Source organism: Melanerpes formicivorus, unplaced genomic scaffold (genome assembly GCF_026170545.1).
Source record: "Melanerpes formicivorus ecotype bairdi unplaced genomic scaffold, bMelFor1.0.p_v2 SCAF_14, whole genome shotgun sequence".
NCBI classification, from domain to species: Eukaryota; Metazoa; Chordata; class Aves; order Piciformes; family Picidae; genus Melanerpes; species Melanerpes formicivorus.
This window is the reverse complement of record NW_027142366.1, coordinates 13,628,240-13,699,323: the sequence shown is the minus strand read 5'-3', so window position 1 is coordinate 13,699,323 and position 71,084 is coordinate 13,628,240. Positions and strand designations below refer to the sequence as shown.

The following is a 71,084-nucleotide window of genomic DNA, read 5'->3' as shown; positions in this document are numbered from 1 at the left end:
CAGAAAAGCCAAATGGCTTTTGGGAGGTGATTGCTTGAAACTCCATCTCACAGCTGTGGGTTTTGTTGACAAAGGGCAACCACATCAAATAGTAAATGCACTTAGATGTTTCTTTTAGATCTGGGGTAGACTTGTGGATGTCAAACTGCCATATACAGAAAAAAGTATGTGTTTTGGCTGAGGGAGAATCAAAACAAAACTAAACAGCGAGCACAAGTTAGGCAGCCTTCCAAGAAAGTCCAAAATCATGATTGGTGCTTACTGTATCTCATTGGCCTGGACTCAACAGCAGCAGGATATCGCACAAGTTACTGCGAGGTGACATTGTGCTGGGAGCTGCAGTGAAGATTTCCCCTGCTGGAGCATAACTGAACTGTTTATTACAGTATTTTGCAATATTAAAAAGCCTTCATGGGAATCTAGTAGAAAATCTTGTGGTTTGAAAAGTTAGCAGGTTGCCAGGTATTTCTGAAAGGTGGAAAAGAAGTCTCATTTGGTTTCTTCCAGATGAATGTTGTCTGTCCTTTTAATTCCTGCTGGTGTATTGGGCTTTGTGTCCTTTTTGTTCTGCTGTTTTCAGTGAACACAAAATACTGATGTAATTTTATCAACAGTTGTAGGACTTGATTATTTTAAAAGATTTTAAAGAGGAAGTTCAGATAATGTATAGACATGAAGGTGGAGTGTGTCTGTTTTACAGCTGATTTGGAGTGGAGGTAGTAACAGGCTTTAAACACAGAAAGCTGCGTGGAGCTGGAAGTTTGCCACCTGCAGTAAGAGTGGCAGTGTTTTAAAACAGGCCATCCTTACCAAGAGAGTGAATAGTTAAATTCTGACTAAAATGGAGCAAAGCTGCAGGGAAACAAATTGCTTATGTCTACTTAACAAATGTATTTGAGTATTTCAAAAGCAGAAATCTGGTCACTTGTAAGAAACTTCCTATTGTGGTCCTCCAAAGTTCAACACTTCGCATAGCTGTAAAGGTGGAAGGCCCTTTGAGGCTATACTCATTTCTTAATCTTATTTTTGTAAAATTATAAATGTACATAAAGGTGGTGTGATGTTTCAAGTTTCCCTTTCCCAACAGCATGACAACAACTTTGCTCTGCTCCTGTTTGGAACAATTCTTTGCTTTTTGAAAATCTCATTCATTAGCTCTGGTAGTCAGATTAAGGAATTAAAGATTTTGACAGAAGGGTTTTTTTGTTTGTTTTGTTGGGGTTTGGTTGTTTTGTTTTGGGGGCTTGTGTTTGTTTGTTTGTTTGTTGTTTTGTTGTTCTAGTCCAAGTATTTAAGAAAGCAGTGAGAAAACCAGTCGATCACACTGAATAGGAAAGCAACTGCAACACATAGTCTCAAACTGATTCCCTATTTTCAATCCTTGTGATTTCCTGCATGAAACTTGGGAGGGCATTTTTCTGGAAGAAAATTGCTTCCTATTCAAGAAGTCATTCTGCACAGATTTTTTGGTCTTAAAGATGCTTTGAGCTCTACTGCATTTTGATGCAGTAGATTTTGCAGCTGATGATAGATAGGTGACTATGTTGTTCAGTCCATTCCACATTTTATTCTATTGTAGTACAAAATCCCAGAGGTTTTCTAGATTGTTAATAAGAAGCATGGACACAATATCCCTTTACTTTATAAAGTCATTACTGTTTCATACCAGATAAGGCAGGAAAATATTTTAAGCTGAAGATCAGGTTTTGTTCTCACACTTGTAAGCAGCACAAACACAATTAGAAAGCTAAACATGCACAGCAGAAGACAAATATTTTCTGCTTGTCTATAGCAGAAGCAGGCATAAACAAAAGGAATCAGTGCCTAGAATGTACCTCTTTCCTCTAGCCACATTTGCTTTTCCATCTGGCTGATGCTTTGATAAGAAGTGGTTATTATAAGATCTCATGCTGACTTCAGAGGGAGCTGCCACAATCCATGTCCTTGGCTGATCTCCTGTTGCTCCAGCTGGGCTGTGACCTGAACAATTTGACTCTAATTTTTTCAGAGTGAGACTACGGTATTGATAGTAGGACTGTGGAAGACTTAGCTGTGTATTGGCTTCAGCATCAGTATTGCCTACACATAAAAATAAGAGCAAAATGAGGTGAAGCTGAATAATTCCTCCCTCTGAGTTGGCATTCCTTGCTTTCTGATAGCAGAGTCAGCTTTTAACTTCCTAACTCAGGCACAGCTGTGCTTTGAGATTTATTTATTTTTTTGGCATTACCACATTCTTAGTCACAGCATCTTACTTTGAGACACTGCTGTGCATTCCAATTGGGTGTAATTTACCATTTAGATTTTTAGCTAAACTTAACATCCCTGGAGGCTTTAGAGTTTGGAGGCCTTTTTTTTTAATTAAAGAATTACGATGCCAGTCAAGCAGTATTTTCCCAGGCTGTCTGCTGCCAATGCAAAGTGGCACTCTCAGTTTGCACATAGCATAGGCAATGCCCAACTGAAGGAATTGCACAACTCAGTAGTAGAAACTGAGGAGCACCTTGATTATTAGTCATCCATGTAATGGGAACTATTTGAAATCTTGGCTGCTTGTTCAAGGACCTACTTAAAAAAAAAAATCAAACAAACCCCTCCCCCTGAAAAAAATTCCCCAACACCACTCCTACACAGAGAAACCCAGATCTGATATTGATAGAGTAGAAAGTATGTTGACTGCTCTATCGTGAATGAGTAATAGAACAACATTCCCACTTTTTCTCAGTTGGACAAGCACAGTTGTGTTTATTATTTTGAGTACAGAAGTTGACACGCTTTAAATTTCTGGAAAACATTCAAGGGTTTGTGTTCTGTGCAAAAAAGGTTTAAAATAAATCTGCTGCTTGTTAAAAGCAGCCTAGCCCAGTTCCCTCTATGGCCAACAGTTCAGAGCGGTGGAAGCCAAGCCAGTATTGCTGTGAGAGGGAAAGAGGGGGAGTAATCTAAGTAACAGAAACACACATGTGAGATTATGTCACATGATAATGATGAGAGCCATCTGTGAAAAGGAGTTCAATGCAGTCTTGATCATTAAGAAATGTTGATGTGCAGTCCCTGTGTGAAAGAGGTGTTACCTTACATACTGGAAAACAGATACACAGCTCAGTCACTGAACAGGGCAGCAGGGATGGAAAGGAATTCCCACTGTTTACTCTGATACTTTACCTGCCTTTAGGCTTGTTTGTCAAGCTGCAAGGGATGTACAAGGCTTTGCTGCTAAACAGGTTCATCCTAGGCTGGGGGTGGAAAAATATTAGGTTTTTCCCTCATCCGCAGTTTGTGCAGAGAAGTTGACAAACTTGCCAAGCAGACAGCCCTAAGTGATACCTTATTTTTTGTATCCTGACCGAAATCTCTTGGTTGTCCCTAGGGGCAGTTACTTAACTATATATAGTTACTTAACTATAGCTATGCATTGGGGAGCAAAACAACTTCTATACATAAACAGTCAAGCACTGTTGATCTATTACTAGATAGCTTCGGCATGTTAATACTCATTTGTATTTCCTATTCTAACAGCAGAAGAACTATTCTTGGTATGACAACATTTACAACTGAGTTTATGGGCCAGATTCACCTAAAACCTGTTGCTTTGTATTTAGTCCCCTGACGAGGCACTGATCCTGGTGGCATGGGTGTTCAATACCTTGAGCAAAGCAGAGGTGGGGCCCTGTGACTGCAGAATATCCAAGGCACAGATGAGGGGAAAGGGAAAGAACTGAAGAGACAGTGACAGACTTGGTTTTCTGAGCTGAGCAATATGAACAGCTACAAATACGAGTGCATCTGCAAAGAGAACAAAATGATGAAGATTTACCACAGACAGAGAGCATCCACTAACTGGATGTCTTCCCTCAAGAGGACTTTTTATTCTTTCTTTTAAACTACCCTATCTGGACTTTTGGCATAACTTGATAACTCACAAGGAATTGACTTTGTTGAAGATAGTACTGAAAACTGCAAGAATTGCTAGGTAAGGAGCTGGCTAACATGAATAGTTCTACAGTCACACTCTCCCTCTCTCATCTCTGCTAGTTTCCTGCTCCCAATAGTCCTTTTGCTGGGCAAGGACTGATCTCCACCCACAAGAAAAGCATATGATCAATCAGTCATGGCACAGTAGTAACAACTGCTCAAGTAATGAGTGCTGAGTAGCCTGAATGCATTCTGTGGAATGACTGATTTCCTTAAGGTTTGGGTAAGTGCCCAGAAGCCACTTAATCAGAACCATGCTATGTGTCCTCTTCCCATACTACCAGTACCTTCCCCAGTGTTGGAGGAGGAACATTGCTGGAGCTTTGTTAGGACTGATCTGTGTTTTATCCTTATTTCCTTGTTATTGTTTTTTCCAAGCTAAGATTGTTTGATTTTAAAGCACTTGAGAAAAAAAATCTGAAAGGACTGCAGTGAACAGTGATTTTTCTGGTAATTTTCCATCAACTGTAAGGCATGAAGGCTGAAGCAGCCCAAGAGAGGTCCAGGCCTGCTTTCATATCTGCTTTTATCAGTTTTGAAGAGTTAGGTTCTCTTTGCTTATCTGCATTCCTGCTCTGTAGTGTAGACATTCAAAAGTCTGAAACTGAGCTTGTGGTGTTTCTCAGAGGGTTTTTTTCACATTGAGTGGTTGTTTTGGTACTTTTGCTCATCAGACAAACAGTCTGCTAGCTGTCACTATGAAGGAGAAGGCATTATTCCATAATTTGATTTCTGACCCAGCTGCAGATACTCTAGAGAAGCCAAGAAAAGACTGTAATTCCAGCATGAGCTAACAAGCATGCTGTGATCCTATCAGGCATCAGGGAGAGCACCTATTCTCACTGTTCTCCTTGAGGTGTGTTTGGGAAAACTACTTTACAACACTCTCAGCTTTGCAAGTAACCACAAAAAGACCCTCCAAAATAATTTATAATGAAAAAATCCAACCCAACAACTAAAATATGCAGTAAGCCCAAAGAAATGAAATCCTGTTTTCCAAGAATGAGCCAGAAATTGGAACTCCGAAACAAGTGTTTGGTTTAGTTTAGTTTAGGTTTTTTGTTTTGTTTTCATTCCAAAGTTAGATGACTTTCATTTTTCAACACTAATCTTAGAATTAAAATCACAAGATTTCATTTGAAAAGCATGAACACATGAGTTTCTAGAATCAAGCTCCATCAGGAACACATTCCTGTAAGAGCTAGATGAGGTAGCTGTGGTGAGTACTAGAAGGAGAGGCACTAAGCCACAAATCATTTTCAACATATCTGGCACTGATTGACTTCTTCCCAGTACTAGAAGAGCTGTTTCTATCAGGACTGAAGGCTATGCCAAGCCATGTGAAATGTATTTCCCCAAATAGCTCTGAATGCAGGATAGAGTGGCCCTATGAGAGAGAGTAACTGCTGTCCCTCATTTGCTGATAAAGTTTTCCTATTTCAGATACCTCTAAAACTGCCAGGTTCTGTCTTGTTATGACTCAATAACAACAGATGAGTATTAGTCTTAAAACACCAACACAGACAAGTTTCTACTTTAACTACACTATGTTTCTCCTCTAAGATGCTTTTTCCTGGAGCCAATGTCTCCAGTGCAAAAGTAGTAAACACCAGCAGCAAGAGGCACGGAAGAATGACCACAGATATCAGTACTGACACAACTATGGACCTAAAATGCCTGAAATGTGTTTGACATCACTTTACCTGGCCTTTCCTCAAGGAATATTGACTTGACTAGGAAAAAAATAATCAAAAGTAACATTATTTGGTCAAAAGTAACATTATTTGGCTCAGCAGATTTTTTTATGACTTAACAGGAGAATGCTTTTAAAGTTACACATCTGGAGCACTATGGTTTGTTTTTCTCCTAGACTCCAATCATTTTACCATTCCAAAGAACCATAGGGGATAATTTTAGACTGGCATAGAAGTAGCCTCAAAATCTGAACCACCCATCCACAGCTATTCACAAACATCTTCCTACAACCTCACTTTTATCTTGAGTGCTAAGACAGAGACCTAGTCATTTAACAGTGGACTAACATATGTGGAGTGACAAATCATGTTTTTTTCATGACCCAAGGAAGAGTCTTTCTCCATCACTAATTTGCAACCATGCATTGACTTTGCTGTTCCCTGGAATATGGTTCTGGCAAACAAGCAATAACTGCCACCCAGAGCACAGAAAGTGTTGGAAAGTCTTTCAGAAGAGAACAAAATGAGTACGCTGTTACTTTTGAAGGCCTTTGAAGGACAAGCAGCGGGAAAGAAACAAATCTCAGCAAGTGGGTGCAGCAATTTGGAACAAGTTGTAAAAGGGAGGAAGGTGGAACATACTGACAGTACAGGGACAGGGGAAGATACTCAGAGAAAGAATTACAGGAATCAGTATGATTTTATCACATGCACAAATAAAGTAGAGAATGCAATAGTTACTATCCAAATTCTTTCTTGCAGAAAGCATTTCCTTCCTGCCTGATCAATTCAGCAGTGGCAGCTTAAGCAAATTGTGACCTTTGCTTTTCAGCTTGTCCCAGTAATGAAGTGAAAGAAGCTAAAGCATAAATATACTGATTTTTCAGTCTTAGGCACTGACAATGACATATTCCAGACCTGCAACTCAGTCTGTGGTACATAATTATGCTAAGCATTCTCCCTGCAAAACTGTGTGCTTTGTTATGCCCACCCTGATCCCTCACTCGCCTGCTTCTGTGCAGTAAACAGCAGATCATGGTCCCAGCCCATGATTCTTTGTGTTCAGGTGTTCTCTCAGTTCCTTCCCAGGCCACTACAGAAGAACTGTGCTGTCCTTTGGAAAGACTTATGGAAAGTACATTGAAGGGAAACTGACATTTGAATTCTTTTCACTTGCTTCCTCACAGCTAAACAATCAAGCTGCACCAAACTTACAAGTTTATGATTCCAGCTGAATGCTAATATTAAAGCACTTCCACAGGCATGTTGAAGCTGGTGAGCTGGATATACACTTGGATAATCACACAAAGTACATTTTGGGAAAAGAAATGTGTATCCTTCCCTTGTGAGCAGAAGGAAATGACAGTGATAGCTCAGTGAGGATCACTCACAAGTTTTGTTTGATGTTAGTTGTCAAACAGCCAGCCCCTGCTTACAGAAGTCTGTCTTCTTGAGCGCTGGCTATTGATTCTGCATGCAATAGGCTCCACTACCATCCTGTCCTACTCTTATTAAAGGCCTTCAAATCTGTGAACAAGTTCACAGAGGAATAAGGTTGATTTGTCTGGTCGGTTGAGTGTGTTCCACTTCCAGTGACGACAGTAATGTACTGTCAGTTGCTTCTTGAAGTAGTTTGACATGTATAGAAAATGTGAGTGAGAATTTTTAATTATTTCTTTTTCAGAAAGAAACAGAGTTTGGGACTTATGTCAGTTGAGAGTTTTACAGTGCCCAGCGTCTTATTCTCCAGGCATTTAGAATTGTTCTGAATATTTCTCATATACAATGTAATTACCAAATCAAAATCATCACAGTCAAACTTCTCATTTGTTATTTCTTTCAAAACTGGGAGAAAATATTTTTGTACCAGTGTTCTGCATTCTTTTCTTGTTTAGAAATGTCAGGGTGCAAACAGAAAACAAAGTAGTAACTTGTTTCCATTTTTGCTTCCCAGAGCGCACTGAACAAGTGGCCTCTTACATACTGGACACAAGCAACAAAAAAAAAAGTGATACAAGTAATTAAAATGCCAATTTTATTATTTTTCAGACTTGTTACATACAGAGCATTCATCAGCATTAGCAAAGCTAACATTCATTCATTTTAATAATGAAACCCTTCTGAGGTTCTAAAAAGGTATGAGGAGTTACCTCCGAAGATGCCAAATCTTCCTATACAATACTACTCAAAACTAATCTTCCCCCTAAAAAGCTTTGTACTTGCCAAGATTTCTTTTTCCCTGGTCCTTAAAAAAAAAATAAAAATTAAATAAATTAAAAAAAAAAGGCAGCAGCTTGTTTTGAAAGAAATATGAAAGGAATCAAAGGAGTTGTGTTGAGCCAAAAATCTTCCTTTCCCCACCCTCACTGTACTGATCTGGAGAGCATCTGGCAAACAAATCCATTGATAGTTTAGAAAAGCCTTTTATCTGTCCTCACAGGCTTAAGAAGGAAAGTAGCTAGCGTTCACATTCCATGAACCACATTCACTTTATATTGTTGTCATTTTGAAAACAGAAGAGTACAGCATAACATCTACACACACACAAAACCAAAACAAAACAAAAAAACCCCAAACCCTCCCTGGTAAGGCTACATGAGAAGTAGATTAATAAAACTTGCAGGATACAGAGCCAGCTATGTTGATTCAAGACCATCCTCCCAACAGCAGCACAGCAAGGAGACACCAACTCCAGAGCCTGCTGGAGTCCATTTGGGCGTATTGCTCATTATTTATGTTGGATCATCAGCTACATCCATTGCCTCAACCAAGCTACATATCTTCCTTCACTGGAATTAGAAAGCATCCATCCCTCTCCTGGTACATACATTTAAAGTATCCAAGACACAGAGGAGAAAGTTATGAGCTGCACTGCCTTTCATGCACATTTATGTAAATTCCATGATTACATTAAGTATTCAAAGCAGCTCTATGGAAATCTGAACATGCATCATCGGAGGAGTGCAAATATTTATATAACACCTTAAGTGGGAAACATTTAGGATGGTTCTTTGCTGGGAAAAAATTAATTTTAAAATAGCTGATGATTGTACAGTTGAAGCTGGCTATTTATTAGAATTCAAGCACTCATTAGATCCTTGGAAACCTAATTCCTTTCTGAGCTTACAGGTACCCTCAGGAATCAAATTTCCCTCCGATTGAGAACTTAACCTTCAGCCAGAATAAAATTCCTAATTACTGTCCTGTGCATAATAAAATCCCTATTTCCTGGTTTTAGTTTTCTTAATATTTGGCTTCCTGCAATGATAAGTACAAGTATTCCAAAGCTATTTCCCATATAATGTGACCACCATATTGCTTTGTCACTCCTTCCTCAAATATGTAAGATACAAGAAAGATTAAAAAGAAAATCAACATTTTTTTAAGCAAATACATTATATGAACCGTTATCATCTATTCCTTGGCAGATGCAGTCTCAAAAGTTATTTTAGATCTGTTAAAGATTTGTGCCAGGGAAAGTTTAGGCTCAAGGTGAGGAGAAAGTTCTTCACAGAAAGAGTTATTTGCCATTGGAATGGGCTGCCCAGGGAGGTGGTGGAGTCACCGTCCCTGGAGGTGTTCAAAAAAGGATTGGATGTGGCACTTGAAGCCATGGTTTAGTTAGTCATGAGGTGTTGGGTGATAAGTTGGACTAGATGGTCTCTGAGGTCTTTTCCAACCTTACTGATTCTATGAACAAGTTTACAAATTACTCACATCCTGGGAATGTTTTCTTGGCTGTCTTGCAGTCCAGAACTGAGAAGACATGGGGGAAGAAGAACTAATATTTTTTCAGGTATTTAAAGGGTTTTGCATTATCAAACTATTTCACAGGTCATCACTGCTGTCTTTCAGACTTCACATGCCTTGGAAACTTAATGCAGCTCAGCTGTACCGTGTGCAATGTAACTCATTAGGAGTGTCACATACTGAAAAGAATGAAGTTCCATAAATATTATTTAACTACTGAATTTCTGGGATTATACTTTCCACTGGAGAGGAGAAGGGAAAAAACTCTCATTTGTCCACATATCTACTTCTGATCTGTGAAGGCCAAACTTTGATTTGAAAATGCAGTGCAGATCTGTGTAAGCTGCCATGCTAATGATACTGCATGAGGTTTGGCAGTCCTCACTGTCTTGCCACATGCTCCTTCCAGCTGCAATTCCATTTTACCCATTCTAGTGAGCTCTCTAATGGACTGTCAGGGCCTGAGGATACTGATGTTAACAACTACCATCAGTTAAAAACAAAAGCAATTACAAATAAAAATCAGGTTTCATTTTGCTGAATGGATGACTGCTCTTAACCTTCCTAGAGACAGCAGTTACGTGAGACTCAGCAAGCTGCCATTCTAATGCCATGCTATTACTTAAGAATTTCTACTTGACTGTCACACCAGGTAAAGTCTCACTGCTTCCCCAGTAATCTGGTTTACATGTAGAAGGGTGTAACAGAGTTTCTGCCTTGTTCTTTTGCTTGCTTTGTTTGATTTCCTCCTGCTCACTAAATTTTCACACCTGCCAATCCTCACTCATTCGTTGATAGAATCACAGAATGGCTTAGGTTGGAAGGGACTTCCAAAGGTATCACAGTATCACAGTATCACAGTATCACTTAGGTTGGAAAGGACCTCGAGGATCATCGAGTCCAACCTATCAACACAGACCCCATGACTAGACCATGGCACCAAGTGCCACGTCCAATCTCCCCTTGAACGCCTCCAGGGTCGATGACTCAACCACCTCCCTGGGCAACCCGTTCCAATGACGAATGACTCACTCGGTGAAGAACTTCCTCCTCCCCTCAAGTCTAAACCTCCCCTGGCGCAGCTTGAGACTGTGTCCCCTTGTTCTGGTGCTGGTTGCCTGGGAGAAGAGGCCAACCCCTTCCCGGCTACAACCACCTTTCAGGTAGTTGTAGAGGGCAATGACGTCACCCCTGAGCCTCCTCTTCTCCAGGCTAAACAATCCCAGCTCCCTCAGCCTCTCCTCATAGGGCTTGTGTTCAAGGCCTCTCCCCAGCCTTGTTGCCCCTCTCTGGACACGCTCAAGTGTTTCTATGTCCTTCTTAAACTGAGGGGCTCAGAACTGGACACAGTACTCAAGGTGCGGCATCCAGTCCAACCCCTCTGTAGTGAGCAGAGACATCCTCCATTAGATCAGGTTTCTCAGAGCCCTGTTGAGCCTGAACTTGAATATCTCCAAGCATGGGGCAACCTGTTCCAGTGCTCCACTACCCTCTTGGTAAAGAACTTGTTCCTAACATCCAATCTAAATCTACTCTTCTCTAATTTAAAACCATTGCCCCTTGTCCTATCATTATAGGCCTTTGGAAGCAGTCCCTCTGCAGTCTTCTTGTAGGCCCCCTTCAGGTACTGGAAGGCTGCTATTACATCTTCCTGGAGTCTTCTCTTCTTCAGGTTGAACAACCCTAGCTCCCTCAGCTTGGAATATGCTTATCTACTTTTTAATAATTATTATAGCATCACTCTTCTCCCATGAACCATTGTATAATGTGTGTTTTATTGAGGAATAGCAAGTTTTTCATTATTTTAGTCACCTAATTCTGTCTCACACTGAGGGTGCAGAAGATATTTTGCTACCTATACACAGACCAGTAAAATTTAATTTCTACAGCACTCTTCTAGAATTGCCAAGGTGATCTGACTGTAAACTCAGATTGTATGCTGACCATTGGGAACCTACATGCATGCTTGACACCTCAGGACATTTCTGCTCTGCCTTCCCCTTTGCAGCACTGGCTAAGGTTCCATCTATAAAGCACTGCAGGTCTTCTGAACAAAGATATTTCACATTATTAATTTTCAAGAGAACAAGCAAGCACTAGCAGCATTTGTCAGTCGGAAGATAGATCACAACCTCATGAGTCAAAACTTCTCAAGTCTCCTGTTAAAGGTCTTCAGCAAAAGAAAAAATTAAACCTGGATTTTGCTATTTACAGGGGATTTGAAAATCTTTTTCAAGTTTGCATTCCTCTGAAAAGCTACCAGCCAAAACATCCATTTTACTTAGATTTGCTATATGTGCATTCCTCTGCAGGAGCTACATATTGAAGTGATTACTACTTGTCTTGGTTTTATTAGAGCTCACAGAGACATAAACCTTGTGGCAGTAAATGCAGCTCAGCATTTCATAAAGAACTGAAGCCTCTCCTTCCTGTCCTGATTCACACTCTCCACATTCTGTTCAGAATGTCTGCGTAAGTCCTAGGCCTGCTCTGACTCTCTTGGTATTAATCCAGAAAGCTGAAAGTATTAATGGCTAAGGTTACACAAACCCCCTCATAATTCTTACTCAGGCAGGCTCTTGAAATGAGACTCAAGTTTATGACTATTACACTATGTATACTGTTATTTTGTCACATATGATTTCCTATTTACACCTTGGTTTTAGGAAAGGCATTTTCAACTAAAATGGGTTATACCACGTGGTGTTCTTTTCACACTTTCCACTAACCATGATCTTGTTCTACATTCCTTCCCCCCCCAAAAAATAAACAACCAAGAAACTCATAAAGTTTTGCTCATTTCAGGAGAAAAAAAAATACTCTTCCTGTCAACTGTTCTCCAGCCATCATCTCAATTTATAACTGGATATTAATTTTGTAACTAATGATTACACTTAATTCATGAGACAGAAAGGAGGAAGAAGAGAACTATTTTACTTACACCAAGAAAACTATAAGTCAGAATAAAAAGGAAGCCCCAAATACACAGAGCATTAAAAGATTACACAATGAGAAAACAAACAAACAAAAATACACAAACCAGTCACTAGTCATCATCCTTAAAGTAATTCTCTACTCTGGGCAGCTCTCAGACCAAACTGGAACAGCATGCAATCTTGCCAGCCTGAGGACAACATCCAGCCATGACTCACTGGTGAGCAAGCAACAGTGAGAACCTGGCAGCATCCCAGATCTCCCGAGGCCAGGGCTTGTGATATCCTCTGTCTTCTCTCCAGCTCTGCCCACAGGACTGCTACTAGGTCATGCTTACAGGTGAAATGCAGAGTGCTGGCTAATAACAGTTTTGTGATTCAGGAGGGAGCCTGGTTAAGAACCTGTGAGGACAGCACTTCCACAGCAGAAGCCAGGTGAAACAAAGCAGTTGCTGAGCAAAGCACTGTCTCCATTTGCTCATAGCATTGAGTCCTCTTCCAGATGTCAGTGCTGACTTTCTGCCAAGTGGCAGTGGATATCTGTGCCGCTTCAATGTCACCATACTGGAGAAATAGCAGTGAGGCTGAATCTAAATTATTTTGAGTGGAATTGCTTTTGTTAACCCATATACCCTTAAAATGAGGTGTCAGTTCATCAATGTAGTCTTGTAGATGGTCTCTAGGCTGTGCTTAAAACCCAATTCTTACCTATCAGCCAAGTACAAATCCATCCTCTGGTAGTTTGGGGTCTACTTGTGCCTTCCTGATGTGAAGCCTCACAGATCTTGACACACCTGAAGTTATGTCTTCTTAAGTAAGGGTCTTCTCCTTCTTCCCACTCAGTTTACCCACCCACTCTAAGCGGACTTACTCTTACCTATACTTCCACTGATAAAAGCTGCTTGAATGCTGATCCTTGCCAGTTACGTAATAGCTAGGTGAGAAACATGGCATGCCCTAAACACTTGCTAACAGCACGATGAGACAGTGAGTTAGTGCATACCACTAGAAGGTTTCCGGCAAAGTAATCTCCATCAGTGTATTACCTATATATTCCTATGCAAACCCTAACAGCACCACCACTTAACCATAGTCTGTCAAGCAAACCAACCTCTCAGATCTTTTACTTTTACACTGGAAGAACCTTAAATCAAGATTAGCCTCAAGATAGCACTGTCAGTGGTACAATTATGCACTCACATATTAGATACCCAAATAAAGCCTCTTTGGTAGTCTGTACTGACAAGCTATGGTGACTGGTCTACTTCCTTTATTGACAAATGCTATAACCTAAGGCTTCTGCAATCTTAACTTCTCCCTTTGGGTCCCCTAAATTACTGAATTACTGACTGCTGCTCCCTGTGCATCAGTATTTGTGTTGGCAGAGAAAGCACAGGGACAGAAAAGGACAAACACACAAGTACTGAGTTAGGATCGCTACAGACATCTAAATAGGAACCTAGAAGAGCAGGGCCCAACTCCAGGCTACCTGCTGTATCTTTCTGATCATGGAGAAGCTCGAGGAACATAAAACAAATGCATTTAACAGATCATAAATGCAACACTTAGAAAAAAATCCATGAAATGACAGAGATTACCCAATGCACCCAGTGAAAAAGAGCAAATTTAAAATACATTCATTTCCAGAATGACACTACTGTCTTTGTGAGCTCAGAGGAACATCACAAGCTGAGACAATTTTCAAACCCAAGGCCAAAATTGAGATTGAGCTGCGTACACATGGTACTTCTAGTGCCATTTACAGGTCTCAGGCACCTAAGGGCACTTCAAACAGAACCTTAAGTCATTAACCCAAACACATTGCCACTTTCTTTGCATCACTCCTCTCCCTAAACACAAGCAACTTCTTCTCTGAAGGCCACAGGCTTTGGCAAATCAAGGAGGTGGGTGGAAGTTAGTTCACAATTGAACTAATCAAAGTGTTCTGAAGTAAAGCTTGAGGGTTTCATGGGTATTATGGTCTGTCTCAGGAAAGGAGTGAGTTCAGGAACATACTGGAACTCCAGAGTATGGAAGCAATATTGGTTTGTGAGCCTGGGTCTGTGCCTAAGCTCAAATTTCAGTTATTTTCACATACTATAGTGGGCAACTCTGCAAGTTTGTTACAAATCCATGACTAGATCAGGCACTACTTTTATATAAATATCCTCTAACTAGTTTTAGGTATACAGGAAATTTAAGATGTTTCTTACTTAGGAAAACATTAAACTAAAAGAAGTAGCAAGACCAGCATTCCTAACAGTCTGAAAAACCTCTTGCTTGAAACAACAGAAGTATTCTTAGTGATGCCATGATGTTAGATTTGCATGACCCGGCAGGAATAATATGCAGTTAGTTTTGCAGGACTCAAACTAAGGTGCTGGAAGAGAAGTATATTAGACTACAGTTCCTTCTTTTGCAGCTGAAAAGAGGAAAACCAGTCAAAGCAGAGGCTCTCAACATACAGCAGGTCACATGTATGTCAAGAATTTTCCTGTTTAATAACCAAAAAGAATTAAAAATCACAAAAGTAACATCAAAATCCTGAAGATCCACTGTGGTTACAAATCTGGAACTTTAGGCTAGAGTTTGAGATAGACATACAGCTATCCTCTCCAGCACAGGAAATGTCTGCAGCAAGAGTCTGGATTTGTATTTAACAAATTTCATATTTATTACAGCAGCCTAAAAATGTCATCCTCTTGCGGTGTTTGTGGCTTGGGGATCTTCTTTATTGATATAGGATTGGTTATATGGTTTTGGAAGGCAATTTTGCAGTTGAGTGGCCTATGCAACCAGCAACCAGCTGGCCCAGGCAACCAGCGCAAGAACAGAGGGACACAGTCTCAAGCTGCACCAGGGGAGGTTTAGACTCGAGGTGAGGAGGAAGTTCTTCACCGAGCGAGTCATTCGTCATTGAAACTGGCTGCCCAGGGAGGTGGTGGAGTCACCGTCCCTGGAGGCGTTCAAGACGGGATTGGACGTGGCACTTGGTGCCATGGTCTAGTCATGGGGTCTGTGTTGATAGGTTGGACTCGATGATCCTCGAGGTCATTTCCAACCTTAGTTATACTGTGATACTGTGTGATATGCACTTAACTCCTTTGTACACTTTTGAAGTGGTTACTTCTACACTGGTACCTGTAACTGCAAGGCTGACCTGGTCCAGGTGTTCCCTTGTAATCCAGTGGGTTACATTTTTTATTAAAAGGGAAGAGCAGAGACCTTAATTTGCATTACCAGCAAGTGTGCACACAAAATGCTAAGGTTAACAACATCACAACATATCTAGTGATACAGCAGGGTACCTACCAAAACTGTGAGATTTTCCTGCTGTAAATATCCCCACAGAAATGCAACACAGGAAAAAAAAAATGACAGGTTTGGGGTTTTATTCACATAGCCATTTTGACAGACTGTCTATCAGCATTTGAATCCATAGCCCATGGGCTTTTCTTTTGCAATGAGAAGTTTGTCACATTTAACATCTGGTTTGCTTTCAAGGAACAACACAAAGTCGTATTCAGGAAGCTAGGAACAGATTCTTATACCTGTTGATGTTTTGCTCAGTTGTCTCTGATTACAGAAGGGTTGGGTCTCAGAAGAATTAAGATTCCTTGCATCCAGCCATCCTGGGCTTTCCCTGGCCTTGGAAATCAGTACAGCCTTATCTACATGGGCTCCCTCCACAGGGATATCCCTCCCACAGCCCCACTGTATGGCAGAGATTTGCATTCCTGCTGAGTGTCTATGTTTAATTTTGAAAGTATACATTCAGTCTAATGAGGTAAAAATGAAACTGGGTGCCTAGACAGCTAAGCACCACTGAATGCATAGCTCCAGACAAACAGTAGCATGTTGTTTACTTCTTTCCCACAACAGGTTTTACCCACCAAGACATGCCTTGAAGTTAGAGGACAAGCAAAAAAAAATTAATAAGGGAGAAGGAAGATTAAAACAATCCTCTTTAACTATCCTTTTTGCCACTCTCCAGACAACTTCTGTTTGATCTTGCCTTGAGGTATCATTAACAGACATTACATGTGGAAGCACACCATAGAGGGAAATAAACACTTGTCCACATACATACAGTTCTGATAGAAGAATAGGATTTATTCCTGTGCTGGTTTACTCAGTGATGGGGTTATCCAGTGCCTCTTACTCCTCCAGACATTCCAGTAAGGCTTTTCCTTACAACTCTCCTTTATTTAGTCTTACATGGGTGAAATTCACGTGTCTACAGTGTTCTAGAATATCAGACAGAGGTATTGCATCATCTCCTGAGAAGTCTTTGAAAATAAAAAAACCTACTGCTCCTATCCTGCACATCTGCTAGTCCTGGGGGTTACACAACACAGCAGAAACTCGACTGTATGAAACAGATGAAGTGGCAGCTGGAGGAATTGTATTCTGCCTAGTCAGAGAATGTTTACTAGCTGGTATTTCTCCCTCATATCCAACCCCTGGTTGTATTAGAGACCAAATCAACCTCAGCAGCTTGGTGGGAAAGTCACTTGAACCTTTTCTGGATTTCGAGTTCTCTATTACACTATAATAAGATAGAGCTATTTTGGGGGGGAAAAAGACAAGATGATTTATACTTGGCACAATTGTGTGAGGCTATCATTAATGCTAGACAAACCCAGAAAGGCAAATAAATTTAGTCTAGCCAAGCAGTGGGTTACATTCTTGATTACGGAATAGGAAATAAAAAGTTATCAAAAACAAACCAAGTAAGACACAGAACATACTTGAAACAGCTCAATTCTCCCAGCTGTCTCAAGACTTTTGAGTCATGTCCCAGGAGCAGATACAGGAAAAGATGTAATGTAGTTGAACTGAATCCTGAATTTTGGCTCTCAGAAATAACCTCACATTATTGTGCAACCAGAGAGTAAGCTCTGCTGAGGTTGTTCAGAGCTGAAGCTACACTCTTTTCATTTCATGCAACATTCATTTCTTCCCCTTACCTTTTGTTCTCAGCTTGGATTACATTAACATTTTCTCTGCCTGGGTGACTTTCTGACTTTACAGGCTGCCTTTATACATTCTTTGCACTTAAGTGATCTTCAAAAGGGATAACATTCTTCAAGACACTACAATACCTACTCTTTAACCAAACACATTTTAGTATGTCATTATATCTTCAGAGGGGTATCTACACATTAACCATTCAGATGAAACACTGTGCTGTGAATGTGTCTTCTTTCCCTAACATTTAAGGGAAAGAGCCTTTAATTAAGGTATGTTGCATCTTCCTTTATCACAGAACAGTTGAGATTGGATTTTATCATGCAGGTTTGGCCTGGTGTGGATTTGTATTCAAGGGGAGCCAGCACAGAGAATAATACACAGAAGCCAAGTCTCCTTTGAAGTCATCTCTTCATGGAAGACAAACTTTGACTAAGATTCCATAATGCTTCCATTTAATAATAAAAGATTATTTTTATATGCACACAGATGTAGATTGAAGATGTACCTCTGGTAGCAGCCATACCACTTGGCAGAAGAGTGTATCTAAAGCTATTTGGCAGTTTGTTACTGAAGAATATAAATCTGAACTTTTAAAATGTATCATTTCTATTCCCTTAATTAAGTGTCTGGATTAACAGGTTCAGTACATTAGCTTTATGAAACTGGCAAGAGACCAGAAGAAGTAGCAATAATTTTATCTATTGATCTCATTATATATATATATATATATATATGGTGTGTATATATATGTGATTATATATATATATATATGGTGTATATATATATGTGATATATATATATGTGGTGTATATATATTTAAAATCTTTAATTACATACTTCAAAATTAGCTAGATTCTTGTAGGTACATAGCAGCTTCCACCTTCCATGGTCCAGAAGCACTGGATGAACACTAGTGGAGTGATTTTCAAGTTACATTGGAAAAAGGTAATCAACTTCTGGCTGTAATAGGAGAACTATCTGCTACAACTACATGCTAGAAGAGAGACAGGAACAAGAGACTTCCTTAGTGGAGGTAGAACAGGACTGATGGAAGAAAGTGCTTAAAAGTCCACAGAGAAAGAACATGTAGAGAAAGGGGTGGATCACCCTTCTGATAAAGAAAAGTCTTCCTTGCTCAATGAAAATTATTACCCTTAATATAAGCCACTAATCTTCCCATGTGCCCTGGAGACCTAAGTGAGCCCATGCACATTGTTCTCTGATGTTTTTGATTGCAACTAATTAATCTTAATTAGAGGGAGTGCTGAATTTAGGAAATTTATCTTGCTGCACTGTAATTTGCTTTCACTGGCAACTGGTTGATTTTTCCTTTGCAACATGCAGGTTATGAATGCCTCATTTATTTTGACAATGCCATCACAAGGATTGATACATCTACGTTTAAAGCACTATGAGTTTAAAAATTGCAGTTCAGAGTCCTGTTTAGGTACCAAGCCAACAGTGATTTATTTAAGGGGTTTTGTGTTCTCAATTACAAATTCAGTTGATTTTGGAGCTTTTTGTCTGGCCAGTACCCTCAGTTCCTGCTTGGACACTCTTGTGCATCCTCCACTTGCTAGTCTCTGAAGACTTTGTTATCCAAACCGCTGTCTTATTTCTTTCTTGCTCAACAACAGCAACAGAGACTCTGTGGCAAGGGAATCTGGCAGGCAAACGAGTCACCACTAAGTTCACTAAAGCATGTATCATCTGGAAGAAGTTACTGTAGACTAAATATGCTGCCTAGATTCCATTAATTGAATAATAAAATGGTATTTGGGCTATAAAAACTGAAAGATAAGTTTAAAAAAAATACAGAAATTAAAAAGGAATTCACTGTGCTGATGAAAGCAAAACCATCCATTCCTTTCAGCTCCTGAAGTGTTGTGTTAAAAAATGCATTTTTAATTTGAGTGTTTAAAGCTAAAAATAACACATGGAAGCAGTTTGTCAAGGTTAAAATTAGCTGGGTATTTTTTACAGGAGAAGAGAGCATGAGGGTGTGACAGAAGTAATATATTCTAAGATGTTGCCACAGGCCCTGGACTGTGCATTTGCACAGACAATATATGATCTGGGTAATTACTGTGAGCAACTAGATTTATTTTAAACTATTACTGTCATCACTGCTTCTTTCTGCTGAAGAACATAGCATTGTTTAAATTTCCTCTCCAGATAAATATATGAACTGTTATTTTTATTGGGCAAATCAATCCATTCATGCTCAGTCCAATGCACAAAAATAATTCTGTACTAAGTAACTTGTGCAGATGAACTCTTCCCCTTTTTTCCAGTAGACTTAAGGAATATACTCAGCCTTAAGGTTCTGGAAAAGGGAGAAATGTTTTGTGCTGTGTGATAAAACGCTCTCTGTTTTGAACATGGGTTGTACATCACAATTTCCATAGTACCTCTCAGCCCACATAGCTTGGGGTGGCACTTCATCATTACAGATTTCAGCTGGAAAGCTAATCACTCTTTGTGCCTTGCCCTCTGCATGGGACTGTGTCTGTCTATGCAGGCATTGAGAAGGCTGCACTGTGCAGACAGCATTCGTACCACTGGCAGCTAACAGCTTTTTTCCTGAGTCTGTTTGATAGATATTTTCCTTTATGAAATGGAGGCATGGCAATGCCCTTCCTTTTGTGTATGGGATGGTAAGAGGGAGGCACATGGCAGGGGTTATGTTCTGCCATGTATGGGAAAGGTGAAGTGAGGACACTGAGCCTCAGCAGGCAGAAAGGAGCAACAGCAGGAAGAGCTTGTGTTGTAGCTCCCTAAGAGGGGGGCAGGGTAGGATGCATGGATAATGGCACAGACTAGAGCTTGCTAGAGGCAGGTTAGAGCAAGCAACTGCAATTTCAGCAGCCACTTCAACCAAGTAGACCGAACAAGCACAACCTCATTTCTCCAATGCCTACATGCATAAGTGAGCCTTCTCAGTAACTCCTCACTGTTCAGGCACATCTGTGAAACTCTAACAAGGCAGTGTGCACTGAGATTTCTGTTCCCCCTCCATAAACACTGCAGAAAAAGCAGTTTCTCATCTCTTCCTTCAAAGAGTCAGAAGTAGGTTATGAGACCTGGGTGTTCATTTCAGGTATATCATTGGTGCTGACAATTTAGAAGTAAACAACATTCATATGAAGTCTCCACCATGGCAAGGGATGTTGTCCTGACAATACTGCCAAGTAGTTGTCATAGTATCTGAAGGAGATAACCTAGACAGCTGGTGTCGTCATAACAAAAGTTGTCTCTTTCAGTACTGTCATGGTTCACTCAAATATGTACTCTGATACAGGAGGATGAAGAGAGGTTTCTTGCTGAAGTCTGTGCAGGTCTGATGCATTATGCAAAAATTCATGAGTGCATGTCTCCATATCTCTGTTCCTTCTTGGAGCCATAAGCAGTAGTGAAGGAAAAATTGCTGTGCTCTTCTGTATGAGTCTTTCTGGTGTCTCTTCACCACTTTGCATAATTCTGTAACAGCAGTTACAGCAGTGGGGTGGGTTGAAGTTTCCCCCCAGCATTAACTTTTGCCAGACCAACTCAGTTAGAAGCAAATGAAGCTAGCTGTATTTACAAGCAAAATCTACAATGGAATGCAATTAACATATATAAAAAATACAGTGTTTACAATATTATATAGATATTTACAATTCATAAACAGCACAAGGACCACCCTGCCCAAGGACCAGGGGAAGATACTAGCTTCTCCCTCCCTGCCTTCCCCTTATTCCCCTGTACAAAAGGGGCAAGAGAAAGGAGGAGAGAAGTTAGACTTAGCCAAGGTCAGCACGTTATCCCTCCCAAGAAAAGCAAAACAGCCAGAGATCAGAAGAGAAGAGAAAAAGGGAAGAATTGTTATGGTGCAGCTCCTCTTATTCTAGAATAATCTTTTGTTTTCCTTTTTACACCCAATAGTGATTTATTTATAATTTTCTACTTTTCTGCTCAAAACTGTAACTAAATTTTAGAGGCATAGCCTAAAACCACTACAAGCAGGCCTTGGCATAGCTGAACTGTAAAAGCTGTGATAACCAGTGAGGAAACTGTCAGCCACTGCAGATCCCTGAGGTAATCTGCACAGTGCAGTGCAATGCTATGCAATGTTAATGTTGACAGGCTACTGAAATCCAGACCTTAGCTTAGCTTTACACTATGTATAGATTGCTAACAAGGCAAGCTTCAAAAGCAGCAAAAAGCATATGCCAAGATAATTATTTGTGTATGCAAATGTCTTTTAGCCAGTTAGCCAACATATCCTGCAATCTAGTAAAATGTGTGTAACACATAAAGGATTCTTGTGAGTGATTCAGTTGGATTCCACCTGCTGGGTTTGGCCAACCAGTTACCATTCAGCCACTGATACACCAGCTTTGTGGTTGCAACCTCTCATGCTCCCTTAGTAAAGGATGTCTGGCTGAGCTCTACAGCTGACCCTTTCTGTTCCTCAAAGGGATAGGATTAGCAATGGAACAAGGAGCCTGAGGCCAGTGGAAAGCAGCAGGACTGCTAGTGACAATTACAGGTTAGGATCTTTAAGGTCTAGTAATTGCTGATGCTGGACTAAAGAGTAGCCAACAGGACAGACTGCAGCAAAAGTACCCAGCGGTACTGCAACTACTGGAGGTAATGCATCAATCATAGTAGCATGGAGCTCGGTTCTGACTATAAAACATATAAAAAAATCCTTGGTTAATTAACATTTAACCAACTCAGTCCATGGGCTGAGGTCACAACAGTATCAGCAATATCACAAACTGCTTGGACACAGGGCTGGATTGGAGCTGTTTGAGAGCTGAGCAGCAGCACAGTCCTTCCCTGAGACACTCAGGAGTGCCAACATGTTTAGATCACTGTGCCCTTCTGCAGCGTACACAAATGAACACAAAAGATGCAAATCAGACTCCTGAGACCATTTTCATGCTTACCTTGTTTTCCTGTGCAGTGTGTTTGTAAATGCTTGCTGGTTAAACACAGGCAGAATTGCGTAGGAACATGAGGGGATCACGTACACACTGCTGGCATGGTGTCAGCACCGGGAGAGCCAGAGCTGAGACAGTTCTAGGTGGAGCTGTCTGAGATAGCTGCAAGTACACGTTTCACAGACTTCTCTCAGAACATTGCCTGCAGGGCACAGATGTGATAGGATGAATACACTTCTCTCTGTTGCATGTTTGTAATGACATGACTGGGTTTGTTTCTGAAGCTGAGCTTTTAAAACAATGCTGTTCTTCCTCCTGTAGTGCCTTTACTACACCATAGCATACAAAGTGCCTAGACATTTAGCATGAGCCCTACTATATCAGGTACCCATTCAGTAAATGCTTTCCCTTACACACTAAAAGCAAAGGACCAAACCTGGATGCACAGGAGTATTGTGTGAGGGCTGTTACAGGATGCCTGTTACTAGGGAATCAACAGCATACAGGACAGTTCTTGTGACTGCAACTAAGTGCAGTTCAGTGTGCCAGACTGTGCTGCCCAGGACCTACAGTGTCACTGTAGCTTCCTGCCCTTTCTGTGTCAGCTCTGCTGTGCCAGTCTTTTAGGCTTTTAGGCTCTGGAGAGTAGGGAACCACTGGCACTCATTGTCCCTCCCCCTTCCTGGCCACGCTTTGCCTGTTGCCCTCTGACTTGCTTGGACATTATTGTCACCATCATCTTTTGTTTGTTTGTTTAAAGCCTGGCTTTCTTGTGCTGAATTTTCTTGTGAATGTTTGTTTCACAATATTAAAGAATTTCCCATCAGAAGACAACCTCTGCCTTGTTTATTTAGACATATTTCCCTTCCATTTTTTTCTCCTTTAGAAAATCCATTCAATATTGAAAGCTCGGGTGGTAGTCATACAACAGTAAATGCCCTTCTTAAATAATAATAACAAAATCCAAACAAAACAAACAGACAAACAAATTGTAATTCACAAATAAGTGATTGGGAGTCTCATTTGTATAGCATAGGTCTGCCTTATATTAAATGTGCCAGATCAGCACAGGGGTTTTATATGATTTTGAATTTCTTTGCATTGATGTTTATAAACACTGACAGAGAATCCAAACAGAAGTTCAACCCACTGTGATATCTCCTCTGCCTATTTGTCTAATGTGGATACAGGAATCTTATCTGTGTTTTTAAAAATAAAGATGTAAGAGATCAAAGCACATCATAGGAAGACTGGATAAACATTTGTGGATTCCAGCTGAAAAATAGCTAGAGCTATAAAGTCAACATAGTTAGGAGGGTCTTTTCTTCATCAGCTAATACTTAGACCATTCTGACCTGTACCTTATTCTCCCAACTAAGTTTTAACAGAAGGTTGGATTTATAGTGTGGTTTTCAGCAGGCCTGAGGCCAGAGAACAGATCTGAACTGGTTGTGCATGTAATAAGGTGGCAGCGGTTATTTTATTACTTGAGGAGAGCAAGCATGTTCCTACATGATGTGGGATCATAATTCAATAATGCTGAAATTTCTACTATTCTTCAATACTTCAAAGCAATTTGCACTGGAAGAAAGATTTACTGGATTATATCTCTATAAATTGAAATTCTTTGTTGCAGAGTAGTCTGTGCCAAAAGCACACGCCAGCTCTTACCCAGATGAGTTCCTATACTGAAGACTTGTTGTAGAGCACAACCACAGTGTGACTGAGGACACTATCTGTAAATTGTGCAACAAGGTATTGAATCAGTACTTCACAAATTCTGCTTCCTCTCTGTGGTTTTTAAATATAAATAACTAATTAATGAAAGTATGAGTAACCTACTAGGAGATTTGGGTACAATAACCTACCTTCACTATAAGCAGTAAGCCTGTGGCACTGAGCTCATACTACCGTTAATGAAGATACTCACATCCATTGTTTTCTCACTCTGGAGGTTGAGTCCATAAACTTTTATGAGCTATAGTTTAGATAATGTTAGGAAATAGCTTGTCTGGAACTAAAATTATCTCATTGTTTGAAACAGGCAGGGACAGGTTTTCTTCTTTTCTGCATTAGTCTATTTGCTATAAAACAGATCTTATCTTCCAAGTATTGTGGAACTACGTGTTAAGTTTCTGGGTTTACACATGGAAATACAGTACATCAGGTTTCTCGGTGTCTATGGCTGCACGGGATAATTCCTGATCCAGTTAATAAGGAGAGGAATCTGAGGGGGGGGAGAGGGAGGGGAAGCTGAAAGAATGTTTATATTCTGTTGGGACTTTTTTTAATGAGAGTCCCAGGTTTATCTGGGTGAGTATCTTTATGATTGTTAGAAATGTGTTTCCTTTGATGCATTCCCATCACAACCGGGATTAACTGCATTCTGGAGACTGCATTTTTGCAGTCAGTCAGTGGCACAAGAGGACTACTATCCAGGTCTCCTGCATTATCCAATTATCCATCTACCTTGACTTCTTGGATTTGTGTAGGTTTATAACCTAAGTCCATGGAAGTTTTCTCCTTTTTGATAGCCTAAGAAAAACTCCTTACTTTTAAAAAGAGGTTGTACACTACCAGCAAACCGAAATTTGCTGCCTGTATGGATACCACTAAAGAAGGCCAAGAGCACTTTATTCACTGAGGTTTATTTCCACTAGGGTAACATACTTAGTATCTTCTGATCAGCTATAGTTAGGGAAGAAGATGATTTTTGTACAGCGCTGTTATTTTTGCAGTACTCAGTAAAAATGCATTCTTGCTGATGGTAGCTGAAGCTCAGGGAATTGCTGTTCTCAGGCAAATTGATGCTTTCAAAGTTCTAAGTGTCATAGATCCATGGGTTTAGGCAGTCAAGTTTAGCAGGAGTTCACACTGTGTTCAAATGAGTTCAGTGTTGTTTGCACTGACAATGTACGAAGTGAGTACTCCACCCAAAAGCAGAGCCAAGGTCTCGGAGAGAACATTGCTGAACAAAGGCACAGCCAGGAAGGAGCTGGACTCTGTGATGTTCAGAACTATTGTTCAGCCCCACCGCTTCCATCCAAAGCCCCCAAATTTTCAAATTCAGGATGACTTTTCATTGATGTTGATCATTTCCAGACAAAGAAGTTTTTTTTTTCAGTTTTTTTTCTTCTTCTATCTTGAACTATTAAAAGAATTCAGCCCTGCTAGAAGTGCCTCCCTTCTGCTATATATTTCTTAACCAAGTTCTTGGCATAAGGAAGGGAGAAACTATTTCTAGCTGTTAGAGTAGCTGTGTGAACTGGGAAAGCCTCCAACTTCTAGAAGTATATTTAAAGGCTTCAACAAGATCCAAATTTCCAAATAATTTTTACTCCTTTGCTTGGTCAGCTGTCAGTATTTGATAAATAGGGTGGGACTACTGTCAATATTTAACAGCTCAGCATAAATATTATTCTTCATACATTATAAAAATAGCATATGAAATGCAAATCAGGTGCTTTATTCTATGGTTTGGTAATAACAGAGCAAGTGATACAATCTCTCTTACCTCCATACAAAGGCATAGAGAGGGAGGAAAATGTTACGAGTGGTAACAGTCTGCCCTGCTGGGAAGTAAAGCAGCAAGATTCCTCACTCCTCCCACCTAAAGTCGTGTCCCACAGCGGGTTCTGTGATAGAGCTTTGTTGTGAAGTGCTCCTGCCAGACTAACAGTGAAATCTTCAGTAACAGAACACCTCCTATTTCCAACAGTACATCACCAGGATCCCTTGAACTGCTCTGCAGTCATATTGTCACACAAAATTAAATTGTTTCTGGAACTTTCCTTCTGTTTGGAGCAATTCCTTCCCAAACGCCGCCATTTGGCATTAGCTTGCTGGATGACATGACCGTGTCATTATTTCAAGGTGCAGTGTAGTCAGTGCGAGATGGGTTTAATGAACATCGGAAGTAGACTCGGATGTCGCTTCCCAATCCTGTGTTCAAAAGTAGTTTCCATGGTTTTAAATCTTTAGAAACATATCACCATGTAAACTGTTCAGCACAGCAGTCAGGAGACAATACGTTTTTAACTGAAGGAGAGACACTGAGTAAGATGGCTCAGCCACAGCTGTGCTCAGTGAAAATGGAGGTTAAGTTGCAAGGAAGTATCAGCATCGGCCAGCCCTGCGTGCCTCAGCAATGTTAGTTTTGTGGGTAACTAGATTAAGCCACCACCCACACAAAACAAAGGATAAGGAACACAGCCAATTTAGTCAGTAGAGGTTCAGATCTAGCATTGTTTCAGATTTGGCTTCAGTCCAGTGTAAAATGTGTTTTGTATGTTCCTAGAGCTGCCCTGTAGAGAGGACCCTCAGGTAGCAGGAAACTGCTCAGTTATTAGAATTGTAGTTCGTGGGTTACTCATAAATAAGTGTGAGTAAATCCAGGAAGAAGCACAACTAACAGTACAACACCCTTACTCCATTGTGTCCAAAACAGTCAGACTGCTTTAAGCATTAGTTAAAACTAGTTCTTCCTCAAATTCTTTACAAGGTCTATTGCACTGTTAATGTTTCCACTGTCATGCAGGAAAGTTTCTCTTGAAGCCCATTCCATCCTTCTTCCCTCTACCTTCTCTAACTAGAAAGTTGAGCAACCTTAACTTGCAGACTGAAGTACAATTTCTGTTAGAATAAGTCTACTAATCCGATTTGAGATCAGAATCTCAGCTGTAGCTGCTTCTAAATTGTTCAAAGGCAAGAGGCATGATATTGATTTAAATTAGTTTATTTCTATTAGACTTTCCTATCTGAGAAACCAGAATAATAACTATTTCCTTCAGAACCCTGTGACTGGCAACCTTGTGACTTTCAGATCAAGGTATCAAAGGTTACTGCTTAAGTGTAGCCAATGAGCCGCGGGGTGCTGGGGAAGACTTTGCGCATGTCCATACACTTCTTGTCAATGAAGAAGGAGTTTGTCTTCACAGAAATGTCCTCTTCCAGCTTTGATTTGTTGTTGACCAGCATTTGCAGAGTATCTTTGGCTTCTTGTAGACGTAGCTTTAAGGTCTGTAAGGTGTTATCTAGAGTGAAAACTTCAGTGACAAGCCTGAAAAAAAGAGGAGGCAGGTTGCTCATGTAACTTTATGAGTTCCTCACCACATTCCTTTTTTGACAGTGGACAGGTCATGCTTTCATGAAAGATTTGAACAGCAGTCTTATACTGAATCAATATGAAACCTATTTGCCAAACTAGTTTCATAGTTTCATAGTTTCATTCAGGGTTGGAAGGGACCACATGGATCATCTAGTTCCAACCCCTCTGCCATGGGCAGGGACACCCCACACTAGATCAGGCTGGACAGAGCCTCATCCAGCCTGCTCTTAAACACCTCCAGGGACGGGGCCTCGACCACCTCCCTTGACAACACATTCCAGGGTTTCACCACTCTCATGGTGAAGAACCTCCTCCTCACTAGCTTCTATAGCACCTCTAAGAAGTGGTAATTTCTTGCCTGTTCACTTTGAACAGCAGATTAGGCCACACTGGTGGGTCTTTCCAATGGCTGTATTCATTTGCAGCCTCTCTGGAGCTAGCATGGCTGTGCTGAGCTCTTGCATATGGTCTTGTAGAATACGTTTGGGAGAATGGTGTAGTTAATGATGGCTTAAACTCGTGCAGCAGGATGTCCTAAATGGTCTAGATTTGGCACAGCAGCATGTTAATTGGAACAGGAATTGCTTGCCAGAATAACCATTGAATGTGGAGCTCTGAAACTGAAGTTTTCTGTGAGCTGATATCAGCCACATTTCTTCCAGTGGCTTATTAATGGAGATGCAGCAAGTCTTTTATTGTCATTGATTTGGTAAACTCTCTAATACTGTCAGCTTTGTGTTTTATCTAATGATCTGTTAGTTGCCCAGTGCACTGTAGACTGTAAGAAAGATTGAATTTATTATTTATTTTTCCCCAAATCCATTTTAGCTTTTTTGGGGCTAGTCTTAATCACTTCAGCACAGAAAAACTGGACTTTATTCATTTGTTTTCTGTCTTAATTCCTTCAGCTACAAAGTTGGCAGCACACACAGAGAATGAGTGCCAACATCAGCACTTCCTCTTAAATAAACAGCAAACTCAGATAACATTTACATGATACAAAGAAGTGGTTCATTTGATATTTTCTTTCTCTATTACAGTTTAGCTATTGGGCTGAATTCTTTCTCACTTTAAACCACAGGAGAGAAACACACATCAATTATTTAAAAGCAAAAAAACAAAACCTTTGAAAGTCAATTAGCAAATGGGTTTACTTTCTCAAATAGGATTTTGTCTCTAAGAAAATATATTTTGAGATGTGAACTCAACCAAAAACTATGATAGGAGTAAGTGTTCAAATTGCAAATAGCCTGTCAGATATCCAATTTCTAATTGCAGCTGTGATGCAGATAATACTCAGCGATTTGGATCAGACAAAGCATCTGGCATGGCCTGGGCTGGATTAAGGGGCTATAGTAGAGCAAAATTCATATGCATTGGAGGAAAGAGACCAGGATATGCTAATTATCTGTCAATATATCTACATCTAGTAAACAGTGTACTTGTAGAAACAATTTGATTGAAATATTAGAAATCACATTAGACTAACAGAAATCTTGTGTGCATGTTAAGCTTAAAATACTTATGAATAATTGAAACAGCTTGTGAAGCCCTTATATAACCTAGAAGCTAGTAGGAGTCAGATTGATTCAGGACCCCATGTACTTCTTGTTTTGAAGTATGTCATCTTAATATCCTTTCACTCTGATTGAAGAAAATATTCAAAGGAATTCTGTTGTTCCAGGGGCTTCTAATGAAGCTTCCCAAATTTTTTTAGACAGCACCCTTTGGAACATCAACAGCATCACTGGCAGTCGTAGGAAGAAAAAAGGGGGAAGTACACTGCATTTTTTAACCCTCAGTCAAGCAAGTTTTATATTTTGGATACATGCAATCCTGCTGACCAGACTGGTATCAATTATAATGCTGCAGAAACGTCAATTGAAGAGATCTACAGGGAGCAAGTAGAGGAAGAACAAGACAAAGTGAGTATAAAACTGCAGTAGTGCATTGATATTGAAGGCTATCTTGTTTTGTATTGCTTCTTTAAAAAATCCCACTGATTCTAGCTTATTCACATACCTAAGGAGTCCACACTCCTAACTGAAGTGGAAAATTACCTGATCCCATAGTAAATGTAACTGCTAAGTGAATGCTACAGTGCAATAAGAAGCTTTTCTGGTTTCTCACAGCTGAACTCTTGCTGCTTGAACAGGCATGATTTATGTGATAAGAAAAGCCACATGAAAAAAACTATCCAAATGGACATAAAAGAACTCAAATCTAAAACAATATTAGGTGACAGAATGGATGTGGAGAGCAGAGCATGAAAGTGATTTCCTGAAGTGAAATCTTGTGTTTCATACCGCATGGGATTAAAAACAGTTCCTAAGTCCCAACTCAGACGTGAGACTGAGTTCCAAAAGGTATCAGCCACCAAAAAGCAATTGAGCTCTTAACTGTCATGGGAGAAGGACTGTCAAGGCAACTACACACATTGAACATCCATGGTTTTGCCCATTACTTCAATGTAGCTACTTGGATTTTACTTCTTTCTCTCAGAATCTTTATCACAACGTAATAAATGCAATTCTAATCTCATCAAACTGATTCACACTGTCTTTACATTTCCTGTCCCTGAGTGGCTGATGAAGGAAGGGAAGGAGTAGTCTGGCCTTTACTTACTGTAACTGAGGTGCATCAAGGCAAAGCTCTATATTGGGTCGTTTAGTTCTTCCCTCCAGGCGGGTCTGAGCCACTTTCAGTGGGTACTCCTTTGCCTTTATGGATCTCTCCAGTAAATTGATTGTATCTTCTGTCTGGAAGATTTCCTGAAGTGTCTGAACAAAGCAGAAGGCTTCTGTAAGCCTATTGTGCGTACAAAATCAGAACTCACCCCTGCTTTTAAACACTCCTGTTGGAACTGCTTCCATTCTAGCATTTTAGGGGAGAAGATCACTATAAACTCACATCAATCAGATTAATTTGAATATTGTTAGCTTGCTCTTGCCATTTCTTGAAAAGGACATATGGTAAATCAAATCTCACAGGAGAGCCAGAAGGATGGGGTTGTACACTCATACATCACATGAAAGCATTTAATGAAGTTGTTCCTAGACAACAGGCAAAAAACTTCTTAAGAAATGCACCATCTCTTTCCTATTGCACATTTCAGGGATTTGTAGGGAAATTGCAATATAAATGCATTACAAGCAGAAGAGAAACACTGAATTTGATGATGGGGGAAAATTCCTTTGATAAAGCCACTTTCATACAGGCAGTGTTTATGGTTCTATAGGGACTTATTTCCATTTTGCTTCATTATCTAATTTTTCTCCTAAATAAAAAAATCTGCTGCTTGATCTATGAACATTTTGCAGAGATTAAATTCCAATAAACTGTCATTTTCATTTAAACCTTCATTCAATTCTCTTTCTCCTTTTGCCTCATGAAAATTCAGAAGCAATCAAATATGTCCCCTCTGAAACTGTTTCATACTCCAAGTATTTTGGGGACATCTGCTGCAAGAACGTATCAACACAACTCATTTTCAAACCAAAACAAAATTCTCAAGGTTCTGAAAGCTCCGCTGGGAGCTGTAGAGAGAGGATCAACTTCCTTTGAAGGTTTATTTTATGTAAATGGAGAAGAAAGGGAGTGAAATATCACCAGAAAGGAGACACCCTATGGAATTAGTATAGTACAATTTTCAGTTGCAGTGTATGTTATTGCATAATCATATTATCCCTGAGAAACCTAAGTGCTTCTTGTATGTTTTCACCTGTATGAAAAAAAAAAATGTTTTGGTCAGTCTTAAGAAAGAAGGGAGAATATGTTTGTATTCAGGTAACACTTTCTAGCCAATTGATTATTATTTAACTTTTATTTATCATGATTAATTACAGCCCACATGGTCAACCTGTTCAAGGTTTTCCTGTAGACAGCTTCCGAATGGAAGAGAACAAATAGAATTACTCTTCAGCCAGTCTACTAAAATCAATGCAACTTGAATTTCAAACACTAAAAATGGTGCAATGTGGTTTAAATTACGCTGCTATTTAGATCTTGCCTACCTACATACTAGGTTTTACCAGGTTTGCTCAAGAAAATTGAATTAGTTCCTGAAAGGTTATTTGTAAACAAACATGTGGGTGACATGGACAGTGGCATTGAGTGCACCCTCAGCAAGTTTGCTGATGACACCAAGCTGTGTGGTGCAGCAGACACGCTGGAGGGAAGGGAGGCCATCCAGAGGGACCTTGACAGGCTGGAGAGGTGGGCACAAGCCAACCTCATGAGGTTCAATAAGAGCAAGTGCAGGGTCCTGCATCTGGGTCGAGGCAATCCCAGGCACAAATACAGGCTGGGCAGTGACTGGCTGGAAAGTAGCCCTGAGGAGAGAGACTTGGGGGTGCTGGTGGACAAAAAGCTCAACATGAGCTCTCAGTGTGCACTTGCAGCCCGCAAAGCCAATCAGATCCTGGGCTGCATCAGGAGAAGTGTGGCTAGCAGGTCGAGGGAGGTGATCCTCCCCCTCTACTCAGCCCTGGTGAGACCTCACCTGGAGTACTGTGTCCAGTTCTGGAGCCCCTATTACAAGAGGGATGTGGAGGTGCTGGAGCATGTCCAGAGAAGGGCCACAAGGATGATCAGAGGGCTGGAGCACCTCTCCTATGAGGACAGACTGAAGGAGTTGGGGCTGTTCAGTCTGCAGAAGAGAAGGCTCCGAGGTGACCTAATTGTGGCCTTCCAGTATCTGAAGGGGGCCTACAGGAAGGCTGGGGAAGGACTTCTCAGGATCTCAGGTAGTGACAGGACTAGGGGGAATGGAATGAAGCTGGAGGTGGGGAGATTCAGGCTAGATGTGAGGAGGAGGTTCTTCACCATGAGAGTGGTGAAACCCTGGAATGTGTTGTCCAGGGAGGTGGTCGAGGCCCCGTCCCTGGAGGTGTTTAAGAGCAGGCTGGATGAGGCTCTGTCCAGCCTGATCTAGTGTGGGGTGTCCCTGGCCATGGCAGGGGGGTTGGAACTAGATGATCCTTGTGGTCCCTTCCAGCCCTGAATGAAACTATGAAACTATGAAACCCCAAAGAGTTAAGAAGCTGCACCCCAGTCCAAATCCTGAAGGGCCTGTTCACATCCTGTAGGGAAGCAATGTGAAAGATCTCCTGGCTGGCACTGTCCAAACCAGTTCAGCCCTTACAGCAATGCAATTTTCCACTAGATGATTCATCTTGGACCCTGAAGCAGCAGTGTATGAACATGACCATACTGATGTGAAGCCAGGTCTCCACGCTATACTAAGCACTCTGAGTCTGAGGCTGGTTCTTACAGGACTGGCTTGAGAGCATCTTCACTCAAAAAGAAGCCTTTATGCTTATAGACTGCAGGGAAAAAAAGTCTGCTTTCTTATGAAGGGAACAGCTTATGGAAAAAAGTGAAGATAGCAGCAGCAAGTTCCTCTCTCTAATTTTATTCTGCAGAGGTTCTTTCTCAATTAGACAATCACTGTAAGCCAGCTGTGTTTTAGAGGAAATATTTATGCAGGTAATCCAGCGCACTTTGGGAGCTATTTCTCTTGGAGAGAGCATCGTTTTATATCTTGTCTGCAATTTTACAAGTTGCACATACTTATTTTATGGATACATGTATTCTATTATGGATAAAAAACAAGGGATAGAGACTTCATGATGCCAAATGTCTCCATTATGCATCAAGCCCATGTCCTTTTCTCCATGAAAACACCAAGGATTTGGGTCATCTGCTGCTCAGAAGCAGAATTTGAGTAGTTTATGCAATTGTCAGAACTTTGCTGTTTATAACTTCCCTAAGAGAATCCAGTGTGTATTCATCTGTTCCTGAGAAAGATGAGGTCCAGCTGCCAGGTAGGCTGTTGGTAATTAGGTGGATGTATGCCAGGCAGATTGTTACAAGCTTGTCAGTCCTATCTTTTGCTCCCACTGTTCACTTTCATCGCTAACCAAAAACATCAACCTGTGGGGACATGCTGGGGCTGTGAGGCAGAGTACACAGTGCTTTGAGAGGTCACCCGCTGCTTAGCTGGGTCCTCCTTTCCTGTGTTTATGCTACAGCTTCTGTCCCTGCAGTGGTGTTTCCCTATGCCTTGCTGCCTACACGTGAGCCAGATTCACTGTGGTGTAGTTCTGCTACCTGCAGGGAGGTACTGTGAGGATATCTGCTTAAAACATGGAGCAAATTGTAAGCAGATTTATTTATTTTAAATCAAAAGAGTAATTCAAAGTAAAAACAATGAAGCCAAGCAGCATGTGGCAGCCCAGTAAGAATAGGGCAAAGCTGTGTCCATTGCACAAAGAACTCAGTAGGATTGGGGAGTTTTTTTTCTACTTCCACTTTCAGTCAGATTCTGGGTAGGAGCTTTGTAGTTCAGCCCTTGAGCTGTCTCTCACTTTCTCTCTAGGGCAACAGCTGGAAATGGTAATTGCCCTTTGTGGAGCAAACCTATCTATGAAACAGCAGAACTAAAGCAATCCAGAGCATGTGGTTAGAAATGAACTAGAACTGTGAAGACAGCTCCCTAGAGCAATGCTGCAGGTTCACAAATATGCTACTACTATGGTAAGCATGAAGTGTAGTCACTCTGCTGATTCTTTCTGTCCTGAGATAATATGAACCAAACCAATTTAATTTATTCAGTGAGTGCAGTTAGGTTACAAGCTCTCTTATATCTAATTAGTTCTAATTGTTCTAATCAGGTTAGAGAAGAGGGTGAAATTAATAATTTCTGCAAGAAATGTTTTCCTACTCTCTTTTTCTTTGCAAGCAGCACAGAAAACTTGTGTTTACTCTACACATGGAAGGAAAGCAGGAAACCATCAAAGGAGACACCACGTGTGCAAAAATGTACTACAACAGACTAAGGAAGCATTACACAAAGTTATAAGTGGACCAGGGAAGAAATTTTAGTGGTCTTTTAGTGGTCTTCAGTATTTCAGAAAGTTCCACTTTTCTGCCACAAATCCTCATTATGTGAGGGTTGCCTACAGCAAACCATGGCCCTTCCACTACTATGTGACAATGCTTCTCTAATGGTTGAGTTCCCTTTACTCTTTCATTCTGTTTGTGTGAAAAAAAATAACTTATGCATCAGATGATTTTTAAGATGCAGAAGAAAAAATCTGATTCTAGTACAGACAACAGTGAGCATATTTCCCATGTATAAACTGCCCTCAGTCTCTTGGCAAGGCAATTTTCATTAAGCTCAGTTAGCAAAGCAAACTTTAAAAGAGGGATTTTGTGACCACACGCTTTTCTCAAATCCTCTGATGCATTTGTACATGGCCAGAGTGCAAGTACAACCACCAGACCACACACCCAGATATATTTCAAATTCAGTAGTAACATTTCAAGTGCATGCTGGAAATCATCAAACCTGAGAGTTTTTCTGTTCCTTTACAGCACTTATTGTAACGTATTGCCAGATAGTATCTGACTGGGCCTCACTTCCCAGTCTACACATGGCAAGCACATACGTATTCCCTCTGGTGACACAGAAGCAGGAGGCTGTATTGTCCTCTCTTTTCAGAATAAGTTGTGTGCACTTTCCCCATAAATAATGGCACTTAACTGACATGGGACAATAGTAGTCTTGTATCTAGATATGACTCAAAAACTATTTACAGTTTGCACAGCCCACAAGTTCACACAATGTTAATGTTTGAAAAGGGCAAGCTCTGAAGTCTAAATAGAAAATATTTCTCTTTCTTGAGAATCCAGTAGTTCATTAATCATGAAAAGAGAGCTTTCATCCAAAAGTCACAGAAAGCTCCATTTTATGCCCAACCTTTCTAACACTTGGTCAGCACAACGTGCAGTAACTACACCCTCGTGCCACAAAACTTCATTATGTGCTCATAAAGGTAGGAGCAGTCTGCAAGCAGGTTAGGTACAACCATGGCAATTGGTTAGTGATACTGAGTAAACCTCTTGTTTATTTCCCAAAGAAAAATATCGTCTAAACCTGCCTGTACTCAAAATTCAAACATGAAACTATACATCCATTGGCTACAGGCAGGTGGATGTGGTTTATGTTCGTTGTGTTTTCTCATATTATTTCACCTTTTTATTAAAGAAGTGCTGTCACTTAAGACATACAAAGAAAAATAGCCTCAGGGGAACCACCTCCAACGCACCTCAGAAGCTTTGTACAAGCAGTTTTTGATTATGCATTCTGGCCACACATTGGATAAAAAGGTTTAGATAATCTCCTCTACATGAACGGATTGGTGGGGAGGATCACCAGATAGTGCTGGCCCAGTCTACGTCATGTTTGGATGACCTCCAAAGGCAGGAAGCAAAAACAACAAACGCTGAGCAGAATGTTCCTAGGAGAGTGTGGTGAGGCACTGGATCAGGCAGCTACCCACACGGAAACTTCCCCTTCCAGGGCATGAGTAAAGGTTTGTGATGCAGCATTCCTGAGAGCTTGTAGAAAACTGCTCTTGCTGCTTTCTCACTTCAGCAAGGACACAATTCTTATAGACTAGATACAATTACATCAAGAGAAAGAGATGCTGAAGTCACACATTTCATCCTGTAAACAGGACAGTCTTGTGCTCAGCATGAGCACTTTTAAAATGCTACAGTCTGACAGCTATCCTTGTTGCTTTGTTGTGTCCAAAGTTTGCTCAGTGCTTAGTATCTGAATGCAAAAAGCAGCAGACAGGTCATACAGTGGAAGGAACATTTTTGTGCTTCCCCCTTTTGTGAATTTCTTTATATTTAATATTTAGCCTCTCCAGTTTTTGAAATCTTTTTCTTTTACGTTCCATTTGTTGAGGTTATCATGCTTAATTGAATAGTGTGACTGTGAATGATTTTACAGATGATGTTAGGGGATATGACCACATCATATCAAAGGAAATCTATGATATCTTGCAATCTTTGGATTGCAGGCATAGCCCAGATCTCAAATCTGAAATTAATTGGGATCTGACAGTTTTCACTGTTGTATCATAGACAAATTCTAGACAGAGACTACTGTGTCACTTGCTCTGGCTGTTTTTAAGGTTTGATTGTTTCTTTTGAAGCTTAATTGCAGGTCACTGTTTTATGACTTGCCAAGTTTTGGGTTTAGTCAGGGCATGGTGAGGAGTAGTCCAGGAATGTCTTAGGAAAAGAAGAAAAGCACATTTGAAAGGAAAAGCCCACCATATTTCTCAACAAAATGTGACATCAGCAGACAATGCACTCAGATATTTTACCTGTATTGAAGCAGAGTTGGTGTCTTTCTGGGCAGTAACCTTTGTGCATTTATTGTGTATACTGACATGGGATGACAGAGTTCTTTAGAGATGGGAAGTACAGGTTGAATTAATGCCCAGAGAAAGTACCTTCAAACCAATGCATTGCACACTTTATCAATCATATCAGGAGAATGCACCTTCCCCCCCACTTCTGAGTCACTCTTTATTAAGGATCTTCACTCTCAAACAGGTTCCAAGATGAAATGTTAAGATTTACTGTGTACCTAGCCACCATAAATGGGCATGAAAAACTGTAAAAACCTGAGATTGTAAGGCATAAAAAGAGGAAGGGGGAAAATACAATGAACAAATACATATTTTAAAAGTTATGTGATGATACATTGGGACCTGAAAGTGGGGCATGGGTCTTCTAAAAAGCACTCTCTCTGCTAGAGTTCTTCCCACAGCTCACAACACTGCTGCAGTTCTCCTACATGCTTCCTGCATGCACCTCCCACCATATTTTAGTATTACTTTACGTTCCTGTTCAGAGGAACAGGCTGTGTCCTCAACAGCCATAAGGGGGTTCCTTTCAGAAAATTTATCAGACAAGTTTGAACACTATTTCAGAGGCCAGTAGGCAGATTCTGGTTATATTGCCACTTAAAGTTTCCTGGCTTTTTTTCTGCATTTTGTATTAGCTATACGATTAGGTAGGTTCATCCCTTGAATTAGGAGAAATTTCCCAGCTATAAAATATATTCAGTTCTTCCACCATATAAACATACTCAATAGTTGCTAAAACAGAAAAGTGTTTTTTCTCTCAGATAATTTATAGATTTAAATTCATTAAAAATGCATGGAGGATGGATGCTCTGAGGGGATAACTTGTTTAAGAAAAATATACCAGGCAAAAAGGAAAGTGAGAGGTAACTTCTATCATATATTGATATAACACACTGGCCAGGGGTAAAAAAAAATAAAAATCATTACAAATAGAGGTGTTTCTAAAAGCACACATTCTCAGGAACTGAAGTGGAAATGTTCAGAATTATGGCTGTTCATTTATTGGAGTGAGTGGTGAGTGGATGTTTTCTCATGGTTGTACTAACCATGTACCTGTTTTTCTAGCATCTTTCTGAGCCCTGTGCTCCTTGGTAGTGGAACAGCAAAGCTTCCAGGAAGGGTGGTGCTGGGCACTCTGCCTCTGGACATAGAAACACTTCTGAGCACAGTACAGGTGTTGGAGCTGGTAGGGATAATCTGCTATTTAGGTACAGCATAAATACTGGACTATATAAACATGTCCCTTGCTGTCTGATCTGACTGCTTCCCAGAGCTAATGTATGCAAACATCCTGCCCTCTTGGTTATTTCCAGGAAACTGAAGCCAAAGTAAGTATTTTTTTTTAATATTAAGTTTATGGAAAAGAGATGCAAACATATTAATGAGGGGCTGGCACCATGATTAAAGGTTTTCCTTCTTTTCCTAAAGATTTATATACTTTTACACCAGATGCAAAATGTATTTACCATACTATTTCTTGGCATAAACTGAGTGCTTCTTGAGGCACGCTGAAGACAGCGTCCCACCCTCTACTACACTGATTTGTGTACACCAGCCCAAAAATCTGGTCCTAGAGCAGCTCAGAGCCTGACTACAGCCATATGTTGCAATCAGACACTTGCAGAATATTTGTATCTCCAAAAGACCACATGCTCTGTGTGCCCAGTGATGATGAAACATAGGAGCGCTGTAAGACCTTCTATGGTTTGTGATCTAACCCTTGCCAAATACTCAGCTAGGAATTCTGGGCTTCTGCTTCCAGCACCTCCTACTTCCAGGGTTCTACTATCCAAATTCTGGATGAACCTTGAGTTGTTAGGATCAACATTAATCCCAGAATGAGGTATGATAAATTAATCATAGGCATGTGTAGTTGGGACAGAAATGGAAATGGGACATTTTCAATCTTAGGGTCAGATGCACTAAGGCTGCACTGCCTGCAGGCCACTGGTCTATCCTGTAGAAATGTCTGTCTTGTATGTCAGTGCCTGTAGGGAGATTAAAGCTTTCAAGGAGAACAGTGATCTTGATTTTGAGTTCCTGGTGTTAATGAAGCCATCTATCTGCAGTAAAACTCTTTCAGTGATTAATTCCTTTGCTCTGAAAAACAAGTACTTATTTTCCATCTGGTTTTGTCTGGATTTTGTCTGGCTACTGATTCCTCTTTGGTTTTGCCTGCTCAAGCAAAAAGCCTTTTATTAGCATTATTTTTTCTTCTGTATAGATACTTATGGATTTAGCAAGTTCTCTGCTCCTACCCTAACTTTTACTTGGATAAGTAAAGCAGAGTCATCTGGTGCTACTAGCAGCAACATTTTCAGCCTGGTACAGAGAAAGTTGAGGAACTTATTGCATCCATTGCTTGCTTTGCAGTCTTTTAATCATTCCTGCAGCTGTGATGACTTCTAGGCTTTGGGCTTGCAATAGGAAATGCTTTATACCACACCCTTGCTCCCACATATTCAGTGTGGTCACCACTGTAAAGATCACACATTGTCTTAGTTATGTAGAACAAAATCAAGCAAACGTGGGCAGAGAATAATTTTACAGAGAAGCTCTGCAGTGAACTGGACAGGGAGACATCTAAACCAGGTTTTTAAGGACAGTATTTCCCTTCTGTATTTGATAGTTTCCTGTTCAGAATTATGCAAAAGCAATTTAGTCCTCTTTTAGTGTTCCCATATACAAATCACTTCCCAGGCTTCTGACAGACTTGAAGCTGTCAGCTTTACCAGCCAGCTTCCCCAGAAGAAGTAGCAGAGAGGAAAAGCCAAATAACAGACAATGAAAACCTGAGGTGAAGATAACTTGGACAACTTCCTGAATACATTAATTAAATGAGTGGGAATAGGCAGCAGCTGGACTGGGAATGCAGAAAAGCAAGTGGAATCACTGACAATCAATGCTCTTTGGAGTCTCCCTTGTGTTGATTTGGTTACTTGATTTGAATTCACATCAAACTTCAAGTAGAATAAAGGGTAAAAATAAATCTGATCTGCCCTAAGACAAAACATCTACAGGTTGCTACCATCTCTTGAACTAAAGGCAAATTATTTTAAGGTTTATAGTAAAAAATGTGGACAGGAGATACATATCCTGAGATGATTGTACAAGCATGCTTTCATCATGTGTATTGCCTGATGACTATAAATTGGAGGCATTTCGTCTTTTTTGAACTGTTTTAGACATGAAAAAGAGGCAAAGGCTGTGTGCCAAGCAGCTTAAATGTTAAGGTTTGAGAAAGTATTTTGAGGAGCAAAAATCTGTTTATTTAAATGCCTACCAGGACAAGTACTTAGGTGCATCTCTTGGCTTACTGGGATTGGAAAAGTGTGTATAGTTAAGGAAAATCAGCTGAAGCCTTCTCCTGAAGACTGTATTGTGCTTCTAAATAGGTGCGAACATTCTACAGTATGAATGTAGGTTAAATTTGGATTACTCCTCACAGCATATACAATTTTCTTCACCTCCAGCATTTTGCTATTCTGATGTAACTCCATTACTGTGAAGTTTGTAATGAGAAAAGTACTTCTGATATTTGTGTCCTAACTAGTACCTCAGCAGTTAACAACATTAGTTCATAAAGTGAAATCTTCTTTGGGTTGTTTTTTGTTTGTTTTAATCCTTGAGTATATACAATCTAATTATTCTTTACACAAATATGATTGCCCAAGTTTCTCCAGATAGCTTAGTATTGCTATTTCACGGTGTAACAGTATAAGGACATCAATACTGGTTTCTATACTATATGTCACATTGTCAGCTGGACCTTCATGACAAAATGAAGCCTGTATGTTGGTATTTCACAATGCACTTTGTGACTCAATATATGCACCCTCTGCCACCTTGTGCTGGTAGTTCCTTTATAAAAGGGACACTCAAAAGCATTAGAAAAGGTCAATGGAAAATACGAACAAAATATCCACAGATTTAAATCCATGAGAAACTTGGATGGCCAATTCAGGGATAAAGCATCGTAGTTGGCTAGATCACATACAAACTAAACCACACAAATCTACATTCAACATTTTTCATGTTTTATAAGACGGGGGGGGAAAGAAAACATTGGTTTATGTCTTGTGACAACACACATTTTTAGCTGGTTAGTTTGCACTTTCTTAAGAATCCCTAAAAATAAACTGAAAACATCTTAAAGTACTTATGGCAAAGAGAATGGCAGGAAAACTCTATTGTTTCCAAATGTGCCTTGAAAAAAATGAGTGAACATGAGGCTCTTCTATAAGAGAAAGAGTATAAGGGGAAGAACTTACTGAGCTCTGACTGAAGTCATATGAAGGTAGAGTTTATCTGTCAACACAAAGGCAGAGCCTCTTCATTTCAGAACACTTGTTTCAAAATTTAACTAATATACTTCCAACATGTTACTTTTATCAGTGAAGATCTACTGGAAAGGCCATACAGAGAGAGATTAGTAGAGGTCTGTCTCCTACTGCGCCATTTCTGCTTTGTATGTGAAAACAAAGGTAGAACAAATGTTTGGAAAGTTCAGACTGACCCACTTGGAAGTATAAGGCTTGTTCTGACCACAATCAGGCAAAAATACATGTTAAAGATGTGCAAATGCATTTAAGGTTAGGAAAACTTGGAACTTAGGTGTCAAAGACAGACCAATGACATTCTGCATGTAAATATTTTCAAATCTTAATTAATTTAGGGCTCTTCCTTTGCTGTTGCCAACACAAAGTGCAAAAACTTCAGTCTTCCTCCTTCCTCTAAAACAGAGGCTTGTGAGCCTTTTCATTTGCACACATTCCATAGTTCACTGTTCATAAAAAAAAAAGTATCAGGGAATGGCAAGGGAATCTCATCAATGAATGGAAAATAGAAAAAAAATACACTATTTAAGATATCTTTCCCACTTTAAGCATGTCAGTTACAATAAACATAATCAGTGGGTGGTTCTGGACAGATGCTGCATGGTTCCTTGCAAAACCTTGTCATCCTGTCAGTCTGCCTGTCTTTTGACTAAGCTCTTCTTAAGCCGTGTGTGAATTAAATGCTGTTTGAGGAAAGGTAATGCAGGTACAGCTTTTGAGGAGGTCTTTAGTCAGGAAAGACATAAACTCTAGAGAAGATTTCTAAGCCTTTTGAGCACAACTAAGATAACATGCAGCTGCCAAGTCTTAGTGAGGCTTACCTTGGCCAGTTGTAGTTGGAGTTTATTCTTTGCATCAGCTACCTCAGCAATACGACTGTTAAAGGCCAAGTTGGTACCAACACAATGGTTCCACATCTCCTCAGATGCATTTTCTAGTTCAGTCTCTGCATCCTCTCGCATCTTGGCAGAGTTGGCCCTTGCATGTTGAGAACACCTGATATTGTCGTCGCTGAATTTAGCCCACGTTGCAGGAACCGAAACACTAGTAAGAAATTTAAAATAAGAGGACAATTTCAAACCTAAAAGCCTAAGTGAGCTATTTTCTTTCAGTGATAATTAAGCTGAATTACACTGTGTTCATCCATTGAACTGGGCAGTCACATATCACATGATTCTGTGGTCTTCATATCCTCCACTCTCTATAAAACAAAGATGTGGTAGCAATGAGTGAAGGTATTTGGAGAACTGTTGCTTTGACAGTGTTATCTATGGCTTGCTTGAATCTCATAGCTGCTAACTAAAGGTCTTGGTGGCCCTAGAGCCAACTACAAAGTAAGCAGGTTTATGGCTTGCTGTATACAGAATGACTGTTTCTTGCATACTTTATTTGTTGTTTCCAGGATCGGATATAAATGTCAACAACACAGCTTCTTTGTGTCTTTAACAGGCAAGGTGAAGATCTGAGTTCACACCTGCTGTGATTTGAAATTTGACTCATTTCTATGTGTCATGTTTCAGAGTACTCATGGCCTTGATGGATTAGCAGATACTTTAGCATGATCTCCTGGACATTGCACACCATCAGATTACATTCAAATACCATCTACTTTTGTGAATTCAAATGTTCTTCCTGGGGAAACTGAGTTATGTGCCATTTTCTCAACATTGTATTACATTTCCAAGTAGGTTCCCATTTGACTTTCCAAAATACTCAGTACTTAATCTGTTAACATTGCTCTTTCAGACTGTAATTGATCTGGCTGGCTCTGCACACCTGCACTGCTCCCGAGTTCTGCCAAATGGTTTCAGGAAAATCTTAATGAAAAATGGCACTTCTTTGGTTGGTGAGAAAAGAAAGGGCATATAAAATGTATCCACGTGAATCTCCTTTTTACTAGAGCTGACAAAAATCATTTTATTTATTGCTAATCCTGCAAGCAGGTAGTTACTAGAGTCAGCAGAATGCCTGCCAAGTTTCCTTTGCATATGGCCTCATTTCAGTAGTGAATGAGGTGATCTTTTAACGAAAAGCAGAACATAAGTAAACAAATAATAATGATTTTTTTTTTCCTCCTGCCAACAAGACACAGTCATTAACATTTCAGGCGGTGAAGTATGATCACCATTCAAATGCTGCTGTGTTAAAGAGTGATAAGGGAACTAACAAGTCATTAGCACAAGAACACTGCCCTCTGTTGCAAGCTGCTTTTCTTCTGCTATTGCTTTTAGATTGGATGCAGGTCTTGATGAGGCCACTACTAATAAGCAGTTTTAAAACTGTATAGAATTGGGACATTTTAATTCAGTCTGCAATGTTAAAGACATGCCAAACCTTTTTGTTCATCCTATTTAATACATATCTATATATAGCTTAAAGGACTAATTTCCAAGTAATCTAAGCTATTTTAATGGAAAATATATTTAGCCCTTGGTGTGCACTTGCATGCTGTATACCACACTGTGCACTGCACACCTTAGCTGAATTTTGATTTGATTGCATTTGATTCTGAAACCTAAAGGCCAGAAGACATCTCCACAAAGGAGTATGAGGAGTCAGCTGTGACACAGTTGTAAATCATTATCCTCACTGAAAAACACAGCTCATCGCACATCAGTGCTGTAGGTGCTGCAGGCTGCCAGCCCCTGCCTGGCTTCACAGTGGCAGCTGTTAGGAGGCAGGGAATAAGTAAGAATGATGGAAAAACAGGATGGAAAATGCAGGGAGATAAGCCACTTCTGTATCTCCTCTCAAAAGACAGGGCTAGGACTTGTGCTATCAAGTTCCTACTTCCAGCAGGAAGCCCAGAAAGAGTTACAATTCACTACTCACGACCTATCTGCTTTTTCCACTCCATGGTAAAAGTTGATGCTGTCTGATGTGTTCCTCAGGTTAAAGCACTTCTCATCAATAAAATGGGCTGAGCATTTGTCAGAAAGATCCCGCTCCAGGGCATGCTGCACATCTCTGTTGATGCTGTCGAGGGGAAAGACTTCTTTAATCTGAATCTCCTTTAATGCTAAATAGTTCACTGCTGTCATTAGCTTCCCACAATGCTTTATTTTCTATTTTGTTGGCACAGTGGCTTGAAAATGCTTGGTGCTGTAATTTAGCTAGAGGGAGCTGCTGTACCACTCATCTCATTTGGTCTCCAGCAAGTATTCCCCAAAGAATTTTATTTAACTCACTGCTTTTAATAATGTTTGTCATTTTGATGACAGACAACTGCAAGGGTGTAAAACAACAGTAAGTTCTTGTGTGGCCTGAAAGAAAGCCTCAGAGCAAAAGGGAGGAATGTTTCAATGATAGCCTTCACGCCTGCACAGCTGTAAACCTGGAAGAAAAGGGCAGACCACAGCTGTAATTTCACATCTCTCCTGATTTGGGGGACAATTCACTTAGCTCATCAAACAATACAATTTCAATATAAGTTGCACTTAGTAGGATATTTGTGTGCTCCTGAAGGAATAAAATACATCCCAAAGCCTCCCATAACAAAATTATACAGAAAAATGATTTAAGTCCATTCTGTAACTCATCTCATACTTTATGATGTGCTTAGATTCCTGTTCCTTCTCAGTAATAGATTTCTTTTGAATTTATTTAATTTAAATTTTAAAAAATCCCTTCATGCTTCACTCCAATGTGACATATAGCAACACTGGCACAACTAAGCTCTAATTTTAGTATCCCCAATTTTAATGAAGGATTTCAGATTAAACATTTAAAACTGGAGTCACAGCCATCTCCTGTGGTTTCACATATAAACTCTATCATTAGTAAGAATTAGAAGTGGAGGGCAGTGAGCATCTAAGAGGTGAAGGATCTGCTTGACAGCTAGGTGAACATGAGCCAGCGGTGTGTCCAGGTGGTCAGGAGGGCCAATGGCATCCTGGCCTGCATCAAGAATAGTGTGGCCAGCAGAAGCAGGGAGGTCATTGTGTCCCTGTACTCAGCACTGGTTAGGCCACACCTTGAGTACTGTGTCCAGTTTTGGGCCCCTCAGTTTCAGAAGGACATTGAGACTCTTGAACATGTCCAGAGAAGGGCAATGAGGCTGAGGAGAGGCCTCGAGCACAAGCCCTATGAGGAGAGGCTGAGGGAGCTGGGGTTGTTTAGCCTGGAGAAGAGGAGGCTCAGGGGAGACCTTTAGCTGTCTACAACTACCTGAAGGGTGGTTGTAGCCAGGAGGGAGTTGGTCTCTTCTCCCATGCAATCAGCATCAAAACAAGAGTACACAGTCTCAAGCTGCACTAGGGGAAGTTTAGGCTGGAGGTGAGGAGAAAGTTCTTCACTGAGAGAGTTGTTAGCCATTGGAATGGGCTGCCCAGGGAGGTGGTGGAGTCACCATCCCTGGAGGTGTTCAAGAGGGGATTGGACATGGCACTCGGTGCCATGGTCTTGTAGTCATAAGGTCTTGGGTGACAGGTTGGACTTTTGCTCTTTGAGGTCTTTTCCAACCTTACTGATTCTATGATTCTATGCTTTTGCCTTTGATATTTTCAATCTTTGTTTAAATATTACCTAACACTGGACTCAGTTTTCCTGGTTTTACAAGAGGATTTAAATGTAAAGTCTTACCCTAGCTGATGGTTGATTATCTGTGCATGTTTTGTCAATGTTTCTTGACAGTCCTTGAGTACATCAACCTCCTAAAATGGAAAATTCACAGTGTATTTTCATCATAGTTCATTTGTTTCAATGAACTTAGTATTTCATTTTGCATTTCATATGTTGCAACCATTTCACATATCTCAAACACAACATGGGTCAAGAAAGGAAGTGTTCTTGTCTCTCTCTTCCTCAGTGCTATCATCTATTTTTTGCTTGGGTTTTTTTGGCTTTTTATGTTCTATCAAACATGACAGCAGATTTTGTTGGATAGAGTCACTTGAATAAACAAAGTCCAATTGTGTTTGGCTTAAGTACAATGAAGACACTTGAAATATGGCTTTAAGCTGGAGAAGAGCAGACTTTGATCAGATGTTAGGAACAAGTTCTTTACTATGAGAGTAGTGGAACAGTGAAACAGGTTGCTCAGGAAGGTAGTTGAGGCCCTTTCCCTGGAGGTATTCAAGGTGAGGCTCGATTAGGCCCTGGGCAGCCTGGTCTAGTTGGGGATGTTGGGGAGGTTGGACAGGATGACCTTTGGAGGTCCCATCTGGCCCAGACCACTCTATGATTCTATGATTCTGTGAACCTTCATCTACTAAACTACCCTCTCCAACTACTACATTTTTCTAGAATGATACAAATATTTTGCTAATTGTGGAGTAGGTTGAAAATATATCTGACGTCAGCAGCAGGCTCCCTAAGTAAGTATACCGTAATATTCTGTCAAGCTATTAGTCAAAGAAATTCAAAGCCAGATTCCACTCAGCTTAAAATAAATAAGAAATATTCCTACCAAGCACACTGAAAACCATGCAAACATGGCAGTTAGGGTCTTTCAACCAATCTTATGGTGTCTCAGCCTCTTTCCTCTTTTTAAAATCCTCTGGTACAGCACCACGTACCCTCTTACCTAAAAGTGTTCAGTTTGGGGAGTTTTGAAACAGGGAGTTAAGTGTTTCAAATTATTTGGAAGTGTTTAGGACATCTTAAATTAAAAATAAATAAATAAATAAACCAAAGCAACCAACAAACAAACAAAACAACAACAGACTCTTATCTCTATAGTTGCACAGTATGTGTAGGAGTAACAGCAACTTTAGAACTGGCTTTCCTGTTACTACAAAATGAGTCATTATTGTCCTTGACTGTCACTGTCTAGCTTGCTCCATGGTGAGAACGGTGCTTGGGGAGATCAGGCAAAGAGCCTTTCTTTTTCATTTTGAAAGTACCCTCTTTTCTTCTGTTCATGTGGAACATTTAGCAGTATTTCATCCCAGTATACATAGTTTTATGAAATTCATTTCTCTTTTCACAAAATTTATTCTTCTTTTCCCTTCCTCAGTCTTCCAAATGACTGAAAGGAAGAAATTACTGCCATGTTTCTACCCTAATGTCACTGAATTTGTCTCCACACTTTAAAAAACAAACTAGTCTGATCTTACCTTCATGAGGCTCTTTTCCACGTTATCATGAACTAAGTCAATACCGTGCCGCTTCTCACGGTGGTACAAGCATTCCAGGGCAATCTGCAATCAAACCAAGGAACATGAAGGTTGGACTGCATGATCACATGTTGGACTGGATAATCTTGAAGGTCTCTTCCAACAGGTATATCTGTGATTCCATGATTTGCAGTAGGCTTAGTACTGCATTGTGGAGTGAAATCTTGAACCTTGCTGAAGGGGCCACGGAGCTGACATGTCAAGTATCACAGTATCACAGTATCACTTAGGTTGGAAAGGACCTCGAGGATCATTGAGTCCAACCTATCAACACAGACCCCATGACTAGACCATGGCACCAAGTGCCACGTCCAATCTCCCCTTGAACACCTCCAGGGTCGATGACTCAACCACCTCCCTGGGCAACCCGTTCCAATGACGAATGACTCGCTCGGTGAAGAACTTCCTCCTCACCTCGAGTCTAAACCTCCCCTGGCGCAGCTTGAGACTGTGTCCTCTTGTTCTGGTGCTGGTTGCCTGGGAGAAGAGGCCAACCCCTTCCCAGCTACAACCACCTTTCAGGTAGTTGTAGAGAGCAATGAGGTCAGCCCTGAGCCTCCTCTTCTCCAGGCTAAACAATCCCAGCTCCCTCAGCCTCTCCTCATAGGGCTTGTGTTCAAGGCCTCTCCCCAGCCTTGTTGCCCTTCTCTGGACACGTTCAAGTGTTTCGATGTCCTTCTTAAACTGAGGGGCCCAGAACTGGACACAGTACTCAAGGTGCGGCCTAACCAAAGCAGAGTACAGGGGCACAATGACCTCCCTGATCCTGCTGGCCACACTATTCCTAATGCAGGCCAGGATGCCATTGGCCCTCTTGGCCACCTGGGCACACTGCTGGCTCATATTCAGGTGGCTGTCAATCAGCACCCCCAGGTCCCTCTCTGTTTGGGAGCTCTCCAGCCACTCCGACCCCAGCCTGTAGCTCTGCATGGGATTGCCGTAGCCAAAGTGCAGCACTTGGCACTTGGACTTGTTGAATGTAATGACCACCTTCTGAGGGTGGAACAGAATATAAGGTGGTCTCATTGCACTCAACTGATCCATCTTAGTGGCTCATCACTACTTAGCTGTTAATGCTTACTTTTACAGATTAGCAGCCTCCCTAATTCATAGCAAAATCCTTTAATCTCATGTCCCCCTATCCTCCCTTACCCAGTGCCCACATCTGAAGTTTCATACCTATACAAAAAAAAGATGGTATTTGAATAGCCCCAGCATGTTAACTTTACTTTTCTCATCCACTTGTTTAGAACTATACTAATAAATGCAACAGCATTAGCCTGGCACAAAGCTTTTCAGTTGAAAAGGTTTCCTGAATAGAAAGCATGTCCAGCCTGCCACTGTGAATCAGTACAGATACAGACAATTAAAAAAGTCATTAATGAATACTGATCTTTGGTTTTCTTTATGTCCTTGACTAGAAATATGATAGACATAGCTTTCAGCAGCAGTATTGCAGATGTTCATTAGAGAACTTTGAGTAGTTTTTGCATGTTCTGAGTTTTAACTAGCATCATCTATCAACTCTAACATTACTGTGTTGGGGTTTTTTCTGTTGTGATTACTTTGCCTTTAGGATGCTGGAGAACTTCAAAATGTAACACAAATTATACACTAAGTGAAAATGCTATTTTCACCAAGTAGCAGCAGAAAAATCTGAGATAGATAAGAGTATTAGGGTGTTGCAGTCTACAGGAGCATTTTTTGCTCTCCTGTAAGGTAATGAGCTCACTGGCCAGTGCCTGAGGAACACCCAGCCTCCTGGAAGCCTCAAGCAGAAAGGAAGAAAAAGAGGGCATAGAAATGTCTGGATAGACTGTCTTTTAGACTTTTATACATATCACCAAGATCTGTCTTGATAATGGTAAAAGTCATACTGATATTCAATAGAGTTGAATCCACAGTACAGTGCCAAACCTACCTTCAGTGGTCCCTGCAATTCATCTACAGCACATTCGAGCCGCCTCTTTGCTGTTTCCAAGGCTTGAGTTTCCTTCAGCAGACAATCTAGCTCATAGGAGAGCTCAGCTCTCCAGAAATCAATGCTGCAGACCCTCTCTCCCAGGTTTTTTGTACTGTCTTCTTGCATATGATGAGTCAGTTGATCCTTATCTTGCATCAGTCTCCTAGAATCAGTGTTCAGTCTACTAGCACTGTATGTGGAGGCTTCAGAGCCCTTTAACTGAGCCATGTTTGCCAGGTGCCAGTCACGAGTGCTGTAGCGGGCATGCAGGCTGGACTGTAGCGCAGGCAGGACAGTGGGTGGCCGCCCCGTGGGGTTAAATTGCTTGTCAGCGCCGGCAGGGACTGAAACCACCCTGTGAAGCAGACTAGGCCTCCAGGAGCTGAGGCTGCGGTAACCCGGTAGGTAGTAGGACCGATAGGTGTCCTTAGTTGTGGTGGTGGGAGCTAGATCTGGGAAGAGGCAGCTATTCCTTGTGCCACAGTAACTGGCTAGCTGCGTGGTCCCCAAGAACTCCATCCTGCACCGAGCTCAGGCAGCCGCCCTCAACCGTCCACCCGCCCCAGCTGCTCTGAGCAGCCCCGAAGCCGCTGCTCCTTCGAGACGATGCGCAGCCCCTTTGTGACACAAGAAGTGTCAGAGTTCTAAAGACTTTCAGCTTGCCAGCGCCTAGGTGCCGGTGATCCAGGGACCTCCTTTTCTACTTCCTGTCCCAGGGCACCTTGTTCTTCCCGCAGAGCAGCACCGGGTCCCCTGGGGCCGGCAGGGCTAGGCATCCTTTCAGCGGTTTGGTTACAGTGCAGAGGGATTTGCCGAAACTCACTCTAGATGGCTCTGTATGTTACCTTCAGTGAGTTTACCTTGAGCAAAACAAAATAAAAGTTTCACTTTAGAGTGGTTCTCATCTGTCGGTTAGTGGCTGCAGGGAAATGTGGCAGGAGTCAAGCTTTCTGAACTGAAACAGCTCCGACTGTCTGTCACAACTGTCTGGTCACCTCTGCACATGGTTTGGTCCAAATGGACCAAAAAAAAAAGTATAACTATATTGAGAGTTGCTCTTCCTGTCAACTGTATTCATATTCAATAAAATGTATAAAAGATTTAGTAGCTTCTCTGATAATTTTTCTCATTTTTCCTTTCAGCCTTCTGGCCTGTCTGGACAAAAACAAAAAATTGAAAATCTGTTTCTGAAATCCAGTGCTCTAAAACTACACCCATCTTCTGTGCCAAGAATTTTCAAGACAAATAATTAGTTGTCATTAGGTGCTGTATTTCTCACTTCTAAGAATCTATAAGTCAGCATAGATTTCTTCTAGGTTGAATGAAGACAATTGCAATTATTTTGTCTTCTCCAGATAGATAACTATGAAACATTTTTTTCAACCTAGGTAAATTAAATACATATCTACATACATGCATTACATTACAGCATATCTGGTCTCAGAAAGCTAGCAGGACATTACAGCCCAGCTGAAAAAAGGCAGGAGTAATTTTAAATAAACAGTCATTGTAAGTTAAATTTATCTTCTTGTGGTGTTTGAAATACATACAAATGTTACGTGCTAACTGTAGGGAGGTGAAGTATGGACAGAGGAGCCACACACAGTGGATAGGCATTGGGCAAGGGTAAGATTGGTACTGCAAATGCTGGCACACACACACACAAAAAAAAACTTTCCTCTTTTAATAACTGATGGAATTCATTCTCAACAGCTGTCCAGAAGAGGAAAGTTATTCCTGAGCATGGAGATTACAGGAGTGCCAGCAGAGTTCACTGACAAGTTCAGCCTGACTCAAGCACTGTAAAGCCCAGATAGCCCTGCACAAATAGCCCTTGCTGCCTCCAAGGAAAAGAAGTGCAGAGGAAGAGATTTACTTTTCCCTTTTGGTGCTTTTTGTGGTTAATGCTCTATAATAACCTCAGAAAATGATCTGTTGGCCCCAGAAGAAAAATATTTGGACACGTACCTCAGTTTAAAATGTGCTGCCATCAGTGAATCTAATCCATATGTTTGAAAGGAAGCACAGACCTAAAGTGCTATACTGAGCCAAAACACAGCCGAGTTCTTCATAGGTAAGGCACAGTATAAATTTCTCAGCAGTTACTGGCCCATTCCTCCCACCCCAGACATTTGAATTTGCTTAAGCATTGGGATCCACTTCTACACTACATCTTTTTTCATTGGTTTCCTGTAGAAGATAATTACAGAAGAGTAAATACAAGTATCAAGAGGTGATAAGCTTTTATCTGAGGTAAATATACTTGAAAAGGAAAAGAGGCAATAGCCTGTTTATTAATGACCAAAAACCAAATGCTGAACTGCTTAAAAACCTTAACTAAATGTATTTTAAGATTTTTTTTTCCCCCTAGGTTTTTCATTTTTTATTAGGTGGACAGTTGTTCAGAACTTTTTTTGCGTTGGTTGGGTTTTTTTCCTACAGAACATCCTTTTTAAAAAGCTTGTGGTGTTTGAAGTGGAGAGTGCTTATTAAAAGATAACTTCGCAGTACTTTTCTTTCCAAAAGACAGATTTGACAGCAGGATGTGGTGGTACCTTTCCAAATATCATAGGTACTCTTTCCTATATGTTGTTTCCAAAGTGAGACCTCCTTAAAGAGTAACTTAAACACTCATAGTTGATACAATCAAGCTTAGGGACTAATCAGAAGTGAGAATACTTGAGACTCCTGACTGTGCTCAAATCAGAAAAATACCCTTTTTACAGCACCCTCAACCAGAGGAAGAGAACAGAGGCTTTGTGAGAAGGAATTGTGCTGGTTCATTTACAGTTCCTACAAAACCACCAGCCCAACCCACCTTTCTTTCAAACTTAAGTTACCATCAGCAGTTTTTAAACCAGAATTCATGGGCTCTGCCTCAGGAGTAAGTCAGTCTCATGGGAAGTCACCACAACAAAAGGGATTGTGTTGTTCTGAGGCTTGTACCTGTTATGTGCATCTCCAGGAGAAAATCTGACAACTTCTTTAAAGGATGTGAATGTACTGCTGATTTTTCCAAAGATAAGTGGTTATTTAACGCTTTATTCTGAACACCAAAGCTTTTCTCATGTAACAGCTCTTCAGATAGCCATTGCTGCACCAACAGTTGTTGGGACTCCGGACTGTCTTAATTATAACAGTATTGTGAGAACTTTATACACAGGCAATGGGAAAATGAAGGGAAGGTGAAAAGATTGATGTCAAAGATCTTGGAAAAAACATTTTCTTCCTCCTAATACTAAACATGGTTCTGTAAAGTAGTGCACACATCTATGTACATTAGAAGCATTTTGAGGCAGGAACTGTCATTTGCTGAATGTTGGTAAGGTATTCCCTGCTAAGGATCCTCTTTAAGTGATTGGTTTTGCAACTGCAGTTTTCATGCACGGCTTTAGGTCAGGTACACTGTCAGCTTGTGCTGGGGTGATGAGCAGAACAAGGAACGTTTGCAATCTGTAATCCAGCTCTTGGGCTATAACATTTCAAATGGAAGAGAGAGGACAAGGCCCTGCTCAGGAAGAGCCTGACAGAATCACACAAAGGGAGCAGTGACTGGGGTTTGGTGGCCAGTACTACGGTGCAAGTTACATCACAGGCTGGTGCACACATTCTTGGTTTGGAAAATCAATTTATTACATTAATTTTTACATACCAAATATATACCGTGCCTGTCTGATTGCTCAAAGTTGATTGTCTAAGTTACAGTAGGATAATCTTCCAAAAGACTGTACCCATTAAATTAACAGCAACTGTCAACTGGGAAGGTACAGAGGTTAATCTCTTCAAGATTGCTATGGAATACATCAAATGGCAATTGAAATTATCCATATTGTCCTAGGTATGTAACTTCAGAAACACACAAGCAGTGCATTGAATACTCTCCCTAACAGTTGCACAGCACCACGCTGCGCAGTAGCACCACGCTGTGCAGTATGACGCTTGGGTCCATCTCCTGCTAGCGGCTGAGCAGGCAGAGAAGTGGAGACCCCACCGGGATTGGCTCTAGGTGCGCAGAGACCTCTCTTAGCATCAGGATGTCGGCACGGAGGAGGGCTTGTGGCACTACTGTCAGATGCTTCTGCCTAGCCTATTCTAGTTGAGAAATTTCAACAGTTTCGCAACTCGCTGCTGTCCATAAGGAAGCTCATTGAGCTTAGTCAGCGGAGCTCGGTGCTGGTCTCTTCGGTGCAAAGGGCCAGTCCGTTGCCAAGGTCGATGCTCACAACTTGCCGAAGGGCTGCCCGGCTGAGCGGGAGGCCCGCACGGCTTCGTGGTGAAAAGATGGAGGCTGACTTCACTCCCTCCCGCGCTTCCAGGGGAAAGTGACAGCGAGCGGCACTTTCCTCGCCCCGCAGCCCCGCCTCGGCCCCGCTGCCAGCCCAGGCCCGGCCTCGGTCCCGCCACCCAGTGCCCCCTGGCGGCAGCGGGGAGTGCAGGCACATGTGCGCTGTGGGCGGTCCCCGTGTCCTCCGCGCCCCCCTGGCGCTGGCGGAAGTGACGCGCAGTGGGCGCCATGGCGGAGGAGGCGGGCGGGCCGCCGCCGGAGGGTGAGAGTTGCGTCCTGTGGGTTCGGTGGGTCGTCAGCGGCACTCGTGTTGCAGCTCTCGTTGTCCATTGCAGACTGCCCGGGGATCGGCAGCACCCAAGCGGGCAGGGCCACCGCCTGCGAAGGATGCCCCAACCAGAGGCTCTGCGCAGCCGGCGCCACGGCCCCGGACCCAGGTGAGGCAGGCTGTGAGGCGGCAGGCGCTGAGACGCGGCCGCGGGGCTGGTACGGGGGGTGTGCTCTGACTGCGGCCGTCTCACCTCGCAGCGGAGGCGGCAGAGCTGCGGGAGCGGCTGCGCGGCGTGAAGCATACGGTCCTAGTGCTCTCCGGGAAGGGCGGCGTGGGGAAGAGCACCTTCAGCGCCCTCCTGGCGCACGGGCTGGCGGCGGATGAGACCAAGCAGGTGAGCAGGGCCGGCCGGACCGCTACGGTTTGAATGCGCTGGCAGGGGTGAGCACCTACGGGGACTCCTTGCAGAGTTTCAGTGCACTGAGCGCCTTCCCCTTGTTCAGGCTTTGAACGCGCTAAGTGGGGTGGAGTCTTGTTGCATGATTTAGACTTGAAAACAGTCTGGTGCAAGCTCGTTTCCAGTGGGGCAGATTGGTTTGTCTGTTTTCCAGGTTGCTCTGCTGGACATAGATATCTGTGGGCCATCGATCCCAAAGATGATGGGTCTAGAAGGAGAACAGGTAAATGAATGCTCAGACACGTTGTTTAAATTATTTCTGTTTAATATTAACGTTTTAGAGTTTTGTAAACTTAAAGATTATGAAAGGACTGGTTATTAGGAAATGTGTCTGGTAGTGTGCAGGGAAATACAGTGAGGTGAAGTTCAGCTTTAGTCTGTAAGAATTGTCTGCTTTCAGGATGACCAGCTCTGCAAACCATGTTTTGCTGTGTATTGGCCACATATTTGTGACTGCTTGAAGTTTAAGTAATGTTAGTACAGTGCTTTTTGTCAACCCTGGCATATTTTATATAAATCTATAAAGTCATGGGTAAGTATCTTGTGAGAGAGTTGAACAGTTGTTATTCACTTATTAATGGACATCTGGCCCTTCTGCAGTTTTTTCCTCAGCTGCCCACATAAAGCAATATTGCACCTATAGGCAGGATATCTATTTATCCAGATGTGACTTGTGTAGGTGTTCTGTGTAACATCTGTGTTTATTTCCAATATGACCTTATGTGTTGCTTTGATTTTCAGGTTCATCAGAGTGGATCTGGGTGGTCTCCAGTGGTAAGTCGTTGCAACTCTTTCAGAAAGTCTGTTGGGTTTATTTGGGTGGACACTGTCTTCTGAAGTGAAAAAGGAGTGGGGGAGGAGCAGAGGCTTTTCCTTTTAATTCTTCTTTTAATGACAAATACCCAGACTCTGTAGCATGTGGATATAGGCTGCACAGACTAAAGTGTTACATTTTGCTGATTTTTCTAATGCACTGTGGGCAATAAATAGAACTTACTTGATTTCAGGTTTTTTTGTTATCATGCAGCTACACAGCATGTCACCTTTTCAGTGACAGACAAGAAGCATCTTATACCTAAGAAAAAATGCATTAATCTTTGGAAAATGCAGGCAAAGCCTTGCAGGAGCATGGGCTGTCTAAAGATCACCCGTTGTGCGCATGCAGTTGATGCTGAGGGCAAAAGCTGCTTTTATACTTACACTGTCTCTGGTGATCTCATAAACCACTGTAAATCTTACTACAACTGTGTTTTTTCAGTCTTTGAATGTAGTTGGTGAACACTGCACAACTCCTGGAGCTTTTAATGCCTCTTGATAAGAGTGATGCATGAAGTTTTCTGCCTTTATTTTCTTAATGATTTTTTTTTCCCTCCATTTGCGTTTTCTACAAAATCCGTTTTCCAAGTTGTTTTTTCTCCTCTTCCTTTACTGTTCTGTGTGCTTGACTGAGTTGATTTACTTCTTTTGTAGTATGTTGAAGAAAACTTGGGTGTCATGTCAGTGGGATTCTTGCTTAGTAGTCCTGATGATGCTGTCATCTGGAGAGGACCAAAAAAAAATGGTATCTATCAAGTGTTTTCAACAATAATTCAAGTACTTGAAAGATTTCATACCATGAGCTTGTTTAATAATTATAGTATAGTAAGCTTTAGGAAAAAAATGAGTGAATGGTTACTCCTTTTCTTCAGTTGAACATATTAATTTAATTAAGTTAGAGGGTAAAATGTTCTACTTCAAAAATATGTTTTTAAGCCTTGCCAAAATAACTGTCCCTATACTGAAGCTGACAGCTTGGAAGAATATGTATACCTAGAGTATGAATGTTGAAGTAGACCCTGAAGTTTAATGCAGGAAGATTGATTAAATTTCTCTCTTCCCCATGCTTGCCCTTTCTTTTAGGGCTGATCAAACAATTCCTTCGTGACGTGGACTGGGGGGAAATCGACTACCTGATTATAGACACACCTCCAGGAACATCAGATGAACATTTATCTATCGTGCAGTACCTCAGTGCGGCGCATGTAGATGGTGCTGTTATAATCACTACCCCTCAGGTAGGAGAACTTAATTTCCAGGGGTAGAAACATCATGGCACTTGAAGCCAGTCCTTGGTTTAGAGTCTTTAACTTCAGAGAAATGATGGTACAGAACCTAAAGGAGCTGGCTGTCTCATTTTGTGCCTGCAGCTGGCTGGCCTGTGAGGTAGCTGGGTGTCTCTGGAGTTGGGGATCTGAGAGGGTCACTAAACCACTGAGCAGTTCACAGTCAAAAGCTGCTGTGACCTGGGTGTGAAGGGAAATGCAGCTTTCGTTTCTGTCTTCAAGGTTCGCATCATTGTGCATCTGTAACTTGAGAACAGCTTAATGTTCAGAAGGCAGTAAGAAGGTTAGCACAGTTCACCATTGTGCAAACACTGATGTGTGCTGTTAGTGACCTAGCCTGCTGCCTCCAGTAGGCAGCTTTGCAATGCACGTTTTTAGAAGCAAAGTCTGCCTGTGGAGAGCTGAAACTCAAAGTATGTTGTGTTCATTGGAAAGGAATCCCTCTGGAGATACTCAAGACCTGTCTAGGTGCATTTCAGTGTGATCTGGTATAGGTGATCTTGCTCTGGCATGGGGGTTGAACTGGATGATCTTTCAAGGTGCCTTTCAGCCCCTAACATTCTGTGATTCTGCGAACAGGAGATCAAGTAGCAAAAGGCACATAGCATTTCCACAACAGCTGAAAAAGTAAATGTACAGGAAGTGAAATGGTGAGGGTAGTACCAGACAGGTGGTGAGGGAAGGAAAAGGGAAGGTGAGAACTGAACAAGGTCAGGCAGGTATGTGCAAAGTCTGAGAGGAGGTAAACTATTTCACATTTAATTTGGGAAGAGAGAACAACCATAAGCCTGGTGGTTCTTTTCCTGTTTGCTCTATTGGGAGTACCAGGGGTCTTTGTCTAAACTGAAAACGTGGAAAACTTACACTTAAAGAACTCAAGTCAGGGGAGAAAATATCAATTTGGCTGAGTCTTGACTCAAGTCAGATTTCAAAACAGAACCACATTCAGCAGGCTGGAACTGATGTACCTGTTCTGTTGCTACTCACAGAACTGCTGCTATAGCACATTATACAAGTTTATGTTCCTCAAAATGTGAAGGGAGCAGTAGTAACATTACAAACCTCCTTTAAAATTGCTCTAAAGATGTAACTTCATGAGTTAAGCATCAAAACTTTCCAGTCAAAACAGCAGTGCTTTCAATATTTGTAGGAAGTCTCGCTTCAGGATGTGCGGAAGGAGATCAACTTCTGCCACAAAGTGAAACTGCCAATCATTGGTGTTGTGGAAAACATGAGTGGCTTCATATGTCCAAAGTGTAAGGTAGGGCTGGCTGTGTGTTGCAGTTTTTGTCTTTGCGTTGTTTCTGTAGAAAACATTGCTCCAAAAAAGCTTTGTTTTCAGGAGTGCAATATCTTAACTCTGATTTTCTTGTTGTCCCAGAACGAATCTCAGATCTTTCCCCCAACTACTGGAGGTGCAGAGAAGATGTGCCAGAACTTCAGTATTTCCCTTCTGGGCAAAGTGCCTCTAGATCCTCAGATAGGTAAAGTTCCTGTATTGCACTGCATTTCAAACAAGTTTTTCTTTCTGTACTGATGTTATTACTGGAAGATCCTGTCTTGGACACTGATAAATTGGAATATTACACATTTTGCCTCTTAGGTAAGTGCCTGTGTTTTAGATAGAAGACTTTCGAATCAGAAATTACTGGACCAGTGACACAGTACAATGTGACAATAGGAGAGTGTCAGAATAATTTATTTAGTCTTAAACTTAATCAAGACTAAGATTCAATTAGGCATCTTTTCAGATACCACCAAAGTACGACATATCTTTCCCTTCAGTGTAATCACTTGGAAGCGCAGCCTGAATAGAATCCTAACCACTGTGAATAATAATACATTGTTCAGCATTAAAACTAGTGCTTGAAACTTCAGTGTTATTGGTACCACCCAAGTTCTGTTGTGGGTAGCAAGAAGGCAAAGGCTTGGTTCCTTGCCCACTGTTTGTTAGAAATGAGTGCTTGCTTTAATGACATCAAGAACAGGTCAGTACTTCAAAACTGAGGGTTTCTGCTAGTAGTATTCCTCTGTGAAACTAAGCTGTAGATCTGGTCCTGTTACTAATACAGGGACATCTGAAAAAGAATAGATGTGAGTGGCTCTTTGGAAGGGTGTAACTGGTAGCAGGCTAGCAGGTAAAATAGAAGTTCATCTCTTCCTATTGCTTTGCTTTCATGTTTTCCCTTGTCCTTCAAGGAAAAAGTTGTGACAAAGGGCAGTCTTTCTTGGCTGAAGCACCCGAGTCTCCAGCAACGTTGTCTTACAGGAATATCATTCAAAGTAAGTCTGAAAATAGCTCAATTCTGAGCACCTCTGCAGTAAAGGCACTAACCAGAATTCTGTTGTTCTGCCACAAATAATAGAAAACAGTAGATGTGCACAGTGATTATGAAAGCAGCAGATGCAAATACTGTGTTCACCTTTTGGGGCATCAGTTAAGACAGGCTTTTAAAGCAGTCATGAAAGTGCATTGAGAAACTGGTTTCAGTTTGGCCCCAGTCACAAATTTTCTAGGGACATGGCTTTGTACTTGTGCTCACAAAAAAGTTCCAGATTCACCATCAGGCTAGTTTCAGGTGCTCCCCAGAGGTGGGTATGGTACACTTGCCTGATTGCTGCTTCCACTTCTAACTGCACAAAATAACCCTCTGAAAACCATCTAAAGAGCTGGCAAGGTGCAGGTTAAGGTTACAAACCACTGGGAGATTCCTAAAGCCATGTGCACTGTGATAGAGGCCCAGCTTGCAGGAGTTGCACCGATAGGGGTCAGAGTGATGCAACAATAACTAACTGCTGATGTGCAGCTGAAATATTATTTCTATTACCTTTTCTCTTGTCTTTGCAGGAATTCAGGAATACTGTGATCAGCACCAGTTTCAAGAAGAAAAGATTATCTAATCTATGAGTGGAGTGAAAGTGTAGCTCTTGTTGAATGATAGCAAAGTAACTTATGCCTTGACTTAATAAAAGGAATGTATTCTTTTTTATATTGCAAATAAATTCTTAATATAAGTGTCCTTGCCCTAGGTGCTTTCCATACCTCAAGATTCACTTAGGTGGTCTCAAAGCTTGCCAGAAAGCTCTAAAGTGGAATCTTTATGCCTCTTAAGTAGGTGCAGTCTGCACCCAGGGTACTAATGACCTGAATACAAAATTGGTAGTTGAACACACACACAAAGATGATCTTCTGTAGAGAGTTGAATATAAAATACCCTTGGCTGATGCTGTTGTGTGCATCTAATGCATCTGCTGTGGTCATGGACTAGACTGTGTCCTTCCTCCAGGGCTAGGGGTGTGGTGATCCCTATCTGCTCTCTCTGAGTGACATTAAGTATCTCCTTTTAGTGGAGATTTGTATTTCAGTGACCTTTTTTTTTAATACTTTGCATGTTCTAAAATAAAAACGTACAAGAATGTAGTCATAGTACACTATCTTGGTTATTACAGGTGTCAGAATAAGATTGACATATCTTAACTATCGATAACTCACTGCTTCATACAAGCTCTGTGTGAACATGCTCCATGACTTCTGTTCTTCCACTTGACCCTGAGCACTAAAAAATAAGTGTCAGGTATCTGTAATAACTAAGAGGTCTTTTGTGATTGTAATGCCTCTTTATTGAGGAATCAGAGCTTTGAGAAGTCAGCATTGTATACAGGAGGGAAAGGCAGTTTGATTTTGTGTATTGTGGTTCCAAAATTAAACAAACAAGCATCATCTTTTGATTATATTCTAACTCTTGGTTAAGGTAAGCCAAGAGTTGACTGATTGGTTTGGTTGGGTTTTTTTTTCTCCTTCAAGCAGCACTCAGTATAGAGCATAAGCACTGGTTTTGTGCTGTACAAACACTTTTTCATGGAACTTTTGAGTAAGAAAGGCTTCAAACCTTTCAGAATCCAAAGACTCAAACACAAATGACAAAATCTTGACTATAGCATGCAGGTGTTAATTACTAGCATGTTACTTTATGAAAGCTGTTCTTCACATCCAGAGCTTTAATTATTTTTGCTGCTCATCCTTTCAGTTCTTCCTTAGCTGATTAGTGCCTTTCTTCCCATGTTCTTCAGTGTGCTCTTCTGAAGTTCTTGTCTGTCCTGGAGGATGAGCATAGGAAGTGTGGGTGTTGGTATAACCTAGTGTGTGGGAATCTTAGAAAAAGCAGGGAAGAGCCTGTCAGAAGCAGGAGGGTAGAAGATAGCTGTCCCAGATGTGCCTAAGCAGAGGCACTCATAGCTCAGAAGGCATCCCTCCAAGGATTTAACTGAGAGGACATTCCTCATGTGGTTTGGAAGCAGCTCAGCTGTGAAGCTTGAGCAGGCTCCAAATCTAGAGGTGGGGTATGGCCCCCTTGAGGAGTTCCACAAGAGTGGGAGAATCAAACTAGCCTTGCCAGCAGTTATTTTGAGAACTAAGACATGGGAGGAGCCCAAGTAACAGTGTGTGGCAGGTCAGTATGTGACAACTCATGGGCTGTAGCTGATAGATCGGCTCAGTACTTACTCTTAGGAACATCTTTGACAAAAAACCTTGAAGCTGCTCTGCTGATGCTCTTTGATCCCCCTAATTTGCAGTGGATGTAGCCATATAAATTGGCAGTCTGAAGTGAGATCCCAGCTATCACAAGAGCCTGTGAACAAACAAAAGTTCAGCTGGAACAAATACAGTGCCAGATACAGACTCTACGTGTGTGTGTAAGTGTGAGTACTATTTAGATACACACATGCTATAAGAAGGAGATATTTCTTCCAATAATAAACTACCTTCTGAGAGATCCAATCACACCAAACTTCTACAAGATGCCTCTCTAAATTATCAAAGCACTGGTAACATTTTTTGTCATCCTGCGTCTTGCTAGACTTCATCACTTCCCTAAAAGCAGCTATTCAAACAAGAATCTAGTCAACAGATTCCACAATCCTTTCACTTTTTCAAGTTTGATTTGTATCTAGGTTTCATATCCAGATACACAGCACATCTGCAGCCCTGTTTAGCTGACAAACTGTCTTCTATACAAATAAGATCCTGTAACTTGCAGCTTTACAAAAAGAGCATTGGCAGACAGGAATCCATACCTGGCATGAATGGGCAGTGAAAATAAATAGATCCTTTTGTAGTACTAGAGGCTTGGCAACAGGCGGAACCCAACTGATTCACTCATGAAATGACTTACAAGAACTGTTTTTCTCAGCCTCAGCAGGTTTCCTGGAAGCTATTGTGTTTTTATTTATGTAAATTGCCTTTTACAAGCACCTGGGTAACCTGCTTCCAGTGCTGGTTCCTTCTCCAGACAGGTTTTAGCCTAGCAAACAATCTTTGCTTTTCAAAAACATGGGTGGAGCCCTGGAGAAAGCCTGCTGGTTTAATTTTAACTGTTGCTTGTTTAGCTGTGCTGTTTGGGGCACTAGAATGTGGTTAATGATTTACAATTGATTTGTAACTGTGGATTAATTTCCTCTTTAATAAAAAAATGTAATCTTGGCTGTTACTGGTTATGTAGTTGCAGAGCTATAGGCTGGGGTCGGAGTGGCTGGAGAGCTCCCAAACAGAGAGGGACCTGGGTGTGCTGATCAACAGCTGCCTGAATATGAGCCAGCAGTGTGCCCAGGTGGCCAAGAGGGCCAATGGCATCCTGGCCTGCATTAGGAATAGTGTGGCCAGCAGGAGCAGGGAAGTCATTGTGCACCTGTACTATGCATTGGTTAGGCCACACCTTGAGTACTGTGTCCAGTTATGGGCCCCTCAGTTTAAGAAGGACATCGAAACACTTGAACGTGTCCAGAAAAGGGCAACAAGGCTGGGGAGAAGCCTTGAGCACAACCCCTGTGAGGAGAGGCTGAGGGAGCTGGGATTGTTTAGCCTGGAGAAGAGAAGGCTCAGGGGTGACCTCATTGCTCTCTACAACTACCTGAAAGGTGGTTGTAGCTGGGAAGGGGTTGGTCTCTTCTCCCAGGCAACCAGCACCAGAACAAGGGGACACAGTCTCAAGCTGCGCCAGGGAATGTTTAGGCTCGAGGTGAGGAGAAAGTTCTCCACCGAGCGAGTCATTCGTCATTGGAATGTGCTGCCCAGGGAGGTGGTGGAGTCACCATCCCTGGAGGTGTTCAAGAGGAGATTGAACGTGGCACTTGGTGCCATGGTCTAGTCATGGGGTCTGTGTTGATAGGTTGGACTCGATGATCCTCGAGGTCTCTTCCAACCTTAGTCATACTGTGATACTGTGATCATAGTGTCATAGTATCAGTCAGGGTTGGAAGGAACCACAAGAATCATCTAGTTCCAACCCCCCTACCATGGGCAGGGACACCCCACACTAGATCAGGCTGGCCAGAGCCTTGTCCAAGACACTTTTTATCTGTTGAAACTGAATTAAGAAATTGTACTTAGCATAGCTAGGAACTTGACAAAACTAATTCTAGGGCAAGTGAAACAAGTGAAAACATAAAGATTTCATAGACAGAAATATCTTAAAGTAATATATGGAGTAAATTTTGTATTAAGAAAAATGTGGATTTTTTTTTAAAGTAGATGGCTTATAAATACAGTAGCTGTAAAATACATTCTTACAGCTCAATTTATCAAGCTTTTAAGCACCTTGATACTGATTCTGTTGAAAGGGAATGGTACCAGAGATCAAAAATCCTCACTTTTAAGAGTATGTAACATTCAAGCCCCAAGGATATGTGAAAACCTGAAAACCAGCACCACTGGTTCATATTTTTTTGTCCTCTCCTATTAGATTCACTTGTCTGAGATAAGATGGGGAAAATTAAGTTGTTACAGTTATGAAGTCTGTAATTTTGCCAGCCACTTGAAGGTCATGTTAGATGAAGGAGCTGACATCCTACTAGGAGAGGGACTAAAAATTACTAATCTGCTCCAGAATGCAGGGCTCGACTACAGAAACTCCATGGTTCCTGTTAGTGGAATTTCTGTCCCCTTGGAAGACTGGATTCAAGACTGTTGCAGAAGTCCTCTAGCAACATTAACAGCCATAGGTCTTTCAGTACTCCCAGACTTACCAGCCATTTCAGCTTCAAGGAGAACAAGCTGCTAAAGAAAAACACTGTCCAAATAACTGGGCAGATAATGAGACCAAGCCAAAAGATTCGAGCTTCAGCTTCAGTTGAGGCAGCTATTGTAGGCACCTAGACGGAAAATTATTGAAACCACTGGTCACAGAGACAAAATCCACAATAAATAACAAATCAGCAGAGGAGAAAGAATGGACAAAATTGCTTCTTCACCTACATTTCACTTATTACATACATAGAAGGAAGATTGAATAAGAAGAGAAGTAGCTAAACCCAAGTTTTCTGCTTGATGCCCTGCTGTACCTGACAGCATTTTGTTTTCAAAGGTTCTGGTGTCTGCTCACATATAAACGAGATTATTATTCTTTTGGTCACTGATAGCTCCCACTAACACTACAGATTAGTAGCATTTCAAAGTCAAAGTTCTGTTACACTGATAATTGCTTTTACACTTCAAAACTACGAAGGCAATTTTGATTCAAACATTAGATTCAAACTTTACCAAGGCCTAGGGAAGTGTGAAACACAAGGCAGTGTAACAAGCAGAGCTTTAGTGTAAGCATTTCTGTCTGTACTGTAGATTCATGGCAAGTACTGTGTTCATAAATCAAAACCATGAGGGGACAAGAACCAGTCCAGTATTGGAAAAGCTATTGTATCTAAAGTGGATATTACTGCAATGATCTGTTGCAAGTGCTAACAAGCAGCTTTTAAAGATTGCTCATAGGATTCAATCAGTTGGTTCCAGTTCAGACAACAGAATTCTCATAACAGTGCTCATGTCCATACATTTTCCCAAAAACATGCAGTTTCTTCATGTATCTTGAATCTTGCATGAAGCTTTCTGTTCTGATATGTAAACTACAGTGTTGCTAAGACCACTGTGGTTTCAAAAATGCTGCTTCTGTAATACAAGTGTTGGACACCATAGTTACTGCTGGCAGCTCTCTTGTTTTCTAGTGCTCTGTTTGTGTTCTGGGAGGCCAAAAAACTCAGAGCAGGCTGCATAAGGCCCGGGTTACAGATTTCTCCAGGTCAGCACATCTCTTGTGTCTCTTTTTACACCAAAAGGCTCATTGTTAACTCCTAGTGCTTAAAGTGAATTGTTCAGAAGGTTCTGATCTTTCCTAGGAAACCAAAGTTCAAATTCTCACTCCAAATCTCCAAGTATTCAATCACTTTCAGAAATACCAGGTTCAGGACTGGAAAAGAAAACCCTTTGCACTCTTCCACTCTGAAAACTAAAGTCTTTTAGCTCACTTTCAGTATCTCAAATTCTCCATGTAAAAATAAGACTCTTCCATCCATGGTGAGGCAGACAATGGCATCCACCTTGTAAATACAGTTAAGTTTCTCTATCTTGCCTAAAAAAGCCCTGAAAGCCTGAATAATTACATGGTGTCTTTTTAGCCCAGGGTGTTTGGGGAAGCACTAGCAGCATCAGAATGCTCAGTGATTCCACACTGTATTCCATGAGCATGCATAAAATATTTGTTTGAAAATACTGAATTTGAACTATTCAGCATTGCTTTCAACACACAGCTTTCCTGAAGAGGATACTGTGTTGGGATTAATGAGATGAAGATGTGTTCATTATAAGATGTTATCACTAAAAAGTAGAACTGCCAGAAATGCTTTATACCAGTAGTACCATGCTATGAATATTTATTCTGCTGATGCATATGATGACAATGTTGGGAGACCAGTTTTGTCCTGAATGCTTCCAGGATGTGCTTGCAACTGAATGCTTTCCACAGACGCTGGATAAACAGTAACTGTTACAATGGGTCTCTGTTACTTTATTTGACTTAGTATCAGCTCTACAAGCTTTCCTAGGGATTCTGTGCCTACTTCTATTAACAGGCTTACCCTTTTTGCTTCAAACACCCAGTGACTCTTTCCATCTTCATCAATCTGGTTCCACCAACGCAAACCAACCAAGAGTCTTCCTGTCACATTCTGGTCACAGAAACAATTATTTGCATTAATAACTTGGAAAATTCACTTGTCAGACTAACAATATGGGGGGGGGGGGAGGAAGGCAAGCATGTCTGAAATCATAATATTTCATCAAATATTAAACTAGCTCTAAAAGCTGTGCCAGCTTGAGCACAACTGTGATAAAGGATGAATGAGTTACCACAAACTTAGAGGCCTTTTCTGACATGACAGCACAATAGCATTGACTTAGATTAGAAATTTATAGGATGTATCTTTTCTAAGTCAGTTTGTTGGGGAGCCTCCCAACAAATATATTTCCCCAGTAAGAGAAAAGAATGATGAATAACAACACCCTAAAAAAATAGAAGATTAATTATAAGGAAGTAAACTGCATGGAATTAGGCAAACCAGGTAAGAAAACCTTTCTGCACCTGGATGAACACTACAAGTTTTCAGTATACTGGAGATGCACCAACACTTCCCCTCTACAAAGCAAAAGCCTTGTTCCAGTGGAGCCCTTGAGTTTCTGAACTGGTCTGACTCATCTGCCTGCATGTGACTAGGACATTGATGCCACAGCTGTGCCCCCAGGGGCCTTCTGCAGCCCCTGCATGCTAGGTCTGGGTATACAGCTTGGGATATCCTTTGGCATCCACTGCTGAAAACAAGCAATGCTCATTTATTTTTTCCTGACAGGGGAAGGGTACAAACAAATCTACCTGTGGCAAGGCAATTTTCTCACCATACTTAGCAGCTCTCACCAGCCATAGAGAACAAGGAGATGAACAGTAACTAAGATGTCTACATGTCTTAACTAAAATAGGCTAGACATTTAATAATTCAACAATACACACACATGTACAATATATGCAATCAATACACTTATTTCCTTTTTTGTTTGGTTGTTTTATTTAATGGCATACAAAATACTTTCAAAGGCAGTTACTTTTCAGGGTCATCTTACCTTAACTGACCAAAAGTCAAAGGATAGAAGGAGGAGAACAGTGACAAAACAGGCAACAAAGCTGTTGCTGAACCAGTCACAGAACAAGTAGGTAATAATAGCACTCACTCGGAAAAACAGGTGGAAAAAGGTGGCCAGTGGGTGCCTAGAAAACAAACAAAAGCAGAGCACTGAAGAAGTAACGGGACAAGAAATGTTACAGTATTTGCAAGTGTAGCATAGCACAGCTACTTCTAATCTACAATGGTATTTTGGTTTGTAGCTGCTCTTATTTCATACACTTATGTGTATCTTCATTATCAAAGCACCAAGATTTCCAGTAACTAACCCTCAATCTAAAGCTAGAATGTGTGGTTTCTGACAAACTTTCTCAAAGACAAAACAAAATCCAGAGTTTTTCACCAGTTTCTTTGGCATTTCATGAAGAAATTTAGTGGTTTTGTTCAACATTCTACCCTAAAATCCCCAACATTTAATGAAATAAATCAGCATCACAAGGCACAAATTAATTGGGACAGATCTCATGTTTTTCAGAACTGTTCTGAAAAGAAGAACAGGAACTTAAAAAAGAAAAAAAAAAAAAGCTGTTTGGTTTAGGACAAAATGAACCTTTATATGTAATGTCTGCAACAAAACACTTCCTGTTTCAGAGAGAGTACAATCTGGGAAGCTAACAGCTCTTATGAATGAATGTTCATTAACTTCATTAGATATTTGTGCTTTGCCTGTAACAAAATAAAAGGGAGTTTCAGTGGAAGAAGTAACTCTGTGGCATGGAAAAATGGCCTGTACAGTGAGAGCAGGGTTTGGGGAATGCTACATTGCTGTCAGGATAATATGCCAAGTACAAAAACTTACCCTGTACAGCTGTGCTTGTATTAATTAAGCATGACAAATAACTAGAGGCCATGGCTTTTAAGTAACTTCTTCCCTTGAAGCTGATTGATTATAACTGTTTTTCTAAATAAGGTTTATTTATTTTTTCAGTCATGAATTGTTTCATTAAGCTCCTCTGTAAACAACAATAGTTTAGCCTAGGTCATAATTAATTATTCAACTATTAAATTGCTTTTTCTATTGTCCATGATAAAATGATACATATAGCATACACACAATTATAATTATTATAAATAGATTAAAATGGCAATAGTTACTCCATTTATGTCTTTATTTCACTATTATTATTCCATAGCTATTTAAGTGTTCTAGTAATTATCTATATTGTGTACTGGAAATACTGTGCTTGTAGTCCTACACACACATGACTGGGTAAGCAAGAATGATACAAAGCTGTAGTTTATATTTACTCCTGATTATGCCCATGCTAACCTCAAACTTTCCAAAAACTGATTTAAAACTAAACATGTGACATTTTGAGCAAGAGGAGGTTTTTCTGCCCTGAGCAGATGGGTGGGTGGCGTAGATACTGTGAACCCTCAAAACTAGATAGTGTCTTGCTACTTCAAGTCTTGATCTCATTCAGGAAGATGCAAGAGTTCATTACGTAAGTGGTATCTTCTGTCTGTACAAGCTATTCATGGAGCACAACCCTTAAGTACATCAGGGTGGATGGAGCTTTTGTAACTGTATCAAGTGCTTCAAATGTGAAAGTAACTTTGGAGAAGCAGTGCTTAATTTTGGAAGTCAGATGATGAATTACAGTTTGGATGCTGTATCTGTTCCAACATAAAACTCTGGAGAGTGTTTAGTAGAAACCAGTACATGAGCAAGAGGCTCACATTTATTCCAGCACTAAGCACTTTATTGAGACTCTGGAATGTCAGTTCTCTCACAAGGGTATGACTAACCAAGGGACTTGCAGATTCTTGTCCTAGGGCAGGAGTATGAAGATATATCAAAACTTACACCTCACTCTTACAACAACTCTCAGTCTCAGAAGATCTCCACATATTTATGCTTTTTTACAAAAAAGCCCAAATTCTGAAACTAATGCAATCCAGTAAATAAACTGTGTTCACTTCCTCACTTAACAGAAGCATTCTCTCAATTCATAGCCATCAGATGAAACATTTAGCTCCTATCATATATAAACAGACTTTTTTACCAAGGAAATAATCCCAGATAGATAAAAATGTCTTTTAAAGCCTGAAGGTAAACCATCTGCATCCTCTTTGAAACAAGCAAACAAAAAAAAACCCAAAACAACAAACCCCACAACTTCACAGCCTGTAAATGAATGCACTTATATTGAATTCCATTGTAATTTTTTTTAAGCTTCTTTTCACAAACACAATGGCATTAGGAGATCAGTATATAAACTAACATGATTTCTTGTACTAATGGAAGGCAGTACAGGCTTTAAAATTTTTATCATTATTCAAGTACAACAAAGAATAAAGGTAACCAAATCCTGCACTGGCTTTGGTTGGCACACATTTGCACCTGAGAGCAAGGCAACCCTCTCACCTGGACTCTTAGTTGTCCTATCATATCTATGCCAGTGTAGATCTGGAGCCTTGTGGCTAAATGATTATCACAACCTAACCTCTGCTCAGTTTGCAGGCATGATGCCTATCAGGATAGAAATGAGCTGTTATGAACTTAATTGCATCCCATATTAAAGAATCAAACTGGGTAAACCACAAGAAATTTGTTCCCAGTACCTGCTCAGAAGCACCACAGCCACACTCTACACGCTGCTTTTTGTACCTCTGCCTGGTACTTCAAAATATCTAGGCAAATTTTGAACAAACAAGCTCATGGGTTTGATCAACCTGTGCTATTTATGTGTGGAAAAGAAGTTATGGAAGTACCCACTAACTACATCACAATCCATACTGCAGTGGGTTGAAATTCCCACAGCCTGAAACTACCACACACACCCCTTTTGCTTCTAAGTAGCACATGCACCTAACCTGGAGAATCACAAAAGCACAACTGTCATAGCTTACACAGTTCCTAACCAGCTACAATATATATGAAATTGGTATAAGGAAAAAGGATTGGAATGTGTCATCATGCCAGCTAACACAAGAAGAAGATTTGGCAGTTCATGGGTGTGTTTCAGGCTGGTTTGCACAAGATTATTCATAAATCTTCTGTGTGAACAGTGTAAGGAGTTTCATGTCTATATTCTGTCTCAGAAAATTTTTTAGTATTGTCACAATAAGGGCAAGAAATAGCAGCAGTCTCTAATAAGCATCCACACAAAGTAGATCAATTATTAGTATGATTTATGGATACTTTGCCTATGTTTTTAAGTAGCATGAACCAGCAGGAACAGATCCCTAGAGTAAAGTAACTGGTGCTGTAGACCTCTTACAAACATTTCAGGGTGGTTTCACTTCATGCTAACTCTAGTCCCATAAATTGAATCTGACTTTTTAGTTTAGGTTAATCCTTTAGGCTATGTGCACCAAAATATAAACCTTTGTTTAAAACATATGCTGCTGCTAAAGCACAGAAATACTGCAATTCTGGAAATGTCAGCCTTGTGCCATGGCTGACTCATCATGCAATTGCAAAGTCCAATGGAGTAGAAGGGCAGAAATCATCAACCACTAATAAAACAGAGCAATTGTATCATAAAGCTACAATTCTTTGTTTGAACATCTCTGATAACATCTCTTATTTTTTTTTTGTTTATGCCTACAATAAATATTAACATTGTAATGGGCCAGAGTAAACTAGAGCAACGTGGGAGTGAAGAAAGTAATATAAATCAAGCCTAATTATATACATTATTGATGAGTGTATACACATGCATAATTCCTTTAGACTTATTTTCCCTTGACAGTCTTTGGAGATTCTTCAAAAGGCACTAAGATGGAACAACAGCTGTGTCACCTGGGATCTAGGGGTGGACAGAGCTGTAGAATGGCATCTCTGGTAACATAACGTAGGCTGAAAGAGGAGATGGATCAGTGGTTTGGGTTTTCTTAAGTAACAGCTACAAAGATAAGATTGTTATAGTTATATTCCACATAACACTGCATCGCTCAGTAGGAAAATGCAACATTCCTATTGCAAGTAACTGTTGTTTCCTTTCAGCTGGATGTGCAATGCAATGCAATGCAATGCAGGATGCTGCACAACTTATTTTGCTGAATATGGGCGCTCTCTCCACTTCTCCAGCTCTAACAAAAGCACTGGTTGGCTGGTTTGAGTTTTCTTGTGGTGTGTTGGGTATGTAAAATTTCCGTTTCCACCGGCGGGAGGTGGCTGAGGCTGCCGGGCAGCCGGGCTCGCTGCAGCTGTGAGGCTGGCAGGCCCGCGGGCCCCGCCTGCTCCAGCCCGTGCCCAGTACTTAGCATCTCCCCAGCTTGCCCGGACGGCCCGTCCCAGCGCCACTCCCTCTGAAATACGGGAATTAGGTGTTTAAACGCAGTTTATTGCATTTCACTGCAGCAAGGGCTGCCCAGGCCCCGTTACCTCAGGCGGGCGCTGAGGCCTCCGCGTCGGACCGGGAGCGCTCCGCAGCGTTACCTGATCTTTGCTTTCCGCAGCGCCAGCTCCTCCTCGTTCCCGAAGTCGAGGGACACATCCTCGGTGTCGTCCACCAGCGCCTGCGGCAGGGAGCCCGTCAGTGGGGAGGGGCCAGGGGAGCCGCGCCACCACCCGCTCTCCCGCCGCGCCCTCACCGTCCGCCGGCGCCTCTACCTGCTTCATCCTCCGTCTCAGCCGGCCCGGCCCGGCTACAAGCCGCGGCGGTTGCCAAGGCCCGAGAGGTGTTTCAGGGAAAAGGGTCCGTGCTGCCGCCTGCCCTGGGCGAGCCTGCAGCGGGGTCGGACCAGCCCTGCCCTCCGCTGCGCTGCGCTGCTGGTGGAGGGCCGGAGCGCGGGACTCGACCAGGGGCGGAGGCAGGCTGCGCCTAGCGCGGGCCGCGCTCGGCGCTTGAAGCGCCTCGGAGCTGGGCGACCCCAGACAAACTGGTGGCAGTCCTGATCTCGGCGGGGTCATCTGTTTTTTCCCTTACGTCTGTGTCGATGAGGTGCATTTACCTGTCACCTTCTTTCCTGGCACGCTCAGGCTTCCAGCGGTTGCCGAGGCCTGGCACCGTCA

General features: G+C 41.2%; 3 protein-coding genes across 5 annotated transcripts; 1 reads left to right on the top strand and 2 right to left on the bottom strand.

Annotated features, from left to right (window-relative positions):
• Positions 1–26,973: 26,973 nt before the first annotated feature.
• Positions 26,974–49,529, bottom strand: TEKT5 (tektin 5). The gene is made up of 7 exons (XM_068147142.1): positions 48,966–49,529; positions 46,985–47,068; positions 45,510–45,580; positions 43,761–43,904; positions 41,750–41,972; positions 29,987–30,141; positions 26,974–27,313 (listed from the first exon to the last, which is right to left on the bottom strand). The coding sequence occupies exons 1-7, from the start codon at positions 49,524–49,526 to the stop codon at positions 27,100–27,102; spliced, it is 1,452 nt and encodes a 483-aa protein (XP_068003243.1). The 5' UTR covers positions 49,527–49,529; the 3' UTR covers positions 26,974–27,099.
• A 3,968-nt stretch (positions 49,530–53,497) lies between these two features.
• NUBP1 (NUBP iron-sulfur cluster assembly factor 1, cytosolic) lies at positions 53,498–59,112 on the top strand. Its single transcript, XM_068147137.1, has 11 exons — positions 53,498–53,554; positions 53,628–53,729; positions 53,821–53,957; positions 54,175–54,243; positions 54,762–54,794; positions 55,491–55,581; positions 55,920–56,074; positions 57,273–57,383; positions 57,504–57,606; positions 58,322–58,405; positions 58,971–59,112. Exons 1-11 carry the CDS (start codon positions 53,521–53,523, stop codon positions 59,021–59,023), a joined length of 972 nt encoding a protein of 323 aa, XP_068003238.1. The 5' UTR covers positions 53,498–53,520; the 3' UTR covers positions 59,024–59,112.
• TVP23A (trans-golgi network vesicle protein 23 homolog A) lies at positions 54,249–70,845 on the bottom strand. 3 transcript variants are annotated; one of them, XM_068147139.1, is made up of 8 exons: positions 70,683–70,845; positions 70,509–70,588; positions 66,063–66,207; positions 65,027–65,116; positions 63,146–63,271; positions 60,627–60,753; positions 60,091–60,274; positions 54,249–55,558 (listed from the first exon to the last, which is right to left on the bottom strand). In XM_068147139.1, the coding sequence occupies exons 1-7, from the start codon at positions 70,689–70,691 to the stop codon at positions 60,147–60,149; spliced, it is 705 nt and encodes a 234-aa protein (XP_068003240.1). In that variant the 5' UTR covers positions 70,692–70,845; the 3' UTR covers positions 54,249–55,558; positions 60,091–60,146. The 3 variants fall into 3 exon arrangements, with proteins under 3 accessions (XP_068003240.1, XP_068003241.1, XP_068003242.1); XM_068147140.1 differs by having other exon boundaries at positions 54,254–55,558; positions 60,091–60,220; XM_068147141.1 differs by lacking the exon at positions 60,091–60,274 and having other exon boundaries at positions 54,257–55,558.
• Positions 70,846–71,084: the final 239 nt, after the last annotated feature.

What these genes read in the sequence shown, in the direction of transcription:
- TEKT5 (XM_068147142.1), bottom strand. Translation starts at nt 49,526, where the DNA reads ATGGAGTTCTTGGGGACCACGCAGCTAGCCAGTTACTGTGGCACAAGG. An exon ending in ATAATCAACCATCAGCTAGG is followed by an intron (nt 43,905 to 45,509) that starts GTAAGACTTTAC and finishes TCCCCTCGACAG; the next exon opens with CATCAACAGAGATGTGCAGC. An exon ending in CTTGATGCACCTCAGTTACA is followed by an intron (nt 27,314 to 29,986) that starts GTAAGTAAAGGC and finishes TCTTTTTTTCAG; the next exon opens with GCTTGTCACTGAAGTTTTCA.
- TVP23A (XM_068147139.1), bottom strand. An exon ending in CTGCGGAAAGCAAAGATCAG is followed by an intron (nt 66,208 to 70,508) that starts GTAACGCTGCGG and finishes TTTGTTTTCTAG; the next exon opens with GCACCCACTGGCCACCTTTT. An exon ending in CCTTGAAGCTGAAATGGCTG is followed by an intron (nt 60,754 to 63,145) that starts GTAAGTCTGGGA and finishes GTTTGTTCACAG; the next exon opens with GCTCTTGTGATAGCTGGGAT.
- NUBP1 (XM_068147137.1), top strand. Translation starts at nt 53,521, where the DNA reads ATGGCGGAGGAGGCGGGCGGGCCGCCGCCGGAGG. An exon ending in CGCCACGGCCCCGGACCCAG is followed by an intron (nt 53,730 to 53,820) that starts GTGAGGCAGGCT and finishes CTCACCTCGCAG; the next exon opens with CGGAGGCGGCAGAGCTGCGG. An exon ending in GATCTGGGTGGTCTCCAGTG is followed by an intron (nt 54,795 to 55,490) that starts GTAAGTCGTTGC and finishes CTTCTTTTGTAG; the next exon opens with TATGTTGAAGAAAACTTGGG.